This window comes from Chenopodium quinoa, unplaced genomic scaffold (assembly GCF_001683475.1).
Source record: "Chenopodium quinoa cultivar QQ74 unplaced genomic scaffold, ASM168347v1, whole genome shotgun sequence".
NCBI classification, from domain to species: domain Eukaryota; kingdom Viridiplantae; phylum Streptophyta; class Magnoliopsida; order Caryophyllales; family Amaranthaceae; genus Chenopodium; species Chenopodium quinoa.
This window is the reverse complement of record NW_018743032.1, coordinates 2789638-2848774: the sequence shown is the minus strand read 5'-3', so window position 1 is coordinate 2848774 and position 59137 is coordinate 2789638. Positions and strand designations below refer to the sequence as shown.

Here is a 59137-nt window from a genome sequence, read left to right as displayed (position 1 = left end):
TCATAGTGTGCTGAAAATGTGCCACTCTGACCCTTGCGGAGGTCACATGGGGGCTAATAAAACGGCCCAAAAGGTTTTTCAATGTGGGCTATGGTGGCCCCATATCTTTAGGGATGCGTGGGCATTTGTGAAGACTTGCGATGCTTGCCAACGAAGTGGAAACATTTCCAAGAAGAATGAAATGCCTCAACAACCCATACTTGAACTTGAGATCTTTGATGTGTGGGGCATAGACTTCATGGGACCCTTTCCTTCCTCCCGTAGGAACCAATACATACTTGTGGCTGTGGATTATGTATCTAAGTGGGTGGAAGCAATTGCCTCCCCAACAAATGATCACAAGGTGGTAGTGAAGCTCTTCAAGAAGATTATATTTCCAAGGTTCGGGGTTCCTAGAGTGGTTATAAGTGACAACGGGTCACACTTTGTGCATGGGGCCTTTCAAAGGATGCTTCGAAAGAATGGAGTACATCAAAGGTTCGGGACAACCTATCACCCTCAATCTAGTGGGCAAGCGGAAGTCTCCAATCGACAGATAAAGTCCATCCTTGAGAAGATAGTGGCGAAGAATAGGAAAGATTGGTCCGATAAGCTTGATGATGCACTTTGGGCATACCGGACTGCTTTCAAGACCCCAATAGGCACCACCCCATACCGCTTGGTCTACAGGAAAGCATGTCATCTCCCGGTCGAACTAGAGCACCGCGCTCATGGGGCTATCAAGAAGATAAATTTTGATCTAGCAAGCGCGGGAGAGCAACGGATGTTGGACCTTCATGAGTTGGAGGAGCTTCAGATGGACGCATATGACAGTGCGAGCCTATACAAGTCCCGACCTAAGGAGTTCCATGACCGGAAGATAGAGCGGAAGGTGTTCAATGTTGGTGACAAAGTCCTCTTGTATAACTCTAGGATGAAGCTCTTCCCCGGTAAGTTGATGTCAAGATAGAGGGGTCCTTTCACTGTCAAAGAAGTTTTCCCTTCCGGTGCGGTTGAGCTTTATGATTCTAGTGGGTTGCAATCCTTCGTGGTTAATGGGCAAAGGTTGAAGACATACTATGAGGGAGCCCATGTTGGTGTGATAGATGAGTTCAAATGCGGTCACAAGAGTTGAATGTGACCACGTCAAGCTATGGACGTTAAACTTAGCGCTTCCGGGAGGCAACCCGATTTTCTTGCTTTTACTAAAGTAGTTTCTTTTGCTTTACTTTTTTTGTTGGTTTAGCTCCTAATTTGTGTGAGTTTTGTGTTCTCTTGTGTGTTTTTGTGCAGGTAGAAGATTGGTTAGAAGTCGGAATGAAGAGAGTGATGCGTACTTTGAAGGAAAAGAATGCCTGCAGACTGCAGCAGTTAGCACGGTCGTGCCATCAGACAGCACGACCGTGCCAGCATCCAGCACGGCCGTGCCAAACTCTGCACGGCCGTGCCAAACCAAAAAAACCATATTCAGCACGGCCGTGCCAAGAAATAGCACGGCCGTGCCAATTCTAGCACGGCCGTGCCATCTGAAATTCGATTTAGCAAAAAAAACCTGCGAAGCCAACACGGTCGTGCCAAACCTCAGCACGGCCGTGCAGCACGGGTTCCGGACAGTATTTTGGCTCTTTCAAACACAATTTCACTCAACTTCTCTCATTATTTCCCAACTCTCTACCACTTTTTCCTACCCTTTTTCTCTCTAAACAAACCCTAACTCCCAAACTCCTCCCCCAATTCCTCAAATCAAACCCTAATTCCCCAATTCTTCTTCAAGTTTCGGCATCCCCCTTGCATTGGAGCATTTTTCAAGCGATTGGAAGCAAAATTCGGTCCACTTTGAGCTCGACACAACTCCACTTCATGGAGTCCTCGGTGAATTCGTTCTTAAACTCATTGATATTCGCAATTTTTGTCCAATTTCATTAGTTTTATTGAATATTTGTTGTTGAATTGTGCTTTATTGTTGCAAGTTTGGGTGATTTAGTAGTGTTAGGGTAGTACATTGCATGTTAGGATAGCTTCTTGCTTGTTAATTGGTATATTGTGCTTAATTTCTTGAATCAAACATGCCTAGAACAAAGACATCGACTAGGAGGCCGGGTCGGGACGATGCATCCTCATCCATGGCTCCACCCACGGTGGACACCATGGGTATTGTTTTTAATAACCCGTCCTTTTTGGACAAATATGTAGGCTTATCTCACCGAACGATCCGGCCTACAAAGTTCTACGACCCTTTAGCTGCTAGGGCTCTAGGGATCGAAAGTGACATGGTTCAATTATTTTCATTTACCAACTTTGATTCTTTCCTTACCATGCATGCTCTCACTTACAAGAGGCTTACCCTCGAATTTTTGTCTTCATTGTATGTGCACCGGGATGAGCATAACTCACCCCGGTGCTTGTCTTTTCAACTGATGAACTCGGGCACCATTCAAATGTCGGTGGCCCAAGTTAATGCCGCCTTTGGGTGGACATCCGACCTGAAATATGGTCCTAAGGATGGCCACTCAAAACATTACAACTCCGGGTTGTTTTGGCGGCAAATCACGGGGAAGATGGATAAAGATCCCCGTAGGGATAAGGCGACTTCCATCGTCAATCCCGCCTTTCGGTTGTCCCACATGACCTTCTCCTCTACTATCTTTGCTAGAGGAGATAGTTCGAGTGTAGTCTCCATTAGGGAGCTACAGTTTATTTGGCACCTCACCCGTGGGGACGGGCGTCTAGACATGGGAGCGTGGTTACTAGACCACCTCGACGGTGTAGCCCGAGGTAAGGGTGATATTACTATCGGTGGCATGATCACCATTCTTGCGCAATATAATGGGATTGATTTTTCTGACTTGCAGGCTATCCTAGGCACTACGAGGCTTGATATGCGCACCTTGAGAGCCATGCAGTGGCTTGAAGGGACATCCCAGCCGGATTGCTATTTGTGGCTTGTCGCAGGCAAGCCATACGCCTACTTGCCCGATCCGGAGAGGACGGTGGTTTACAACAAGGACAACTAGATCTTCAACCCCGACTTCGCCTGGCATGAGGACGAGGGCACGGAGTATGTAGACCGCAGTTCCCAGCCTCACCAGGGGGATGAGCAGACCCACGGGGGCCAAGGAGGTGATGATGATGATGATGACGAGGAGGGTGGCCCGGATGCGGCCCAGCAGATCCCGGCGCAAGACTTCGCTTGGCTCCGCCAAGGAATGGATGATTTGAAGCTCGAGGTAATGAATTTGCGCCGGTCGAACGAGGATATGACCTCCGCCTTCAGAGACCTGAAGAGGAGTGTTGATGATATGGCCTCCCGTTTCCCTTATGGCCCGGGCGGGCCTAGCTCGTGATCCCTTTCCCTTTCCCATTAGTTACCTCCCTCTCCTTACCATTGTAAGTCCTTGATGAGTAAACATTGAGGACAATGTTTTATTCTAGCTTGGGGGGGGGGTCTTACTTGTATTTAGGGATTTGGTTTTTTTTGGTAGGTAGTTTAGTTTTTATTTGCTTTTGAAAAAAAAACTAAAAAAAAAATACAAAAAGATTTACTGCTTTCCTAAACTAACCTTAACTTGTTTGCTAGTTAGTCTTTCCTTTTTGCAGATTGGGAACATTCGAGATGCGGCATGAGTTTGAAGAACGATGCTATGGCCGTTAATTGGAGCTCCCGGGAAGCAAATTTGGTGAGATCTTTTTTTTTTTTTTTTTGCTTAGGATAGCTTAGTTTAAGAAGAAGTTGAATGGTTCGAGGATGTTTGATCGGTTCTAAGGAACCTGGGATCGTTGATATTGATATCAATCGATCACTTGTTTGTCGATTGGGATTTTATGTGATTTTTATGCCTCGTTATGTGCCTTTCAACTTATTTAGTTAGCTTAGTTGTACATACGTATGTGATAGATAGGAAAAGCTTCTGTTATGAGGATGTGTGGTTTAGCTTATATGATATGCCTCATAGTCTTTTCCTATGTTTTTGGATCATAATAAACTTGTCTAATTGCAAAATTTTGGAATACTGTTCATGTTGGATTCGAAATGTGAATGAATGTGTATGGAATGTCTATTTCCACTTAAGCCAGTGATGAATACACAGTTTGAGTCTATTTTTGATCAATGTAGACGAGTCTAGGCGAAGGGTAGGTGGATAGAACATTTTTGTCATGTGAAACTCTAGGCCTTTGGGCTGTGGTAAGATGGAGTCGCTTCCTTGTTGTGGATTTGATCCCCTTGATTGGTAGTTGCTTTATTTGTTAGATCCCGTGAGGTTTATTTGTTCTAGCCTTCATCATTCTTGTTGAGTGGCATATCTGGATCCTTGATTACGCATTTTTCGATCTTTGTGTTGACTAGTAGCTCCTGAGGCCGACTTGACACTTTTAAGGGATGAAGAGGGCACCTTTTTCATTTTTCTTATTTTGCTCCTTTTGTTTTGTTACAAATTGATTTTCTTTTTACATCATCTTACTTGCTAACCATGTTGAGCTTTAATTCCATTCTTGGTTAACCGTGTTACATACCCGATGGCCGATGTTTTACCAACCCTTAGTTGTGAAGCGTTTACCTAGATAGGTTTGTTGAGCTTATTGTTTACTAATCAAGAAATAACGATTGATAGTTGGTTTGAGCAAGTGTGAAAGTGAGCCTTATTGTAAATATGTAATGTGAAAGTCATTTTTCCAAAAAAAAAAAAAAAGAGAAAAAGAATTTTAAAAAGAAAAAAAAGAAGAAGAGAAAAGTCGTCCGAATTGTGAAAAAGGCAAGGACACATAAATAAAGTTTTGAAGTTTGAAAGAGGTCATTTGAGTGTGTATTATATGGATAATTTGGAATGTGTAAGAATGTGAATCAATGAGATTGTGGAAAGTGAATTACATCTTTTGAACTTTTGTTATTGAGAATTGTGATTCTTGCGCTTCATTTAGGAATTAACCCCACATTTTAAATTGTTTTCACCTACCTTACCCACTTCTAATACATTACAACCCTTTAAGACCCTTAGACTTTAGAGGTGTTCGGTTCTCAAACGGTGGAGGGACTTTCAACCCTATGGAAAGATTATGCGTAATCGAGATGTCGGGATACCTTTGTTATTTCCTCAAAACATCACTTTTTCCGGTTCCTTCGAGGAATCACGAGGGGCTAATTAGGGTGGTGATTTGAAGCAAAAGGGGATGACGTGGCCGGTTTGGTTGGGTTTAGAGGGAAGCATGACTTCTTTGTTCTCTATGCTTGGTTTAGGTCTTGTTCGCATTTTGATCAACGATATCTTGGATTGTGTGTCTCGTTGCTTGTTTGAGTGAGTTTTCATTCCGTGCATGGTGGTTCTAAGTAGGATCCATTAACTTCATTCCGTGCTTAATTTGATTTATATGCAATGGCATAGTTTATTTGATCTTGTGTGTGTTTCCCTTGGTTTTTGCTCGAGGACTAGCAAAAGGGTAGCTTGGGGGGTTTTGACAAGCGCACTTTAGGGCACGCTTAAGCGAAATTTTTTAGGATGATTTTGGATGTATTTGGGGCCGTTTTGGCCGATTATTACCTTGTTATGCTTATGTCCCCTATATTACGTGCTTCCAGGTTTTCGGCTTGTTTTTGATGTGTTTTCAGGTAATATCAACTGAGTTTAGTCGGATCCCGAGCCCTTGATGCGTAACCGAGCTGGCCTTGACCGAAGTCCGAGGAGTTAAGGAAGTTCAAGTGTCGTGCATTGATTACATAGCACAGGCAGCACGGCCGTGTCACCATAGGCACACCCGTGCTGGCCTATGAGCAAGCAGCCCCAAGCAAGGCAGCACGACCGTGTAAGCCATTAGCACGGCCGTGTCAGTATCCATGCACCAGCACGGCCGTGCAGGCCATTAGCACGGCCGTGCCAGATGTTGCCCGTGCCCGTGTCAGTTTCAGTATGAGCCCTGTGCTACAGCATATTCAGCACGGTCGTGTCATCTTTAGCACGGCCGTGCCAGGCAGCTGCACGGCCGTGCCAATTCTAGCATGGCCGTGCCAAATTGAAGAAGAAATCCGGTTTAGCTACTGACAAGCTAGCACGGCCGTGCCAAATATAGCACGGCCGTGCTGATCCAGGGTCGACTGCGCGCTTGAATTCTCCGAATTAGAAGACGTATATAAGGCCCGACTTTAAGGGGCGTTTTTAGACAGTTTTAGAGATAGTTTTTGGGAGCCCTTTGTAGAGAGTTATTGGAGAACGTTCTTGGTATTAGAGATTCATTAGTTTTCTTAAAGATTATTCTAGCGATTTTAGTTTCTTGGATTGATTTGAAGCAAGATTTGTGAAGATTCTTTGTATTATTCATTGACGACGGATATCAAAGTTCTAAACTTTTCCATTGATTCGCATCAATACAATTGGTATTATTCATTCTTGTTTATTAATCTAGCTTTATTATTCCTTAATCTGAATTTATGTTTAGATCTATGATGTTTATGGAATCTATTATTGTTGTGATTATGAATATGTGTGAGTAGTTTCCTAGCTAGGGTTTTGGGATGAAACCCGGCCTAGGTAATCTACGTAATTAAGGTTTGATTTTGATAAACGGATTGTGATTAAATTGATTATATGCGATTGCATGTTAATTCACTATAATAGGAGTAGCTAACCTAGAATCTTGAATTTGATTGCATGTTATTCTCAGTTTGAACAATAGATTGTGAATTGAGTATTTCATTATTGAATGTGGTTTGATTATGTATCGAGTAATGTTAAGTGCATGAGAAATCCAAGCTTGGTATTGCCCGTTGTCTTCCTATCGCACGATATTGATCAGACATATAGTCTTTGCATATCCCGTTTGTCTCTATGATTCCTTGTTGCGTAGTTACCGATGGTTTGGTGAATTCTCGTTCTCCCTAGTGTCTTAGTTTATTGATTTATTCTATCTTATTAGTAGTATTTTAGAACACCATTTACCATTGATTTCGAACTAGCTTAGGTTTATGATTGATTTGCAATTACTCTCGTTCCTCGTGGACCGAACCTTTATTTGCCATTGTACTTGGTTATAGGGTGTTCGTATAAGTATTGTTTGATTAAGAGTTAGATTGTAGCGACCGATTTAACCCTTGTCACGTTTCGGCCAGACGCCACCCCTACTTTTCGTATTTTTTTCCCCGGATTAACTCGCTTTCGGGCGACAATGACGGCTCTCCAGTTTCCCCCGGCGATCCACTCCAGCTCCACGTTCTTCGTGAGAGTGAATTATGGTTTCGGTAAAAATTAGAAAAAGGGAAAAAGAGTCAAAGTAAAAATAATTGTGGGCTTTATGTAGAGATTTGTGGGCGATGTTTAACAAATCCCTATAATATATTGTTGGAAATCTCTTTTCAAGCCCCATCAAACTACACAATTATTAAAACCAGATTATTGACCAAAATAAACTAGTTTGGACGTTTTATAAAGTGGACACTAAATGAATTATTTTGGTCTTAAGGACACAAAATAAATGATTTTGGATTAAAATTTTTTAGGAAAGGTTAGAAATGGTCAAGGATAAAGGGAAATTCACGAGACTCTCCAACTCTTCACCTAACTCGATAATCAAAGACGTGAAAGGTACTCATCACTGGGTTTGGTTTTTGGGGAGACACAATCAGGTGTCTATAATTAGTAATGTTATTTTTCACAGAATAAACAATATTTATCATAGTAAATTTAATTCAATAACAATGAATAATCGTATGACATTCTCTTAACTCAATGTTTTTTGTTAAATTTAACCTATAATGAAAATGTTTGTATACACTTTGGTGTAAGATGCACCTAAAAGTCAATTATATTATTGCTTAAAATCTTGTGTCGATCAACGTTTGTCAACTTAGCAAGGATGGATAGGGTATCATACGGATAATATTAGCAATGTCTTTATTATAGTGTAAGGAAAAAGCCGAAGTATATGTTATGTACTCCCTCCGTTTTTTTAAGTGCCCCACTTTTCAAAAACGGTCGTTTTTATTAAGTGCCCAATTACCAAAAGTGGAAACTATACTCACATTATATATTATTTCTCTCTTCCTTTAAACCCCACTATCATTTTATAATATTTTCACACTCTCACATTATTCCTAGCGGCCCCCATTCATATTTCTCTCTCTTACTATTCCAAATTTTTTATTCCTAATCATACTGTAGGGAATTTTTCAAACTCGTCATTGAGCCCGACTGCGGTTCATGCTTTTAGGCATGGCGGCGTTCCAAGGAAAAGAAGCTAGAGATAAAAGAGTCACCAACAAGTTTTAGGAACTTGTAAACCGTTCACGGGTGTGAAGGTTACACCCCATTCACGATCACGGAGATCGCTAACTACATAGTGGTCCGGAACCATGACTGGATGTTCGGGGATGATGGTACGATTCCAACCTAAAAGAGATTGAACCCGCCCTAAATAGGCATCTACTTAATTCTTATGATATTCATGCGCGCTTTTCGATCACCATACATATATCAAATTAATCCTAAACCTGTTTAATCTACATTGGTTGATTATTAATGCACAATCAAATCTAATATTGGTAATCACTTGAATTAAAATCATATTAGCCTAAATTAAATTTTAATTATCTTATTAGGCGTGATTTCAAGTACAAATTCCCTTTAAACCTGCAAAAAGGGGCGCGATCAAGCAATAACAATAAATCATTTATAATCAAGCAACATACGATCAAAACAACGATCATGATCATAAGAACAACATCAAAACATCGTTAATAGTAAGATCCTAGACATGATACTAAACAAATTAATAACAAATCCTAGCATGTAACTAATAACAACATCAGAGCGTTGTCCTAAACATGATACTAGAAATCATAAAAACATCCTAAGCATGATACTAGGAATTAAAATAACATTGTAAACATGATTTCTACTCCAAAATCAAAAGAATAATAATAAGGGTGATTAAATTACTCACTTTGATGCCTCAATCTTCTTGCTATTAAAACAATACACACGTTAGTAAACTTATTTTTATTTTTGCATTTGAATCTTGTTTGAATAAGTGTGGGCAATCCCGATCATGTGGTCTATCACTCACTTGGCATTCATGTTCCTCAGGCACGGTGCCGAGCACTCGATAAGAGACGCAATCCGAGACGTGTTTATATCAAAGACATTGGAACACTTGCCCTTTTGCACACCTTTATTATTTTTGAACTTTCGAAATTTTGGGATTTTGGTAAAAATCACTCAAGCTTTTGCATAAATTGCACACCATCCCATCCCAAGTTTAGATAAATGTGGGTTGAAAAAAGAAAGGTCAATCGTTAGACGAGGCTTAAAGTGGTTTATCAAGAAAGAATTGTATATTCAAAAGGGTAAAGGTGATATGATGTGGCTACAAAAGGTGTCTCGAATAATAGGTATACCTTGTGCTTAGTTCGGTGTAGAATTTAAATTTTTTTATTTTATTTTTTTGAAATAAAAATAAAATAATCATATGCAGGGATATAAATGCTCATTTTATTGAAAATGGTAAAAACAAACTCATGAAGAAAAATATGGAGGGTTATATGCTAGACTTATTAAGGGAAAGGGAAATCAACAAATAAGAAAGAAAAATCATGAAAATCCTAAAAATCAAAGTGCCTTATGCCTTGTTCCATCATCACTCGGTCTTCTTGCCGGCTGGAGGGAATGCAAGCTTGTTTGCATCAATAAGATCTTGAATGAGGTTTTGAAACCTGTAACATTCATCTGTGGTGTGACCATTTCCTTGATAGTATTTGTAATAAGATTTGGGATTCCATCTTGAAGATCGTTTTTCTGGTGTTAGATCCTCAGTAGGACCAATATGCTTGATTAAACCTCGATCATAGAGACGATCGAAAGCAACATCATATGATATTCCAATAGGGGTGAATTCTCTTTTGTACTTCTTCGCTTTTGAAGCATCTTTATCAAGGGCCCATATTTCATCAGCATCAATGTTGTTAATGTGATGGGAAGAAGCAGAAGAAAGATTGTCGTTCTTCCTGCTCTTGACATTATTGCCATTGTGATTAGCCTTCAAGAGGTCATCTTCAATGTTAATGCCTATGTCATAGACGGCTTTGAAGGTGCTTAAAGGTTGATATTTTAGGTGCTTATAATACTTGTCTTGAAGGTTTTTGATGAACATTCTTACATAGTCTGTTTCATTTAGGGCCTTGATCATCTTAGCAAAAACTTCCTTCCACCTATTACAGAATTCGATGAAGCCTTCATTATCTTTTTTCTTAAGGATTTTGAGCTCTCTATAGTCTGTCTCTACTTGTATGTTACACTTGTACCTGTCAATGAAAGTATGCGTAATACCATCCCAAGTAGCGATTTTCTCATTGCCCATAGAAAAGAACCATTGTTGACATGCTAGTTCAAAGGAAAGAGAGAAAAGTGAGGGGAAAGCTTTCTTATCAACCCCCTTGATTCCTGTGATTGTCTCAAAAGCTCTCAGGTGGAAGTAAGGGTTATCTATGGGTTTGAACATGGGAATGTTAGTGGCAAAGAACTTGTGCGGAAGAAGATCCTTTTTCCAGTGAGATTCCCTTAGAGCTTAGGCCAAGATACTTATAGTCATTGGATACTTGACTTAGGCCTTCTTCGATGCGCTTGATTGTCTCAAGTGGAACATATTTTCCAAGGTCCTTGGCCTTATCCATTCGAGTGGTGAGTCATTTGACCAGTTCAACCAAATCATCTACGGTCTTTTGAATTTTGTCAACATCTTCTTGTTTGGCCGCCATTGGTTTCTACTTCTTTCGAACCATGTTATGGAGAAGGAGTACTTGTACAAAGGTATTATCTCGAATTAAGAGCCCTTTTTTCCTTGACCAAACGTTGTGGAAAGGGAAACCATACACAATCATTGTCAATCACAGGATTCGAACTCGATTCAACATGCATAGATGGGGAAAGATCATAGTGTATGAGGTGAATGATACGCATGGGGAAAGCATGTAAGAGGAGAGAAAGTGGAAAGTGTTATAAGAAGGAAAGTGTAAGGTATGTAATGATGTAAAGGGAAAGAGTGTATTTGTGGAAAGATATGGAAAAAACAAGGATAAGAATGGACCCTCAACTCAAATGACGGAAAGGACGACTCATGTATGGACCTAAGACATGATCATGGCGTGAAAAAAGTATGTACAAAGTATGTGCAAAGACTCGTGAGTAAAAGTGTTATGTCAAGACATGTGTGATGACCATGGGACTAGACAATGTGGTTGGACTCAAACAAGACCAAGTAAACACCATATTTATATATTAAACTGGTTAATCGTAGCAGAGGGACTTGATGCGGAGACTCGGAAAGAAAGCGGCTAAACCATTACATGGCGATGGAATTATCGCAGGACGATGGCTCTATCGCAACGCGTCAAGCCTAATGCAGCGTGTTAGTAACCATCGTTATGCGCCACGAGTCTGAGGTGCTGCGCCAACGTTGGAACATCCTAGTGACTCATTTTCAGTCGTTCTTTTGAAGGTTTAAGCCTAAAGTCTTCTAGGTTCGAGCATATTCATAATATATGAGTTGATTTTCATTAACCGAATTAATTAAGCAAAGTCTTTTGGGTTAATATATACAAGTCATATGTACAAGAAACGAGTCAACGCAAAGGTTAGTTTAATCACAAACAAGGTATGCACAAGTAGTCAGAACATGATGCAATGAGTTTGTAACCTAACCATGGCTCTAATTCTATAAGGTCAAGGATTATGGTGTCTAAAAGGGTCCATGGCTAAGAGTCCAGATGCATCGCGCGGAAGCCTTACCTTAGAAAGGTTGGCACGATGGACGAGACCTTGCGAGTTAAACTCAACTCCATGGTCTGGTGAATTCAACAAATTCAGATGCACCTATTATTGCACGGAGCGTTTATTAGGGTGAACGGAATGTGAATTACCAAGGGCTAAAACCATATGTAAAATAATATGGGTTCAGAAAGGTCGGAAAAACTTAATCAGGAAGTAAAATCGTCAAGACAGTACTAGAATCGAGCCAACACGAAGACAAAAGGCTAGCGCAAAATCGCCAGATCCATCGCTCGACAACAAAGACCATCAACCAACGAAAACTCCATCGCGGCGCGATGAAGCTGTCATCTGACCATGGTCGCTGACGTCCTGCGATAGCTTTGACATTCTACGGCAGCTTCAATTTTCAATGCTTTTTCCAATTTTTCGTAGCATCTTTTCAATTCCAGTTGTGATAAATATTTCCGGCCTTTACTATGTGTATATCCTATGTTTTCGACGCATTACGGATGATCTTTCAATGCGAACCTTTTAATGCATATGCCATAATGTTAACCAAAATTACGCACATAAATATCTAGAATCTTTCAAGTATCATCCACTTATTCTAAATCAATTGCTAAATTAATTAGAAATCAATTTAAAAATCCTACCCAGTAAAGTCCCCAAAAACTATGGGGAATTTTTCAAAGTCATCTTTGAGCCCTACTGTGGTTCATGCTTTTACGCATGGCGGCGTTCCAAGGAAAAGAAGCTAGAGATAAAAGAGTCACCAACAAGTTTTAGGAACTTGTAAACCGTTCACGGGTGTGAAGGTTACACCCCATTCACGATCATGGAGATCGCTAACTACATAGTGGTCCGGAACCATGACTGGATGTTCGGGGATGATGGTACGATTCCAACCTAAAAGAGATTGAACCCGCCCTAAATAGGCATCTACTCATTTCTTATGATATTCATGCGCGCTTTTCGATCACCATACATATATCAAATTAATCCTAAACCTGTTTAATCTACATTGGTTGGTTATTAATGCACAATCAAATCTAATATTGGTAATCACTTGAATTAAAATCATATTAGCCTAATTTAAATTTTAATTATCTTATTACGCGTGATTTCAAGTACAAATTCCCTTTAAACCTGCAAAAAGGGGCGTGATCAAGCAATAACAATAAATCATTTATAATCAAGCAACATACGATCAAAACAACGATCATCATCATAAGAACAACATCAAAACATCGTTAATAGTAAGATCCTAGACATGATACTAAACAAATTAATGACAAATCCTAGCATGTAACTAATAACAACATCAGAGCGTTATTCTAAACATGATACTAGAAATCATAAAAACATCCTAAGCATGATACTAGGAATTAAAATAACATTGTAAACATGATTTCTACTCCAAAATAAACAGAATAATAATAAGGGTGATTAAATTACTCACTTTGATGCCTTAACCTTCTTGCTATTAAAACAATACGCACGTTAGGAAACTTTAAGAAAGTTAAATCATTAAAGTAAATAAATCAAATATTAATTGATATAGAGATTTAGGACTAAACCCTCATAACCATCAACCTTTCACGTCGAGGTCAAAGGCAACGTCGAGTATGGGTTGGAGTATTAGAATCTTACGGAGGTATTGTGGATGATTTGAGAGAATATCAAGGATGTGTTTAGGCTAAAAACATGGATGATTGATAAGGTTTGATGATGATTAGAGCTAGGTGGTCATAGCTTATGATTGATGGTTCTAACTGATTTGAAAACGGGGAAAACGACCTCTTTTATAAGGAAAAAAGAGAGTCAAAGCGATCAGAAAGATCAGAATTTGGAACGGAATAAAACAGGTTTCATCGTGGCGCTATAGGACTATCGCGGCATGTTGGTGTTGTCGTCGTGTGATGATTTCTAAAGATAAATAGACGTACTGAATTTGATTTCCAATAGAATTGGGTTAGCAAAATATATCCTTGCGTCTTTGAATTTGATCGAGATAAGGACTATTAAAAGAGAAATTTTATTTGGCTTCAAACTCTTTTGATCTTTATCTTTTTCGGAAAGGATAAATTAGAACCTTCTAGAAGATTCTAGAAGCTCCTAAGAAATCCTAATGTGATTAGGATTGGGACTAAGGTATTTAACCCTCACATGATCATTGGGTCGTAAGTAAGGTGGACCTATATCCGGTTTGGGCTTGGTTTAGTATTTTGACCATAACTTGTTCGTTTTAAGTCGGATTTGGGCTTATAATATATTGTTGGAAAGCTCTTTTCAACCCCATCCAACTAACAATAACTGGACCGGTATTATGGACCAAAATAATTTGTTTAGGATGCTTTTATGAGTTAGACACGAATAAAATATTTTAAGGACACGAAATAAACAATTTTGGGTTTAAAGACACGAAATAAATGATTTTGGAATAAAACATTTTAGGTAAGTTAGAAATATGGTTAAGTTCTAAGGGAATTTCATGAGACTCTTCAACTTTTTACCGAACTCGTTAATCAAATACGTGAAAGGTACTCATCACTTGGTTTGGTTTTTGGGGAAACACAATCAGGTGTCTACACATACCTACTTATACATTATTTTATTCTTTTGCCTAAAACTATGTGCCCAAGGGTACGGGGCACTAAAAAAAAATTATTGGAGGGAGTATATATAGACAAATTATATATTTTAAGTTAGTGTTGAACTAACTAAAGGTATTAATTTAAAATGGATGAAGTATTAATTACTCAAAATGAAGGAAGTAATAAACAAAAACACATAGTACATCTATAGCTTATGTTTATCAATGACTTAAATTTATTAGTAAAAAATTATTAGAAAAATAAAGAAGTATTAAGTATACTAGGTTAAATCCCGTGCAATGCATGGTTGTTAATAAATTGACTAAAAAATGTTAAAAAAATTAAAAAAATATATGTGCAATAGAAATTAATTTAAGGAAAAATTGTCAAAAATAATACAATCTTTAAGCGGTTCGTAAAAAAAAATCAACTTTTTGTTTTAATAATACAACCTTTGGGGGGTTTCGCTTTAAACAAGTTATAACAGTTTATATGGGACACGTGTCAAAATTTTATTGGTTTGGGACTGGATATAACTTGTTTGAAGAGGAAACCCCTAAAGGTTGTATTATTTAGAGATAATCAATAGGTTGACTTGTTAAAAAAAATTTGCACATCCCCGATTTACACTAAAGTTAATGTAAATCCGGCGGCTGGAACGTGCGAGAATTTTTTTTTTTTAATTTTCAAAAACAAATCACGCAACAAAATACCTCAAATTCATAACACGTAGAACAAAAATGGAGGAGAGAGAAAGTGAGTACATGCAGAGAAAACGGGAAAACTCATACCTTAGGGCTTCGTCATCTATGGAAAATTCATTAAAAAAAACTTCAATACCTCAAATTGTGGTAATCTAATCCACGAATTACTACAAAAACAGAGACAAATTGAAACTCCATTGTTAGGTAATTTTGAGAACTCGAATTCTTAAGTTGAAATCGATTTAAATCGCTCGATTATAGAAGAAGAAACAAAGAGTTTTGGCGATAATAGAAATCCAGAAGAAGCAGACAATGCAGAAGAGAGAGAAAATCATATTGTCCCTCATAAATCAATTGACTCAAATTCAGAACAAACATCCAAATCAAATGCAACTGAAGGCAACTTCTATACAATCAACCTTCTAATTAATCAAAATTCATATTGTTTTATTTTAATTGTTGAGTAACCAAACTAGTTGAATAAGGAACCATAATTGTTATTTTTGATATGAAAGTACATGAAATTATGTTACTTGTATGAATGCACAAATTACTAATCCACGAATTACTCTTGAGAAAATTCAGGTCGTATGCAAAAAAGTTACCCTTTGTATGCACAAATGTTACCCCTTTTATGCATATAAGTGACCCATATACCACATATTATTACTCCCCTTCACTTTGATTTATAAACAGAATGACATGTTGCCTTTGGTTGTCTAATATGTCTGAATTAATCCTTTGGTATGAGTGTTGTGTGAATATTATGCTAAAATATATACTTACTCTATTAAATCACATATGGAAATCCAATTGATGCCTCTAGTTTAGATCTTAGAGGATCATTTGTTAGTGTGGTAAGAGAAACTTTTGCAGAAATTTTGGAGTTCTATGAAAAACATGCTGCTATACTAGGGTTTTCAATAAGAAAGCATACAACAAGATACTTCACACACACAAAGATAGTCCAAGAGAAGAATTATGTATGTTCTGCAGAAGGAAAGAGAAATTCAGGTGACAAGAAAACAAAATTAGTTGAAATGGTTGATGAAGAGAATGTAAAGGTGAAAACAAGAAAGTCAAGACAAGTAGCCATTACACGATCTGATTGCAAGGCATGCATAAGAGCGAAAGTAAATAAAGAAGGACATTTTGAGGTGATGGCACATGTATTTCAACATAACCACGATCTAACAAGGTCACAGTGGCATTATTTGCATCGTTCTGAAAGAAAAATGACAAAAGAAAAAGCTAAAGCAATCAAAACAATGAAATCTTCAGATCTAACTACAATGGAGACTTATAATTACATGTCTACAAAAGCTGGGGGAGAGCAGAATGTAGGGCATAGTGTTGTAGATCACCTGAATTTCTACTCAAGGTTAAGAATGGAGCAAATTGAGGCTGGAGATGCTCAAACTTTAGTGAACATTTTAAATTAGGAACAATCAGAGGATCCAAACTTCTTTTTAGAGTGAAATTTGACAATGAAGGAAGACTTTCCAACATCTTTTGGAGAGATTCAATGATGCTAGAAGCCTATAGGATATACGGAGATGTTCTTGTCTTTGATACAACATACAAAACCAACCGATATAATAATCTTATATGTGCTCCTTTTGTTGGCATAAACAATCACTAGAAAAATTGTATGTTTGCATGTGCTTTTATTATGGATGAAAAAATAGTCATTTATGTGGTTACTAGAAAGCTTCAAGAAAGTATGGAGGATAAAACACCAACATCAATATTCACTGAGCAAGACCAAGCAATGTCAAATGCAATTGAGCAGGTAAAAAGTTTATATATACATATTACCCTAAATATTTTTATTGCAAAACTAATAAGTTCTGACAACATACAACATTTTACTTTGAATGTAGGTGTTTACTAATACAAGGCATCGACTTTGTATATGGCATTTAGAACAAAATGCAATCACAAGATTTGGGGCTCTTAAAAAAGATAAAGTGTTTAAGCATGAATTCAACAAATGCTTAAAGGATTGTGTGACTGAACAAGAATTTGAAGAAAGGTGGCATGCAATGACACACAAATTTGAATTGACAACACATTCTTGGTACAAAAGAGTGTATGAATGTAAAGAAAAATGGTGTCCAGCCCTTAGTAGAGATTTCTTTTAAGCACGAATTCTTTCATCAAAAGGGGTGAAAGCATAAATCATGCAATAGGTTTCAAAGCAAGTAAATCAACTACCTTGATAGAATTTTATGCCATATTTAAGAAGACGATCAATCGTTGGAGAAGCACAGAGAAGTATGATGAGTTCACCTGTAGCAAGTTAATAGTATTCACTTCATTGCCACTGTCCGGAATGCTAAAGCATGCTGCACAGGTAAAGTTATTCTCAAAAGTACATAAATAACACTATTTAGCAAATTAACAGTAGCTACATGATTTTGGTGCACAGGTTTTCACTTTGTCACTCTTTAAAGATTTTGAAGAGGAGTTTGGATACTCTATGACAACAATTGTTCAAATGATAGGGAGAACTGAGGAATATGTACTTCATCAAGTATCCCTAGAAGACAAGCCATGGTCTGCACATCAAGTAAACTATATACATGAGAGCCAAAGTGTATGGTGTACTTGCAATAATTTTGAAGCATTTGGATGGCTATATCATCATTACATCAGAATTCTACATCTACATTCAATAACAAGAATACCAAAAAAGTATGTTACAAAAAGATGGACTAAGTTTGCAAAATCAGAGGTGTGGAATTGGTTGAAGAATCAAGATCTTACACGGCATATATACCATGGAGGAAAACAATGATGAGGAAATACTATAATTTAACCTTAAAAAGTCAAGAAATGAAAAGACGAGAGCATTTATGGAAGAAAGCTTCAGAAATAGTCTAAACATGGTGGAAGAGTTACTTGCTACTACTGCCCAGAGAGAAGAAGGTGTTAAAGCTGCTTTTGACATTCCTGATGTGGTAGAAAGCACTTAGAGCAATAATGATGTTTCTTCATCATCAAGTACAAGCACAAGTATACCAACTATACTTGATCCTAAAAGAGTAGTAACAAAACGAAAAAACAAGAGAGCAAAAAGAGGGCTTGATAAAGGGAAACCTAACATACGACTCCTTAAGAATTTTTTCTACCAAAGTTAGAACATTTTTTTATCATTATTGTTTCGGGGTTTTCTGATGTCCTGCGGGAGAGTTACAATTCCGAGACTGGAACCGGACGCCTGTACCTGCAAAATAACGGAGACTCCTGGTGGTGAGAGCTCCGCCTCCAACGGTCAAGTTAGTACTTGATTAAGGAGTAATTAATGCGGAAATTAAAGTGATTGGGTCTCTCTAGGTGAGAGTGTTTAATGTAGGTAATCTGCTTTGTTAGCGAGATCAGCCGGTTATTACTGTGTGTAATTAATGTGTTTTTTCGTAATCCCCCTTAATGAGGATTAAGGGAGGTATTTATAACCTTGGGAAACGTGCCCATCCTAGGTTTAGGTTAACCTAGGGCTGATTGGGCTTCCCTCGGAAGTTGGGCCTGGGTGGCCGGTTTCTCCATTAGGCATGGAGTATGCCACATGTCATGACATAATAGGTCCAAGGTGGACGAATAAGCGCGTGCCACGTGGCATGCCCTGACGATTCCATCTTGGGGTCACTTGGCAGGACCTGATTGGCCCACGTGGCGCATTCCGATTGGTGGGAGAAAAATCCCCTAATCATTTGCCCCTCACAGGTGGCACGTGACTGGTCACGTGTTACCTGTGACAGGTGCCGCACTGTAATAGGCGACGAAAGGCCGAGAGATTTTCCCGCCCAAATTTTGAATTCTGAAAGTGACCCTTTGCCTTCTCACTTCGCCTATATAAGGGAGAGTTGTCTTGAGTCATATTCTCACTTGAGAACTTTTTGAGAGAGAACATTCGGACCCCTGAACTTGCTCTGATATTTTGGACCTTTTCTGCCTACCGCCTGTTCTGACAAGCCGACTGCAAAGGATTTTCAGAACTTCATCAACCGTCACTCGTTCAGGTAACTGTCAGTTCTCTTACTCTTAATTTTCTTTTTATTTTTTGAAATGGCACCACGGAAGCACACGACACGACCTAGGTTAGTGATCAGCCGGTCACCGGGGACGGCTGAATCTAGGACTAGGAGTGCCGCCTGCCCTTTTCCGGACCCATCTTTGCCCTTTATACAAAGTCCGACTGTATCTGTGTCTATGCAGAGCAGAATGGCCAGAACGAAAAAGACTGCTAGGATCTCAAATTCAGACGGCTCCTCCCACAGGGTGCCGCTTAGTGAAACATCTGACCAGGCGCCAGATGTGGAAGTGAAACAAGGCGGCCTAAAAGCCGGAAATTCTGAGGGAGGAGTCATAGTGACCCCTTCCCATTTAACAGTTAACAATTCTGCTCCTTTTCAAAGAAAGGAGGCGGGCCCCTCCGGGAGAGGGGAGGAGTCGTCCTCTTCGGACTCGTCAGAGGACGATTCCGAGTCAAGCTCTTCTGGCCATGCTTCTTTGGACACAGAAGAGAAAAACAACCGCCTGCAAGAGGCGAGACTTTCTCACGCAGTTGAGAAGGGGGACAATTGGGCGGAGCCATCCGCCTCTTACCGAGAGCAAAATACCCCCTACTACTGCACGGTACCTCGGGGCCGGATCACAGCCATGCAAGAGAAAGTGGAGAGCTTTATTGCAAACCACACCATGGGCCCCGACTTTCTAGTGTTTGTGCCGGATCCAGAAGACACAGTCGTCTGGCCGGCTGGTACCAGTTATGATAGCGCCTGCTTTGGCTGCTACGAGGCGGCCATCAAGGCAGGGCTGCGCTTCCCATTACATCCGGCTGTTCAGCGGATCTTGGATGGGTATGAGTTGGGGTTATGGCAGTTAGCCCCAAACTCCTGGGTCAACGTACTCGGCTATGTGGCCGGGTGCGAACTGCACGGGGTGGAGCCGAGCTTCGAGGCTTTCGCCCATATGAACTATCTCAGCCGGACCCCTAAGACAGGCGGTACCGGCTGGTATCAATTGACAAGCCACAGGGGCTACCTCATGACGAGAGGTAAAGCAAATAAGTGGAAGGACTGGCGGAGCACCTTCCTCATCATTGAGAGTTCAGACACTGAGCTGAACAAGCGCTTCAATAGGTGGAACAGGAATCCGCCCCTTCTTGCAGGCGGTCGTAGCATGCCGCCTGTTCCCCCCAAGGCTAAGAAAGAGATCCTTGATAAAGGACTCTTTAAAGTAGAGTCGAGGGTCGACTCTACTTTAGGGGTACGAGAGCAAGTACCCCTGCACTGCGTCCCGAGCTTCAAATGGCTCTACGACGAGTACTTTTTGGCCGCCTGTGGCCTCAGCAGTCGGTGCTCAAGAGGTAGTCGGCCTGTCGAATACTCTGTTGTTCCATACATTTCTTGTTATGACTTTTATTAACTTTGATGTTTGTTTTTGCAGCTGACGCCATGAGCAAAATTACCGCCTCCAAGACTGCGGCGGCCATGTTGCGGGCCTCCATCATGCAACAAGCTTCAACCGACTCCCCCAAGAAGGGGGCACCCTTGGTGAGCTCCGAACCTTTCACCCTCTTTTTGGAGTTGATTTTATGCATATACTGACTTTTTTTTTTTTAGATGGGTGCTCCAAGAGCTTCATCTTCCCAACAGCCGGACCCCAAGGCCCGGAGGACGACTGTTGCGAGCTCTCCTGGTTCTGCCAGGAAACAGGTGGCGGCTGAGAAACAGCCGGCCACTTCTTCTAAAACTCCAACTGGGCCGCCTAGAAGTATGAAGTTGTCCTTGTAAATTTTAGACTTGCTCCCTTTTTTACTAGGTCTAATCCGTTTGTTTATGCTTGATGCAGCCGGCCCTCAGGAGCCTGACTTGGTAGAGATGGCCAAGTCTATGATCAGGGAAGTTCCTCCAGCTGAAAGAGAGGCGGTCAGGGGTGTCGGCACCCTTGACCTAGACGGGATTGCAGGGGTCCTTGCTGAGGTATACTTACCATATTTTTGAGTATTTGAATTTCTGGACGCCTGTTTTCTTTTTGTTTGGAAACTGACGCCTGTTCCTTTGTACTTAGGCCCTGCTCCGAGTGAACGGCCTTCGCAAGCCGCTTGACCGGAAGAACAAAGAGGTAAAGGCTGCAAAAGCTATGGCCGCCTCTGACTGTGATAAGGCAATGTTTCAAATTGCCCAAAATGAAGTTCTGACCATTGATATTCTTTATTATCAGGCGCAGGCTACCGCCGCTGTTCGGGCTCAGTTAGAGGCGGCCCAGAAGAGGAATGGCGAGCTGGAGGCGACCATCACCAATCTCAAGGCCGAGCTGAAACCTCTTCGCCTAAAAATGTACTAATACGAAGCCTTGGAGAAATCCTTGGCCAACGTAAAGGAACGCCTGGTGACCCAGGAGAAGAGTCTTACTCAGGAGCTCTCGGAAAAGGCCGAGCAAGAGAAGAAAGAGCTGGTCCGGGAGATGATGGAAGACTCCGCTCAAATCCAGTGCATGACTTGGGGCCGCCTCTTCCCCAATGCCGACTTTGCCTCTTGGGAAAAAACGTACCGCCAGTGTTCTGATACATATAATCAAGAGATCCTGGCGGCTGCCGAGGAAGAGGCGTTGGAGGAAGCGTTGGAGGAGGAGGAGCCGGTAGTGGCGCTTGTGCCGCTTGGGGGTAATGCATCAAAAAAGGATGCAGCTGAAGCCGAGTCCAGCAAGAAGAGTGCTGACCAGGCGGCAGCTGCTAATATTGAAGATCTGCCCCCTTCTTAAGCTTTATGTATTCTTTCCACGGCCTGCGTGCCGTTTGTTTTGTATTTACCCGGCCAGGGGGCCGGGGCTTTGAATATTTTGCCGGTCTTTAATGACCGGCTTCTTTTTAATGAATTTTTGTTTTGCTTCAAATTTGTCTAAGTATTGAATATTCTAATATCCAATTGTTCACTAGACCGACTGTTTTACATGGCCGATAGTTGCAGACAGGTACGGATAGTTAGTCACGCCGCCTATGCCACTGGACGACTGGTTGTCTGTTTCCAGGATAGACGATCAGTCGGCCATTTATCCAATCGGTATTCGAACTATTTTAAAGACTGGATCCTTTTTAGGCAGGCGGTCCTGGCATTTGTAAATTTAACCAAGTAGGAAAGTGGTCTGACCAAGTGAACATGATTGTTACTTAGTTGCCAAGGAACTTAGTAGAGGTATCAAGCGGTGGGTACCGGTTGTTCCCCTTTATTCGCCAATGTTTGTTGGCTTTTAACTCATAAGTTGTTAACCTAGCAGGAGTAGTGGTTGAGTGCCACTGTTTGCCAAAAAACAAGCGGTCTACTCAAACCTTTTAAGTTCCATACCAAGTTTGAGGGAGTGACTATGAGTTAACGTTGGTGTTACTCAGTCGCCGTCACTCTTGCTTGAGTAGTAGAGGTACCAGGCGGCGGAGGCCGGCTAGACCCCTTGATTCGCCAAAGTTTGTTGGCTATTAACTCAAGAGGTACCCCCTGCATTTATCCCAAGTAATACAGGCGGTCATCTGACTCAGATGTCAACTGCTACCACTGGTTTGGTTAGTGATAAGAGTTATCCTTGTCTCAAAAACGGCTACGTGATTGCCCTTGGGGACAGTCGTATAGGTGTTGTGTAATTAGTTTATAGAACAATGTTCCACCCAAAAGGGAGCTGCTCTCTGCGATGAATTTCATCCGGAGGCATGCCGCCGGACGCCTGCTATGATGTTGGGAAAGGTTGTATTAGTTTTGTAGATTTGATCAGTTGGCTTGGCGCCTGGTCTGATCATTCGGCCTGTGGCCTTGGTAAGTTCTTGGTGAACGTAGGTGCTAAGTAAAAGGAGGGTAGCCACCTGTTAGGCACAGGGTCGGCCAGGCCCTAATCTTTTTAGCTAAGTATTAGGGGGGTGGCTATGTGTTTGGAACCAGTCGGCCATCTTCTTATGGAGAGCAGCCGACTATATGTCCAGACGACATGCCCCTATTGTGGGTAAAATACTCAATGGAGAGTAGCCGACTGTAAAGGTACAAACGGCATGCCCCTCTGAAGATAGAATGAAAAACTCAATGGAGAGTAGCCGACTGTAAAGGTACAGACGGCATGCCCCTCTGAAGAGAGTAAAAATACTCAATGGAAAGTAGCCGACTGTAAAGGTACAGACGGCATGCCCCTCTTAAGTAAAAATTAAACATGGAGAGTAGCCGACTATTTGTTAGTAGGCGTGCCCCTCTTAGTACAAAATTGAATAGTAAGTATGCAAAATTTTATTAAGTAGCTCTTGACTATTTACATCATTCAAAATAAATATTTCTTAAGATTATCTACATTCCAAGTTCGAGGCAACGGTTGTCCGTCTGGTGTTTCAAGACAGTAGGTACCGTCCCTGACTTCCTCACAGATTCGGTAGGGTCCTTCCCAGTTGGGAGTTAGTTTGCCAGACTCATTAGCCCTACCAACTGCTTCCATTTTTCTAAGTACAAAGTCCCCTACTTTGAGTGGACGCCTGTGTACTTTTTTGTTGTATGATCTAGTCATTCTCAGGCGATAGATTTCATGGCCTAAGACAGCATTGCCCCTCTTTTCAGGAAGTGAGTCTAATGCCAGGCGCATGGCTTCCCAGTTTGCCTCTTCGTCATATAACATTACTCGAAGAGTCGGCTCGTAGTGTTCTATTGGAAGAACAGCTTCCGCACCGTAAGTTAGGAGGAATGGAGTTTCTCCAGTTGCCCCTTTTTCAGTCGTCCTAATGGCCCAGAGAACATGTGGTAGTTCATCCGCCCATAGGCCGCCTGCTCGTTCAATCTTTTTCTTGAGACCGTCCGAGATAATTTTATTAAAGGCTTCTACCTGGCCGTTTGCTTGTGGACGGCCGACAGATGCAAAGTAGTTTGCAATTCCTTGGTCACCCAACCAGCTTTTGAGAACAGGCGTCTCAAATTGGGGACCATTATCAAAAACCATAGACATGGGAACCCCGAACCGAGTGATGACATATTTCCAAATGAATGAAATTACATCTTTCGTCTTGATTCCCTTTACAGCCTCCGCCTCTACCCATTTAGTGAAGTAGTCAACGACAACAAGTATGTACCTCCTTCCGCCTGTAGCAGGCGTATATGGACCCTGAATGTCCATGCCCCACTTAGCAAACGGTAGTGGGCTATGAATGGTAGTGAGGTCAGTAGCCGGACGGTGAATTAGTTTGCCAAACCTTTGGCACTTGTCACATTTTTTCACCATCTCCATTGCATCTGCTTCCAAAGTAGGCCAAAAGTAGCCCTGCCGCCTTGCCCTTTGAGCAAGCGTCCTACCGCCTATATGAGAAGCACAGTAACCGGAGTGAAGGTACCCCCTTTTGTGAAGTTCTCCCTTTATCATTTCAAAACAGGTGGCTCGTTTTTTCAGTGCTGCCGCCTGTTGAGGTTCATCCGGCAGTGTACCGTTTGTCAGATATGCGCTGATTGAATCCATCCAGGTTGAGCTTCTGTCTAGGATTCCAATAGGGTTTTCCTCGACGCTTCTCTTCTCCATTACTTCCCAAAAAACAGTTCGAGGAGTATCAGAGGAGGCGGATGATGCTAATTTTGACAGTGCATCCGCCTGGTTGTTTTCTTATCTCGGCACTTGGATCAGATGGAAATCCTCAAGGGAGCCGACTGCTTGTCGAACCGCCTGTAAATACTTGATCATGGCCGGATGGGTTGCTTCGTATTCGCCATTGTACTGACTCACTATCAATTGTGAATCGGAACAGGCGTCTATTTTTCTTGCCCCTGCCGCCTTGCACATGCGGATCCCGGCTAGTAAAGCTTCATATTCTGCCTCATTGTTTGAAGCCTGAAAACTGAAGCGTAGAGCATACTCGTACCTGTCGCCCTCTGGCGACTGACATATGACGCCTGCTCCACAACCATTTGAAGTAGAGCTTCCGTCCACATATACCTTCCATACTTGGTCTGGAACTTGAGAGTCAGGAGGACGAGTCATCTCTACAATAAAGTCAGCAAAGGCTTGCCCCTTCACTGCTTTTCTAGGCTCGAAAGTAACTTCGAGGCTCTGTATTTCTATGGCCCATTTGATCATTCGGCCTGACGACTCCATGATGGTAAGTGGCCGCTTGATAGGTTGGTCTGTATACACGACGACTGCATGTGCCAAAAAGTAGGGCTTCAATTTTTTAACAGCCATGAAGAGTGCAAGACCAAATTTCTCCACTAGGGGATACCTCAACTCTGCATTTTTCAGTACGTGACTGACAAAGTAGACCGGGAGCTGACAGCCGTCTCTTTCAGCAAGGAGCACAGCGCTTAACGCATGATCAGAGACGGCCAGGTACATGTAGAGTACTTCTTTGGGCAAAGGGCTGACCAGCCTCGGCAAGGAATGCAAGTAAACTTTCAATTTCTGGAAGGCGGCCTCAGCATCCGGCCCCCATTCAAACCTTGCCTTTTTCTTAATTGCCTGGAAAAAGTATAGGCATTTGTCGCCTGATCGGCTTAGAAATCTTCCCAAGGCCGCCAGACAACCTGTTAACTTCTGAACCTCTCGGATGGTACGAGGCGACTGCATGTCAATGACCGCCTGCACCTTCTCAGGGTTCGCCTCTATTCCTCTCTGATTGATAAGGAATCCGAGAAATTTCCCAGACTCAACTCCAAATACACATTTCTTGGGATTGAGCATGACATGGTGCCGCCTGAGTGTGGCGAAAGTTTCTCGGAGGTCCGACAGATGATCTTTCTGAAGTTTAGTCTTGACAATCATATCATCAATGTATGCCTCGACGTTTCTCCCAATCTGATCAAAGAACACAGTGTTTATCATTCGCTGGAAGGTAGCCGGGGCATTCTTAAGACCAAACGGCATGACCGTGTAACAGTATAACCCCTGATCAGTGACGAAGGTCGTCTTCTCCTGATCTTTCTTCCATAAAGGAATTTGATGGAAACCAGAATAGGCGTCCATAAAGCTCATCAAAGCATGGCCGGCTGTTGAGTCGACCAGGTTATCAATTTTAGGCAGAGGGTAACTGTCTTTGGGGCACGCCTTGTTTAAGTCTGTGTAGTCTACACACATTCGCCAGGTGCCATTCGGATTTTTAACAAGCACCACATTTGCAACCCAGTCTGGGAAGTAACATTGCCGAATGAACCCTGCATCAAGTAATTTTTTAACTTCGGCGGCTGCCGCCTGACTTCTTTCTTCGCCATGGTTCCGCTTCTTTTGCCGTACCGGCTTCTTTTTCGGATCCACGGCCAGTTTATGTACCGCCAGATCAGGACTAATGCCTGGCATTTCATGGACTTCGAATGCAAAGATGTCCTTGTACTCTTTCAATAGTTTGTGAAAGTCGTCACCAAGGTCTCTCAGAGCAGTCGTCCCAACTTTGACTGTTCGGTCAAGACGTGAGTCGTCTAAGATCAGGTCCGCATGCTCACCAGCCGGCTGAGGGCGGAACTCATCCGACCGCTCCTCTGCCAATGATTGTTATTTTCTTTCTTTTCTTGCGGCCCCTGTCTGGGATGCCTTTCTCTTCTTGCCGCCTGCTTCTTGAACAGGCGCACTCTCCTTGACATTGTCAAGGTCTGTTTTTTCACCGCTTGACCCAGTGGCCATAACAGTGGGCTTAACATCCGAGAGATAGCACTCTCGGACCATCCTCTGATCTCCCCTTAGGGAGCCGACTGTTCCATTATCCCTCTCAAACTTGAGCAACATAAGAGATGGGATTATAACAGCCTTGGAATTATTCAGGGTTGGTCGACCCAGAATCATGTTGTAGGCCGAGAGTTCTTCTACTACCAGGAACCGGACTACCATGTGTCGTCCTTCCCCTTTTTCGCCCAGGCGGATGGGTAAATCCACTCGTCCCAGTGGGTGGACGACTCCTCCTCCAAACCCTACTAAAGGGTGGGAGGCCGGATGTATGCAATCAGTCTGATATTTTAGTTTCGAAAGACATTTGCTATTGATGAGATCTGAGGAGCTTTCGGTATCTATGAGGATTCGGCCAACTCTCTGGTTGGCCACTTTACATTCAATAACGATAGGGTCGTCATGCGGCCCTCTTACCCCTCCTAGATCTTCTTCAGTGATGACAATCTCAGGAAATGAATATTTGGACGGCCGTTCTTGGTGAACGGAATTTACATCTAACCGCCTGATATTGTCTTTGTTGCCCCTAATAGTGGGGCCGCCTCCTGAGAAGCCGCCTGCAATGGTGTAGACGACTGCATCATCTGTATCGGAGCTGTCGGCCTGTTGATTCTTTTTGGCCGACTGCTTTTTTGAGGAAGTGTTCCCCGTAGATTTCTTGACATAAGTGTCAAGATCACCTTGCTCAGCCAGGCGGTCCAGATACCGCATGAGACTGATGCAGTCATTGGTGTGATGACCAACATCATCATGATAAGCACAGAATTTATCTTGGTTCCGGTTGTTTGCAGAACCCTTCATAGGGACCGGCTTCTCAATTGAGATCCGTCCCTTGATTTCTTTTAGGATAAACTGGTTATCTTTGTTAAACGCATACTTTGGGGAGTATGGTTTGAATTCTTTTTTCTTTTTCTGGGCCGGCTGTTTAGAGGAATCAGCCGCCCATACCTCTTTTTTCTTCTCATCTTTGTTTGACGACTGTTTCTGTCGTCCTTCTCTTTTTTCGAACCTTTTCCCGTCCGACTGTTTTACCGTACAAAGATCAGTTGCCTGTATATAGGCTTCTGCTTCAATCAAGGCCTCTTGAAGAGTCGCCACCCTCTTTCGAACCAAATCAAATTTGAAGGTAGACCAGTCTTTGAGACCTCTGAAAAATTCAGTATAGGCTACCTCATCCGGTAACCCTTGAATCTGTATTCTCATCAGGTTAAACCGCCTGATGTAAGAACGAAGCCCCTCCTTCTCGCCCTGCTGAATTGTTCCTAAATCAAGGGTCGTTTTCTTCGCAGGGATGTTCATGGCGAAGTTGGAGGTGAATAAGTAAGCAAGCGTCCTGAAGTTATTTACACAACCAGTCGGCAGGTTGTCGAACCATTGTTGTGCGATTCCTTTGAGAGTCGCTGGGAAACACTTGCACCAAGTGGGATCATCCAACCCTTGAAGGTACATCAGGTTGGTGAATGCCATCAGATGGTCTTCTGGGTTAGTAGTGTCGTCATAGGCGCCTACTAGTACATTTTTCACTTTGGCCGGCTGAGCGGCTTCAGTAATTTCCTTGGAGAAGGCCGACGGCTGTTCACCAAGTCTAAGAAACCGTAGCTGCCAGTCCATAGGTTGGACGTTTTTTGCTGCAGGTCCACCAAACGGAGGTGGCTGCAAAAAATACTGTTGTTGCGGCACAAATGGTAAGTTTGGTACCGCCTGGTCGCTATGAAAGCCGGACTGACGGGAGGTGCCGCCTGACTGACTCTCATGATACGACTGAGTATGCCTCATCGAGGCATTTCGCAGACTGTCTTGAAAGTTTGAAGTAGAGGCCGACTCTGACAATCGGTCACTCTTCTTCTGCTCTAGCAGTAGCCGAGCGTCTGTGAATGTTTGCTTCGACCCGTCCGCCTGAATATGACGAACAGGTTTCCTATTTCCTGTAGGAAAACGGAATTTTTTGAAATCAAGGGCAGGTGGCTCCCGCTTCCTAGATTTAGGATGAGGAGTCGCCTCTCGCCCTTGAACTGGCTTCCTCTTCAGTGAAGTGGAGGGTTTCTTAGCCGACTGCTCCTTGACTGGAGCAGGCGGCTTCTTGTTGATCAACTCTTGAATCTCTCCCTTGAAGTTCCTCATGAAGGTCATGAGTTCGTTCCTTGTGATGGGAGCAGACCCATCAGTCGGTTGTTGCCGAACAGGCGGTGCGCCTGCTGGCTCACTTCCAGTTTGAAGATGTTCCCGTTCCCTCCTTTCGGTATGACGGGTACGTCGGGCCCTTAGGGTCCCGTCTGAAGCTGTGTGAGCTTCAACTTCAAATTCACTCTCGGTATCATGGTCCGACTGAACTTGAGGGTCGTCTAGGGGACGCCTCTCTTCAGGAGTCGGTACAGACTTGGATGCCATCTCAGAAGTACTCTCCCCACAGACGGCGCCAAATGTTTCGGGGTTTTCTGATGTCCTGCGGGAGAGTTACAATTCCGAGACTGGAACCGGACGCCTGTACCTACAAAATAACGGAGACTCCTGGTGATGGGAGCTCCGCCTCCAACGGTCAAGTTAGTACTTGATTAAGGAGTAATTAATGCGGAAATTAAAGTGGTTGGGTCTCTCTAGGTGAGAGTGTTTAATGTAGGTAATCTGCTTTGTTAGCGAGATCAGCCGGTTATTACTGTGTGTAATTAATGTGTTTTTTCGTAATCCCCCTTAATGAGGATTAAGGGAGGTATTTATAACCTTGGGAAACGTGCCCATCCTAGGTTTAGGTTAACCTATGGCTGATTGGGCTTCCCTCGGAAGTTGGGCCTGGGTGGCCGGTTTCTCCATTAGGCATGGAGTATGCCACATGTCATGACATAATAGGTCCAAGGTGGACGAATAAGCGCGTGCCACGTGGCATGCCCTGACAGTTCCATCTTGGGGTCACTTGGCAGGACCTGATTGGCCCACGTGGCGCATTCCGATTGGTGGGAGCAAAATCCCCTAATCAATTATTATTATACTTTGTATTATTAAATTAATTTTTTTTTTATTATTTTTTACTCTATATATAGTATGATTAAAATTTAAGTGCTCATTTCAAGCTTTACATGATACTCTTATTATTAGCAAAATAGTGAGAACATGTTGCTATAGAGGGAACATGCACAGAGTAAGAGAAACAAGGAAACGCATACCCTTTTTTGCACAAAGATTATACTTTTGTGAACATAAGTTAACCTTTTTATACACAAAAGTTACCCTTTTTATCCACAAAAGTTACTCTTTTTATGCACAAAAGTTACACTTCATGTGCACATAAAAGTTACCCTTATGCACAAAAGTGACCCCATAAAAAACTGAAGTTACCCTATTTAGTGCATAAAGAGACCGTTTTAACTGCATAAAGTGACCGTTTTAACTGCATAAAGTTACCCTTTTTAGTGCATGAAGTGACCCTTTTTCGTGCACAATTAAAAAGAAATATATATACCAATAAACATTTCAAATTACTTAATGTATGCACATACATTCAGTTAAAAAAAATAATAAAAAAAAAAACCACCGAAAACTATACCATCGGAACTTTAATTACATCATTATACTTGATGTATGCAAATACATTGAGTTTTCAAAATATACTACTCCACCTAATCACTAAAAAGTCAGTTCACTCTTTAGAAGGAGTGTACTTTTGTGTCGGCTTTTTTGTCCTTTTTTCTTTGGGATTTTCTTCTGCCTTTGCCTATGCTGCTTTCTTTTTCTTCTTAGCTATTGCAGCCTTTCTTCTTTTTTTAATTTCATTGATTAATCAACAATTTTCTTCCTCTCATTGAACTTGGCTACTTCTGCCAATACGTCTGCCATTGATTCATTCATGTCACCCAATACAAGTGTGGTACAGATCTGTCCACGCATATATTTTCTTCAAGAAACCTCACAACAGAGAGAGAAAGAGAGAAAAAAAAAAACTTATCAATATGAAAGAACTTAAACATCAGAAAGGAAAAAAAAAGACAAATAGATGAATACTTACTGTTTTGAGTTCATTTAATATGAACGATTCACCAACAAAATGGAGCATGTGATACATAACAAGCACTCCACAATTAGTGTTGTCAATCGTAGTCTTTTTCCATTGAAAATCAACAACTTTAAACTTATAGAAAGGTAGCTGCCTACTCTTTGGATGATTTCATTTTCCAAGAAAATACCCGATTGATCACACCAATAAAAAAAATATAAAAGTTAAGAATGCATTGAATACAAAAAAAAAAGAAATTGAACAATAAACTTGTATATACATAAAGCATATCTCTTCTCAATAACAGGAACATACTAGATGAAATGACAACTTTTTAAAGTAGTCAAGAGTAGCATCACACCAAATAATATTGTCAAGATAATAAACCAACTGTTTTGCATGATCAACAACAAACAGAACGTAGTGATCCTCAACAAGAATAGGAACATAGATCTGAAACAGTAAAATTAAAAGTGCTTTAATGAGCATTTCACAGACATAACTCTTTTAAGGGTATGATATTAGTTTAGCATGAAATACACCATTATATCACATCCAGGATTCTCGTAGCAGACCCACCCTTCCCATAAACCTTGCAAATCGTTAACAAGACCAGAATTGTCACCTTTCTCAAGCTCACAAACATGAAACAAAGCAAACTATATAAAGTATAAGGTGAAGAATATATATATATATATATATATATATATATATATATATATATATATATATATATATATATATTTCCTCCGTTCTTTTTTTATCGCTTCACTTACTAGTTTAGGAAGTTTACTTTTTATTGCATCAATTCCTTATTTGGAAAAATTTTACTTGTACAATTACTTTTTTACCCCTATTACAATAACATCATAACCCCACAACCCAATGCAATTGCATCACCTCACTTTGGTCATTCTCTCTCCTCCCTTCCTCCTTGAACAGTCGTTCTTTCCTCTTTCTTCCTCCTCTATTCCTCTTTCTTTCTCCTCTTGAAAGGATTTGCCTCCTTCATTCGTTCTCCTCTCTTCCTCGTTCTTTGTCCTCTCTTCCTCCTCCTAGAATGGATCTATCTCCCCTTAAATTCCTAAATACAAGGTGGAAGGCACACGGCCTTTCAAATTCCCTCATTTACTGCAATCACCTTATTCTCTTTTTTTATTTCTGTTGGCTCGATAGTTGGGGAAGGGGAGGTCAAATCTGATCCTGTTACGGTTGCCGGAATTTTTGGGTCTGGTTGTAGTTCACAACAACTGACTAATTTTTGGGTCTGGTTGCCGGAATTTTGGTTTTGGTTCTTTTTAAAATTTTCAGTGGTGAGTGGAGTTCTTTTTAAACTGAATTTTGATTGGTAAATGTAAATTATTGCCACTGTTCACTGTTGGTGAGTGGAGTTCAGTCAGAAATTTTAGTGACTTTTTGTGTAATACACGGTAGCACATCACCATAGCTGGCAGCATATGCCAAATGTGGTGGGTCTCATATTTTTCTAATACAAGGACACTATTGTAATTTTACCCCTATCAAATTTTACTGTCAAAAGCTTTATGATGCAATAAATAAAAAACGGAGGATGTATATATATTGCCTCACACCAAAAAAGAATCTTCGAGGACCTGAAGACTCAAAACATGCCACCTCATTCAAATACAGAGAATAGCAATCAACAATGCACCATCGAATCTTAAGTGGAGAGGAAATGGACACCATATCTTTTCTTGGAACTAGAAAATTCATCCTTAAAGACACAAGGTTCTCACTGCAACGATAAAAAATAAGATAAGCATTAAAAAATCAAGCAAAAAAAACGGAGAAAAGAATATTTATGACTGAAAATGACACTTAACTTAATATCCATTGATTCATCCTTCAAAAAAGAATAATCAAGAACTTCCAAATGTAACTGAGGCAATCTGTCAAAAATTCGAGCATTACCCCTCATAAAAAGAGTCACAGAAGGCACCTTCTGACCTACTAGCCCACAGTCCAATGAACATAGAGATTTATTGGATCTGATAGGATGAGCAACATCTTGATTACTACCAGGTTCAGGAACATCTTGATTATTACCAGGTTTAGGAACATCTTCTTCACGGCAAGCTTCAACATGAGTTGTTGCAAAAGGAATGTCAAACTGAGAAAACTCATGTGCAGACTTCATCTTCATACACTCCTCAATTATACCATCTAAAAGCTTATGATAATGAGGATCAGAGAGTAATTGTTGATTTTGAGAGGTTGTTACGGGATCCTCAAAAGAAAATGAAGTGGTTCTTTCAGAAAAAACATTGGTAACCAAATCACTAAAAGTTTTAAAACCCTTTGACTGAATGCTTGAAAAAACATCCATATTTATTCTAAGCAAAAGAAATGATTCATGAACAACCTACAAACAAAGAAACAAAGAAAAAAACTAAACAAATGTAACAAATAAAAATAATGAAAAAGTTACTTAGACTAAACATTTAGGGTAACTTTTATGCACATAAAGAGTAACTTTTGCGCACATAAAGGGTAACTATTATTAAAATAAATGGTAACTACTAAACAAACAAAACACTCAATTAGTTGAAACACCATCTGGAAGCTCAAATTGAACAAAGCAGCCAATTGTACCACTTGAACAAGCACCACCAACATTTAAACCACCCTGATCAGATCCCAAATTAAGAGGTTGCTTAACAACAGTTTAGCTAATTGCAGATTGTGACAAAGGATATATAGATGTATCTAATGGTCCCTGCCCAAAACCACCAACTTTTAGCTCTAAATTAATCTGACTCTTAACCTTAGCATCTGTCCAATGTTAAATCAAAGGAAGGATACAACTTTCCTTTTGTCCTTGAAAGTTTAAACGGTGAAAATACAGAATTTGCAAAACCAACAAATATCCACTCACACATTGAACAGTTAGATCCTTGTTATACTTACCAACAGACTTATTTAACTTCCTCAAAACATAAGAACACCAATCAAAAGTTTTTATTTGATCAACTTCTTCAACAGCCTTTAGCAACTTCAAAGAAACTGTCCTATTAAGAGTAGGAGTTAAAAAGATAGACAAGCATGAACCACAAATACCTCTTAAATGCTCCCCCTCCATCAACAAACTCCGACATCCGAGACTCTAATTTTGCCAAAGGAATAGATTAATAATCAGAAACATCAAAATCAGATCTCCATGCCTGAAGAATACAGTTATCTACACTTGGAACTGTAGCACTTTTCTTGAGTTCAGAAACAAGAATATCACCCATAGGCAAGGAAAACACATCACATACATCATTCTTAGTAACTACAAATTCTTTACCACTAGCAACAGTAAACATGTAGCCACCACCATTAAAGTTTTCAACAAGCCAAGGAAGCATTTTATGACAGAGAGTTTTTAATTTTAAGTGTAATAAACTGCCAAAACCAACTTCAACAACAGCTTGTTTTTGTTTATCAGTTAGGTTCTTCACCAAATTTCCCAAGGTATGTGGTCTACACCTTGTCATCAAAGGTCACTAGACCCTAAATAAAAAAAATAAAAAAATAAGTAACTAAAAGAATATAGACTACAAACAAAATATAATAAAATAAATGCAAATCAAGAATCATTGAAAACATGTTCTCTTGCACTGAAATATCAGAAACAGAAACCAATTCCAATTTAGAACTCCTCTTTCTCTTCTTTACATCAGGTACTGTTTTGACATTCTTAGGTACTGTTTTGACCTTCGTAGGTACTTGATTAACCTTAGCAGACTCTCCAAGTATTGTTTTGGCCTTCTTAGGTACTGTTTTGACCTTCTTAGGTACTACATTACCCTTAGCAGACTCTTTAGGCATTGCGTTTCCCTTTGAAGGCAATTTATAGCAATATCCACCTATACAACCACCTATATCAAATAGTTATGCATAATGATTAATACAGAGATAAAAGTTACCACGAATTACTAATTCACAAATTACTCTTGAGAAAGTTAAGGTTGTATGCAAAAAAGTTACCCTTTGTATGCACAAATGTTACCCTTTTTATGCTTTTAAGTGACTCATATACCACATAGTATTACTCCCCTTTACTTTGTTTTCTAAACACAATGACATGATGCCTCTAGTTATCTGATATGTCTGTATTAATCCTTTGGTATGAGTGTTGTGTGAATATTATGCTAAAACATATACTTATAATATTAAATCATATATGATAAATTCCCTAATTACAGTGGTTTCAATAAAGAAAACACTTAAACAATGTGTGGGAAACAAATCCTAAATAATATGATTACAATATAAATTGTAAATATCAAATACAACACAATGTATTTAAATCAAGTATTATTAAGAACTAAGAAATTACATAAATTTCTAAAGACTACACTAGTGTGAAAAGATTAAAGTTGCCTTTCCTCCAAGCCGACAAACCAAGCATGAACATGAGAATACCGATGACCACGTGAGTCTCAAACCTTGATACACCGTCAAAGGCGTGTATTCTCTTTCCTAAAGAGATTTATTTCCCCCACACAGTGCTTGGGTTAAACCGGAAATCCTCTTTGGGATACAATTGACAGCCAATTTCGTTCTTAGCACTAGAAACGAAATACGATGAACAATTCAAAAAGATGGCTAAATTTCAAGAATTTTTCTCACAAAAGTTTGCACGAAGTTTGAGAGAAAAATATGGAGAATCCTTTAGGGAAGAAATCTTTATCAAAAATTATCTCTCCTTTCGATAAAACGAAAGATATTAAAAACCGAGAAAATAACCGCAAAAACCGCAGACAAGGGAAGCAGCGCGGGCGCAACTCAAAGAGGTGTGGGCGCTCCACAAGCTTCGCGGGCGCGCCTCCCCAAATCTTCCAAAATTTTGCAAGTTTCCAGAGACTTGGCGCGATTTTGACGCGCTTTTATCGCGGGGCGCGCTGAACGGTGGCGCAGGCGCTCCACTCCGACACTTTAAATCATCCGAAATAAATCAAATGATCACAATTCTCTCATACACTCTAAATCATCTAACAATCCTCCCCCATTTAGAGTGTATACCTTTTAAAACATTCTCCACTTCTATTCACTTAGCCACATCTTATGCATTAATGTCGATGTCCCTTCGGATTGAATTAACACCTAGTACAACACACTTAACGATGATCATATCCCATGATTTCCATATGGATTGAATCACACGGATATCCAACCATTCGAAGGTGAAGTACACACAAGAAAAATCGAATTAATCATCACTTGACACTTTTAAACAGCCATGTGTCCGTATCTTTCATAAGTTCATCAAAGTCTATATGTCCATCTAGACTTTTTGAAGCGGCTAAACTTCGAACTTATATAGCTAGGTTCTCATATACGTAATAGTGCCCTTGTGATAAGACACCTTCATTTAGAGCTTCTCAACTCTAAATCTTTGAGAATTTTAAATTAGACGCTACCTTTCACATCACAAGTACCATAGCAATGTGGGTCATCAAACATTGCTAGCAAACAACAAAAATTTAATTTTGTTGGAACATAGTCAAGACTTATGACCCCATCATTGATAAGCTCTTTCACTAGGCTATGTCTTAATGAAATATGCTGAGACTTACCATTGTACACTTGACTATAAGCCTTTATCAACGCGGAATTCGAATCACAATGGATTTCCACCGGTGGCATTGGCTTTGGCAATAAAGGCAATTCTATCATGAGATTCCTCAACCACTCAGCTTCCTTACTAGCTGAAGCAAGAGCTATAAACTCCGCTACCATAGTGGAATCCGCAATACAAGTTTGTTTCTTGGAAGACCATGAAAAGGAACCTCCCCCAAACATGAATACCTAACCACTAACAGAAGAGTCATCCTCTTTGTAAGTGATCCAACTAGCATCAGAAAACCCTTCTAACGTAGGAAATCCACTATAAATCAAACCATAGTCTAACGTACCCTTAAGGTACCTCAAGACCCTCTGAATTGCAAACCAATGTTATACACCCGGGTTACTAGTAAATCTACTAAGTTTCCCTACAGTCAACGCAATATCCGGTCTTGTACTAGTCATGGCATACATCAAGGATCCAATTATCCTTGAAAATTCCAATTGGGAAACCGTTTTCCATGAATTCTTAACCAATTTAACATTAGGTTCCATGGGGGTGTTCACGGGACACTTATCAAACATATTAAACCGTTTGATCATCTTCTCAATATAATGAGATTGACTTAAGATAAGTCTTCCATTGTCCCTAATAATCTTGATTCCCAAAATAAAATCCGCCTCCCCCAAATCCTTCATCTGAAAAGATGAGGATAAGAATTCCTTGATCAATTCTACTTGTTGCAGACTTGTACCAAAGATAAGCATATCATCAACATATAGACAAATGATGACACCATAACCTTTTTCATCAAATTTGCTATATATACACTTATCATCTTGATTCACTTTGAATCCAAAGGACAAAATCGTGTCATGAAATTTCCGATGCCACTGTTTTGGTGCTTGTTTAAGTCCATACAATGAATTAACCAATTTACACACCTTATCTTCCTGTCCTTCCAAAATAAACCCTTCGGGTTGTTTCATATACACTTCTTCCTTTAGATCTCCATAAAGGAATGTCGTCTTGACATCCATTTGATGAATCACTAGATTATATACCGAAGCCATTGCAATCAATAACCTTATTGAGGTAATTCTTGCAACCGGTGCATAGGTATCGAAATAATCAACACCATGCTTTTGCCTAAAGCCTTGGATAACCAATCTGGCTTTAAATTTCACTATGGAGCCATCCGGTCTCCTTTTCCTAGTGAAAATCCACTTTCAACCAGGAGGTAAATCCTCTATGACCCAATTATTATTTCCCATGATGGAATCCATCTCATCATTTGTAGCTTCCTTCCAAAATGCACTATCTTGAGAAGTTATGGCCTCTCTATAAGAGTTTGGATCACTATCCACATTAAAACAATAGGGAATAGTAGAACTAAGGACATCCCTAGAACCTTCAACTAAATAAATTATAAAGTCATCAAGAGGGTTTCTAGGTCTTCTTTCCCTAATACTTCTCCTAACTTGAGGAGTTTCAACATTCTCATTATCGAATGTACTTTCATGAGTTTCAAGTTATTTTCATGAGTTTCAAGTTGATCATTCAACTCTACTGTCTCCCTATTGTTGGCACTGATTTGTAAATCTTTCGGTCTACTCATCGATGAAAACCAATTTTCATCAAAAATTGCATCTCTTGACTCAATAACCGTATGAATCGATATATAGTCATTTTGTTCTATTACATAGAACCTATAGTTTTTGCTATGCTCAGCATAACCTATAAATATGAAATCTAAGCCCCTTTCACCGAGCTTTCTTTTCTTGTTGCCAACAATTGCCCTTCAACCCCAAACCTTAAGATACTTCAAGTTTGGTTTTCTTGTGTACCATAGCTCATAAGGAATAGATTATTTTCCCTTAGTGGGAACCTGGTTAAGAATGTGACAGGATGTCAACATTGCTACACCCAAGAACCCTTCACTCAAACCAGAGTAAGATAACATGGAATTAACCATTTCTTCAAGAGTTCTGTTTTTCCTTTCAGCTACACCATTTGATTGTGGTGCATAACCCGCTGTAGTCTCATGAATTATACCCAAAGATTGGAAATAAGCCGGATCATAATACTCACCTCCCTTATCAGTTCTAATTCTCTTAATTAATGATTCTACTTGCAGTTCTACTTCCCTTTTATAAATATCAAACTTTATTAAAGCTTCATCTTTGGAGTGTAAAAGATACACGTAACAAAACCTAGAATAATCATCTATAAACGTAATCATGTATCTTTTATTCCCCAAAGAAGGAGTACTATGAAAATCACACAAGTCAATATGGATCAGTTCTAAAATATTAGAACTTCTCTCAACTCTCTTAAAAGGAGTTCTAGTGATCTTGTTCAACATGCAAGTTGAACATTTATTAGGAGAAATATCACAAGAAGGTATCAATTCTTGTTTTGACATGAAAAGCATTTTATTATGATTCACATGTCCTAACCTTGAATGTCATAAGTCAAACATATTCAAATCAACATGATTATCATTGACATCAACATTCAAACATAAATTATCCAATACACCACTCTCTTTCAATGAGATTTTTAAACAAACCATTATCCAAATAACAACGACCTATAAATGTTACACCCTTAGTAATAATGCATCTATTAGCTTCAAATACAAGTTTATAGCTAAGACTATTCAGGGAAGGCCCGGATACAAGATTCCTACTAATTTCAGGAGCATACAAAACATTCCTAAGAATAATTGTAGTCCTCGAACTAAACACAAGCTCAACTTGTCCTCTTCTAAGAACCTTAATGGTAGAGTTGTTCCCCATGAAGAGGTCTTCTCCATCAACAACCATTTGAAAGGTTTTGAACCAATGTTTACTCTTGCACACGTGCCTCGAAGCCCCCGAATCAATCCACCATGAGTCATCATCCTGCACCATAAAAATGTTAGGATTCGTTGCATTTAAATCCAAACCGGAATTAAATTCAACCTCATGAAATGGATTACCTTTGGTGGGTGGGTCCTTACTTTCTGTAGCACGGCCCTCCTTGGCTTTCTACATTCTTTTCTTAAAATAAAAACAGCCCTTCTTGCGGTGACCAACTTTACCGCATTCCCAACAAGTAAACTTGTTACTTGTCATTTTCTTTTTGGACTTATTCTTGAAAGAATTAGCATTCTTTCTCTTTCCACTAGTAGATGCACTATCTCTTCCTTCATCTACCATGTTAACGGTAGATGTGCTAGGATTTTCATCCTTTGCACCTTCCACGGCACGAATCCCTTCTTCAATTTGAAGATGGGTGACCAAACCGGACAATGTCATGTCCTCCTTCTTATGTTTCAAATCATGCTTAACATTCTTCCAACTAGGGGGTAACTTGTCTATAATACTATAAACAACAAACAACTCATTCATGGCTATTCCATGTTGTTCCATGCTACCATAGATAAATTGCAATTCATTAAATTGGTCCATTATGGACCGACCATCAACAAATTTAAAGTTATTAAAATTGCTAACTAAAAATTTCTTACTTGAAGCGTCTTCCGCCATGTACTTGCTCTCCAAGGACTCCCAAAGCTCCTTGGCCGATTCTACATTTTGGTAGACGTCAAAAAGATCATCCTCCATCCCATTCAAAATGTGACCACGACATATGAAATTGTCGTTGTCCCACTTTGATCTTTCCAGAGCGTTCTCCAAGGTTTCATTCTCATGTTCACCCGGCCCTGGAATACTTATAACATATGCAACATTCAAATATGTAAGAAGAAAATACATTTTCTTCTTCCACCTTCAAAATTCAACACCATCAAACTTTTTAAGTTTGACAAAGTTCGTAGTTAATTCCTTCACACTAGACATACTTGATTTCAATTCTAAATAAATAAACCTCTTTAGAGTGTTAGATTTACAGTGGTTTCAATAAAGAAAACACTTAAACAATGTGTGGGAAACAAATCCTAAATAATATGATTACGATATAAATTGTAAATATCAAATACAACACAATGTATTTCAATCAAGTATTATTAAGAATTAAGAAATTACAGAAATTTCTAAAGACTACACTAGTGTGAAGAGATTAAACTTGCCTTTCCTCCAAGCCAGCAAACCAAGCATGAACATGAGAATACCGATGACCACATGAGTCTCAAACCTTGATACACTGTCAAAGGCGTGTATACCCTTTCCTAAAGAGGTTTATTTCCCCCACACGGTGTTTGGGTTAAACCGGAAATCCTCTTTGAGATACAATTGACAGCCAATTTCGTTCTTAGCACTAGAAACGAAATACGATGAACAATTCACAAAGATGGCTAAATTTCAAGAATTTTTCTCACAAAAGTTTGCAAGAAGTTTGAGAGAAAAATATGGAGAATCCTTTAGGGAAAAAATCTATATCAAAAATAATCTCTCCTTTCGATAAAACGAAAGATATTAAAAATCGAGAAAATAACCGCAAAAACCGCAAACAAGGGAAGCAGCGCGGGCGCTCCACCAGCCGCGCGAGCGCGCCATAAGCTGCGTGGGCACGCCTCCCCAAATCTGCCAAAATTTTGCAAGTTTCCAGAGACTTGGCGCGATTTTGAAGCGCTTTTATCGCAAGCCGCACCGACCTTGCGCGGGCGCTCCACTCCGACACTCTAAATCATCCGAAATAAATCAAATGATCACAATTCTCTCATACACTCTAAATAATCTAACATTTTCTTCCAATGGTCCCTGACATGCTGGTAACCGGTATAATGGGTTAACATGCCAATTATTACTTTGTAATTTGCCGAATTTTATTTTTTTAATATAGATTGATTCATAAATAAAAAGTCATACGACATCTACAAAGAGATTTAAATTTAATAGATACATGACAATTGAATCAAATAAAAGCTTCCTTTCTGCTAAGCTACAATCGTTGTTGCAAATTGTACATTCTTCATACCCTCTTTTATATCGCTGTGATTTATAACCTTTTTCAACGAGGGGATCTATTGATTTGTTGTAGTCATGAAGAAAATTTTCGTCTGATTCATCTGATTGTAATCGAAGGATTAACCTCTTTTTCGATCCCGCACAAATCATTACCCAGGAAACAACTTGTACCATACTAAATTAAAAAAAAAAAAAAAAGACAAAAACAAAACTAGAACAAAGCCCACCATATATACGGACACTTTTTGCACTTAAACCCACTATAGGGGTACCTACTACCTTCAAAGGGTTTAGATTTATTAAACTCAATAAAAAAACATAAAGAAACTAAAGAAAAAGGGTCGAAAATAGCCAAATTTTCGGATAAATTTGACTATTTCCGGCCTATGAAACACTTTTTTTGAAGAACCCTAGATAGAAAAAATGAAGAGGAGGCGGCTAGGGTTTTTTTTTTGGTCATTGCCAAAAAAAAAATTATTTATTTTTTATCCTCTTTCCTTCTTCCTTATCCTTTTCCTCTCCTTCCTCCATATTTTCAGGCTAGGCAGCCCACCACTCCCCCTGCAACTAGCCACCCCCACCCCTGAAACACTAAAACCCATCCACGCCCACCCCTGAAATAGCCTACCCCGAAACACTATTCATTGGGACGATTTCAGCAAGTATTACTATATTTATTTTCTTATGTATAAATCACAAATATTAGTCAAAGTGAATTAGATAAATAGTGCAAAATGTCAAAATGTTTCACTTATTTAAATATGGAGGAAATATGATTTTTATTCCTTAGATAGAACCATGTATTGCTTGAGATGATAGTTTAGCCTCAACACTACCATTTCTAGATAAAGATATAAACAAGTCTTCTTTGTAGTACAAAGCTCCGCACACTGACTTTGGTCCCATATTTATTTCAGCATCATTGGCATTACTACTAGAATAAAAATTTGTAGGGCATGCTTGGATTGGAGGTGATATATTAAGGGTGTAATAAAAGTCAAATTTGAAAAAAAATAAGTAATTAGAAGTGTTGTTGTAGGAGACAAGGTGTTTACAAATGAGAAAGATAATTGTGCCATGAAGAAAAGAGAGAGATGGAGGAATTATTATCCTCCCCCTAGTGTAACTATTACCCCCAAAATGAGGGTATTAGTTCCTCTTTCTTCACCTCATACTACACCATCACTACATAATTTCCTTACAATCACACCATCACTATCTCCTCCTTCCCTACATTCACATTCATTTTGCTTAGTTTGACTTTTATTTTCCTAGTAATACATCTCCCTCAATCCAAGCATGCCCGTAAAGTGATTAGAGGTTTTTTTTTTTTTTGGTTTTTTCCCATAAAATTGGTATAATACTACGACAACTTAATTGTACAATATCACATTAATACAAAAGGATTGTCAATAAAAAAAAATAATACAAAAGGTGAAAAGGTTGATAATCCAAATAGGGAATATTAGTTTCCTCCTATTAGTCTTTGCACTACTCTCTCTATGCATGTTTCAATATAAATGTCTCAATTTGATTAGAACATTTGTCAATGCTGAATTTTGACCAATAATATCTTTCATTATCAATAAGTACAATTTATAAAAAAAGGTTGATTAGACGATTCTATTAATCACTCATTCACCCATATGGATATATTTAATCTTATGTATAAATTACAAATAGAGGTCAGATATGTGAATAGTACAAAAGTTAAAGTGGGAAGTTTATTTTAAAATCGGAAGAGTACAATTTATTGTGTTTAATAGAATCAATTTAAGCCTCTCATAAAGAAAATTTATAGGTCTGTATCAAAATTCTTTTTTTTTTTATGCAAAAATGCTTTGTTTCAGATAGAGTAACTCACGCAGTAATATCTTTTAGTTCAGGGAAATACTTAATATGTATAATCGATTATTATTAATTATATACTAAAAGACGCACCAGCAATTACATGTGTTATTTTCTGGTGTGTCCCTTTTTTAAAAAGAATTTTAAAATCTATTTAGGAAATTAATCTTAAACAAAAATAAAGTATAACAAACTTATACATAAATAAAAGATTTGATATATCCTTGAGGATCATGACAACTATTTAAACTTAAGTAAAAGGGAAAAAAAAATTCAAACTTCAACATAATTTTTGCCAAGTCATGTACTTCAATAATTTCATATATTTTTTTGAATATTTTTATTAAATAATACAATATATTATAAGCTCCAAGAAAGTAATTAGAATATTAAAAATTGCTAATAAAAGATTTGATATATCCTTCCTAAAAAAATATTAACAACTGCAGAGTAGAAAGTTAAGAAGAAAAAAAATCGGATTCTTAACATGTGACATATTGATCTATTACCCCCAAAATGAGGGTATTAGTTCCTCTTTCTTCACCTCATACTACACCATCACTACATAATTTTCCTTACAATCACACCATCACTATCTCCTCCTTCCCTACATTCACATTCATTTTGCTTAGTTTGACTTTTATTTTCCTAGTAATACATCTCCCTCAATTCAAGCATGCCCGTAAAGTGATTAGAGGTTTTTTTTTTTTTTGGTTTTTTCCCATAAAATTGGTATAATACTACGACAACTTAATTGTACAATATCACATTAATACAAAAGGATTGTCAATAAAAAAAAATAATACAAAAGGTGAAAAGGTTGATAATCCAAATAGGGAATATTAGTTTCCTCCTATTAGTCTTTGCACTACTCTCTCTATGATTAGAACATTTGTCAATGCTGAATTTTGACCAATAATATCTTTCATTATCAATAAGTACAATTTATAAAAAAAGGTTGATTAGACGATTCTATTAATCACTCATTCACCCATATGGATATATTTAATCTTATGTATAAATTACAAATAGAGGTCAGATATGTGAATAGTACAAAAGTTAAAGTGGGAAGTTTATTTTAAAATCGGAAGAGTACAATTTATTGTGTTTAATAGAATCAATTTAAGCCTCTCATAAAGAAAATTTATAGGTCTGTATCAAAATTCTTTTTTTTTTTTTTGACGCAAAAATGCTTTGTTTCAGATAGAGTAACTCACGCAGTAATATCTTTTAGTTCAGGGAAATACTTAATATGTATAATCGATTATTATTAATTATATACTAAAAGACGCACCAGCAATTACATGTGTTATTTTCTGGTGTGTCCCTTTTTTAAAAAGAATTTTAAAATCTATTTAGGAAATTAATCTTAAACAAAAATAAAGTATAACAAACTTATACATAAATAAAAGATTTGATATATCCTTGAGGATCATGACAACTATTTAAACTTAAGTAAAAGGGAAAAAAAAATTCAAACTTCAACATAATTTTTGCCAAGTCATGTACTTCAATAATTTCATATATTTTTTTGAATATTTTTATTAAATAATACAATATATTATAAGCTCCAAGAAAGTAATTAGAATATTAAAAATTGCTAATAAAAGATTTGATATATCCTTCCTAAAAAAATATTAACAACTGCAGAGTAGAAAGTTAAGAAGAAAAAAAATCGGATTCTTAACATGTGACATATTGATCTATTACCCCCAAAATGAGGGTATTAGTTCCTCTTTCTTCACCTCATACTACACCATCACTACATAATTTTCCTTACAATCACACCATCACTATCTCCTCCTTCCCTACATTCACATTCATTTTGCTTAGTTTGACTTTTATTTTCCTAGTAATACATCTCCCTCAATTCAAGCATGCCCGTAAAGTGATTAGAGGTTTTTTTTTTTTTTGGTTTTTTCCCATAAAATTGGTATAATACTACGACAACTTAATTGTACAATATCACATTAATACAAAAGGATTGTCAATAAAAAAAATAATACAAAAGGTGAAAAGGTTGATAATCCAAATAGGGAATATTAGTTTCCTCCTATTAGTCTTTGCACTACTCTCTCTATGCATGTTTCAATATAAATGTCTCAATTTGATTAGAACATTTGTCATTGCTGAATTTTGACCAATAATATCTTTCATTATCAATAAGTACAATTTATAAAAAAAGGTTGATTAGACGATTCTATTAATCACTCATTCACCCATATGGATATATTTAATCTTATGTATAAATTACAAATAGAGGTCAGATATGTGAATAGTACAAAAGTTAAAGTGGGAAGTTTATTTTAAAATCGGAAGAGTACAATTTATTGTGTTTAATAGAATCAATTTAAGCCTCTCATAAAGAAAATTTATAGGTCTGTATCAAAATTCTTTTTTTTTTTTTTTGACGCAAAAATGCTTTGTTTCAGATAGAGTAACTCACGCAGTAATATCTTTTAGTTCAGGGAAATACTTAATATGTATAATCGATTATTATTAATTATATACTAAAAGACGCACCAGCAATTACATGTGTTATTTTCTGGTGTGTCCCTTTTTTAAAAAGAATTTTAAAATCTATTTAGGAAATTAATCTTAAACAAAAATAAAGTATAACAAACTTATACATAAATAAAAGATTTGATATATCCTTGAGGATCATGACAACTATTTAAACTTAAGTAAAAGGGAAAAAAAAATTCAAACTTCAACATAATTTTTGCCAAGTCATGTACTTCAATAATTTCATATATTTTTTTGAATATTTTTATTAAATAATACAATATATTATAAGCTCCAAGAAAGTAATTAGAATATTAAAAATTGCTAATAAAAGATTTGATATATCCTTCCTAAAAAAATATTAACAACTGCAGAGTAGAAAGTTAAGAAGAAAAAAAATCGGATTCTTAACATGTGACATATTGATCTATTACCCCCAAAATGAGGGTATTAGTTCCTCTTTCTTCACCTCATACTACACCATCACTACATAATTTTCCTTACAATCACACCATCACTATCTCCTCCTTCCCTACATTCACATTCATTTTGCTTAGTTTGACTTTTATTTTCCTAGTAATACATCTCCCTCAATTCAAGCATGCCCGTAAAGTGATTAGAGGTTTTTTGTTTTTTTTTGGTTTTTTCCCATAAAATTGGTATAATACTACGACAACTTAATTGTACAATATCACATTAATACAAAAGGATTGTCAATAAAAAAAATAATACAAAAGGTGAAAAGGTTGATAATCCAAATAGGGAATATTAGTTTCCTCCTATTAGTCTTTGCACTACTCTCTCTATGCATGTTTCAATATAAATGTCTCAATTTGATTAGAACATTTGTCAATGCTGAATTTTGACCAATAATATCTTTCATTATCAATAAGTACAATTTATAAAAAAAGGTTGATTAGACGATTCTATTAATCACTCATTCACCCATATGGATATATTTAATCTTATGTATAAATTACAAATAGAGGTCAGATATGTGAATAGTACAAAAGTTAAAGTGGGAAGTTTATTTTAAAATCGGAAGAGTACAATTTATTGTGTTTAATAGAATCAATTTAAGCCTCTCATAAAGAAAATTTATAGGTCTGTATCAAAATTCTTTTTTTTTGACGCAAAAATGCTTTGTTTCAGATAGAGTAACTCACGCAGTAATATCTTTTAGTTCAGGGAAATACTTAATATGTATAATCGATTATTATTAATTATATACTAAAAGACGCACCAGCAATTACATGTGTCATTTTCTGGTGTGTCCCTTTTTTAAAAAGAATTTTAAAATCTATTTAGGAAATTAATCTTAAACAAAAATAAAGTATAACAAACTTATACATAAATAAAAGATTTGATATATCCTTGAGGATCATGACAACTATTTAAACTTAATTAAAAGGGAAAAAAAAAATTCAAACTTCAAAATAATTTTTGCCAAGTCATGTACTTCAATAATTTCATATATTTTTTTGAATATTTTTATTAAATAATACAATATATTAGAAGCTCCAAGAAAGTAATTAGAATATTAAAAATTGCTAATAAAAGATTTGATATATCCTTCCTAAAAAAATATTAACAACTGCAGAGTAGAAAGTTAAGAAGAAAAAAAATCGGATTCTTAACATGTGACATATTGAGTATAATGTACTACGTTTATTACAACACCAATTTTCTTTCTAAAGAAAGTTAAAAATAGAAATCTATTTACGGGTTAAATACATAGTACATAGTTTTAAGAAATTAATTTGGTTAATAAGAAAATCAATTAATCAATTACCTATATACTAAAAGACACACCAGCAATGACACGTGTCATTTTCGGGTGTGTCCCTTAGGTTTTTTTTTTTTAATTTTTCGAATCTATTTAGGAATCAAATATTAAAAAAAAATAAAGTATAACAAACTTATACATAAATAAAAAGATTTGATATATCCTTGAGGATCTTGACAACTATTTAAACTTAAGTAAAAGAAAAAAAAATTCAAACTTCAACATAGTTTTTGCCAAGTCAAAAAACTTCAATAATTACATATATTTTTTTTGAATATTTTTATAAAATAATACAATATATTAGAAGCTCCAAGAAAGTAAATAGAATATTAAAAATTACTTAAAATAAAAGATTTGATATATACTTCCTCAAAAAATATTAACAACTACGGAGTTAAAATTTAAGGAAAAAAAATCAGATTCTTAACATGTGACATACTGAGTATAATGTACTACGTTTATTACAACACCAATTTACTTTCTAAAAATGTTAAAATAGAAATCTATTTACGGGTTAAATACGTAGTACATAGTTTTAAGAAATTCATTTGGTTAATAAGAAAATTAAAAAAATAATACCAATTTGTTGGTAAAATATACAAAAATATATAGATATTGTCAAATGCATATATTAAAATACCTATGTGGCTAACAAACTCTTTCATAATAAGTTCATTATAGTATTTTAGACAAATTTATGTTTTTTTTATTTAATTAAATGTATTTTTAATTTATGAATAATTATTTAAATTACTGTGCATGGCACGACACCTAACCTATAATTATTAAAAAAAAAATATGAGTAAAAAAAAAACAATAAAAAAAACAAGTTGGACATAACATGGATAATTTTTATAATTGGGTAGAAAGAAATTTTCATTTGTGGTATTTCTGTGTAGCCAGGGTTACTTTTTAAGGAGTTACTTATTTAAGGTTTACTCATTTGGTCAAGGGTTACTTATTTTGGAGTTAATCAGTCGATTAGCACATTTTCGTCAGGGTTACTTATTTAGGGGTTACTCATTCGGTCAAGAGTTGTTTATTCTGGGGTTATTCAGTCCATTAGCGACCGATCGAGTAACCCCAGAATAAGTAACCCCGGTCACACAATTAGCCAGCCACATATAAAAATTTGTGAATTTTCATTGAGCAACCTTAAAGGCTTTTGGATATAATGAAACTCAAATTACAGAGTACATATGAATTTAATCATTATTATTAACACATAACATGATCTATTGCTTTAGTATTAAAATCACGCATTTACACTTTTACGCTCATAAACTTAGTAAATCATTAAAATCTTTTTAATTAAAATTATCCATAGTTCCAAAATAAATAAATAAAAAGGGAAAAAGATATATGCAACCTATAAGAAGCTAAAAGTGGAAATCATAGACAATAAGTAAACATTTATTACACCGATTTATTCATGAATTGTCGATAAATTCCCAACTTAATGCTTAAAAAGGAAATATATGGCTGCATATAGCATTACCCATAAAAAATTACTCCCACCATTTTGGCACTATTCATTAAAAAATACTTTGACCAATGTTTGTAAATTATATATATAAAAAAATATAGTCTTGTGGGTACTTGTTGGAATCGTCTCAATGAGTAGATTATTAATATTCAATTGTTATAATTTATAGTTAATAATAATTAAAGATATTATTAGTCAAAATTTTGCATCGACGTGCGTAACATGTTATTATGAGGTACTTAAAAAAACCAGAGGGAATATAAAAATAAAATCTTTAAAAAATATAAAAATAAAAAAACACTTGTTACAAAAGGGTATAATTGTCACAATCAGCATCAAGGACATCAACTTACCATCAATTTTAGGAAATTTTACAAAATAACACCACAAAAAAGCCACCATTAAAAAAAAAAATAAATAAATAAACTTTATTATAACACCACAAAAAAAAAAACCAAATATTTGATTTTACCACCACATAATGGATTCTTGGATGGAATCCGTTAGTGGGGCCTAAAAGACACGTGTCAAGTTTCTATTGGTTTAAATGAATAAATTAAAAAAAAAAAAAAAAAAAAAAAAACCTTACTCCTAACCCAGCCAGCCCCACCACCGACACCACCTGCCCCAGCTGCCACCAGAACCTCCTGCCTCAACTAAAACCGGCGAACCAGTCCAACTTCCATCCAATAACCGCCGACTCCACTGCTTCTCCCCTTCCTCCTCCCCGAAAACCACCCCAAGCCCATCAAACCACCACAAAACCAACCTGACCACCGCACAAACCCCCTTTTCCTCCACCCTTGAAACGGCCAAATCGGCCATGGAAATCGACCATTCTGGGTTTCCATGGTCAATTTCGGCCGTTTGAGGGTGAAGGGTTCCCATGGTCTATTTTCTTGGTCAGTTTCCCAGATCGATTTCGGTGGTTTTCGATCATTGTTTTCGGCTTCTATGGATTTTAGCGTCGGTTTTGCGGTGGTGGCTGGGGCTGGGGTGTTTCAGGTTCGGCTTAGGTGTTGGAGATAGGCTGGAGATGCCGGTGGTGGGGATGGGATGTGGATCAGGGTCGCCGGTGGTGGGTGTTAAGATCGCCGGTTGTGGTGGTTGGGTTGGGTTAGGGGTTAGTTTTTTTTTTATTCTTTTTTTTTAAAATTTTTTTTTCTTTTTTATTAATTTATTCATTTAAACCAGTAGACAATTGACACGTGTCTTTAAGGGGTTCCACTCACGGATTTCATCCAAGAATCCGTTAAGTGATAATGAAATCAAATTTTTGGTTTTTTTTATGGTGTTATTATTTTTTTATTTATTTTTTGTGTTATTATCAAAATCGTGTCTTTTTTGTGGTGTTATTTTACAAGTTTTTCTCAATTTTATACTCCCCTGCTGTGTGGCCGTGTGAGGATAAGAGATATATCAGGGACCCTATTATGTAGGATTATAAATACTATTCTTACTTCCTCCCTTTCGCATTTCTCTCTCTCTACTTTCCTTCTATTTACTTTCTCTCTCTTCAACTTCTTCTTCCTCTCAATTCAACCGCCATTGATGCATTTCTCTCAACCTCTAATGCAGTAAAAGTTAGGGTTTTCGCCATTGATGAACCACACTAAAAGCTTCGTTTATTTCGATTCTTGAGAGTTTCACTCGTCGTTTCTTTCCTGAAGTAGTAAAAAAGAGTTCATTTTTGCCTCAAACTTAATTCTGCAGAAAAATGGAGGTGCAAATGCAGAGATTCGACGTTTCTCAGCTCCTTCACTCTCTTCCTGATTCTTCATCTTTCGGCAACAAAACAGTAACTGTATTCTCTCTCTAAAATCTTGAGCTTAACAGCTTTCATTTCAATCGATTTTGAGTTGTTTGAGTTCAAATGCTAGGGTTTCAACTCTTGATTTTGTGTTAAGTTTCAAAAGAAAATCATCTAATCTAAGTTTCTTTCAAAGATTAAGCTCAAAATCGACGATAATTTTGGAAAAATAATGTTCAAATTTTTTTCTCGTAATTTTTTGACTGAAAATGGAGGTAAAATTGCAGAGGATTGAAGAAAAACTGCCGGAAAACATCTATCCATCACCAATCGGCGAAAAAACAACCGTTCCAAGCATCGAAAACGTACTAATGAAGGCGATAATCCGAGACGACAAAGCAAAAGTCATCGAACAAGCGGAACAGATCATCAGCTCCTCAATCAAAAACGAGTCCGAACCATTTGATCGAGTAATGATGTCAAAACTCCTCCATCTCTGCTGCGAGTTCGACTCGGTAAACTCGGCAGAAGTCATAATCAGCGGCGAAATCACAAGTGGCAGCGTAGTTCCTTCAGTTAACGAAATCGATGGTGGTTCCGGCTTCGCTCCGATACACACCGCCGCTGAAAACCACGCTCACCGCTGCATTGAGCTGCTCCTCCGTAAACGAGCACGTACGGATGTGAAAACCAAGCGTAAAACTGCTGCTACTACTGCTGCTGTTGCTGCTGGTGCTGGTGCTGGTGCTGCAGTTGTAGCAGGTGCAGCGCCAGGTGAAGGAAGTGGTAGTGGACACAACAATACTTGTGCTGCCAGACGTCTGCTCCCCCTAGAGTTGGCTCTGCGCAGTAGCAGGTCCGTCCAAAAACTTTTAAACTTTTTTGTACTATTCCATTGCTTTTTGTATTTCATTAGTATTTCTTTTAGTACGGAGTACTTTTTATTTTCTGAAAAAAATCTTTTTGTTTGCAATTGAATTAATCGAGAAAATAAAACAAAATAAAGGAGACTTTCTATTTTTAGAAACCTCTGTTTCTTCTTTTATTGTTTCTTTTGCGTGTGTTCTTTTTTTTATGTTCGTCTTGATAGAGTAAAGATTTCGAGGTTTTTTTTTGTGTGTTCTTTTTTACCTTTTAGGTGAAATAATTTTTCAGTGTTAATGCATGTAATTTCATGGAAACTTCAGTAGCTAAATAAATTATGGTATGAGTGTCTATTTTTACTTTGTGGCTAAATAATTCCATTTTTAGAAATGTATCATTTTCTTGGTTATTTCCTTGTACATTATTTTCTGTTCACTGATGTGGAGATTTTTGAAGATGCTTTAGCGGAAATTTTATTATTTTGGTAATATGTTCGTGGATGGTAAAAGTATGAGTATTTATTTAACTTCATGTACCAATATTTCCATTTTTGGATGAGTGTAAGTGTGTAACTTTCTTGGGGGTTTTTTTTTTTTTTTCTCTCTCTCTCTTAATGATGACATTATGTATTGGTTTTTATAGAGGTTATGTGTTAAATGCAACGAGATTATATTAATAAATTTTCAACTTTTTTTTTTTTTCGTGGGTCTTGTACTAGTTTTAAGGCCTTATCATTTCTACTCGTATTAATTTTGAAGGATGGAGGTGGACTGGGAACCAGATCAGCCACTAGACGAGCTGTTGCTGCTGCTCAGTGAAAAGGTAGGGCAGCTTTTTTTTTTTTTTTTAAAAAAAAGCTTTAACTTTATTATCACATGTTATGTTATAATGAAAAAAAAAAAAAAGAAAATTTATATTCATAAATATAATTGGATATGTTTGAAACTTTGAACTACTGTTGTTAACCTTGGAATTATTCCACTAATCTTACTCAAATACATTTTGAGCGGGGATTATATACAATCAAAATATTTATGGTAATTTTTCAAATAATTTTTCTTTGATAATATGCTCATTTTGCTTAGTAAATTGGAGTAGCCAGCTTTATAAATAGTAATTTAATCAAAATAAATTTATCATAAATTGGAAATATATGAAAGTAAACATGTGATATGTTGTACAAGTATAACTGTATAAATTTTGAACACCTAGATATTCTTGTCAATCACTTTCATAAATATATAATCACTATGGATTAAGATTTTGAAATATGTGTATGCTTGAAAAAGTCAAATAATTTATAGCAACACTAGTACTTGATCATTATTACTGAATTAGCCTTCACATCATTGCAAAAACCTTCATCCATTATCTTTACATTTTTTCCAAAATCTGGAAAATATATGAAAATAAATATTTAGTACTAAAAAGTTCCTGAGACACTAGAGTATATGATGAATCGCCATTCCCATATATGTATACAACAAGTAATATTTAGCTGTCTCTATTTTCATGTTTTGACTGATTCCATGAGTTGCATGGATGCAGGATTTGGGAGCCATAAGAGTGCTTTCTGAAAAGACAAAGGACATAGGAGAGGTAGCGTACAGTATAGCAACAGAAGGACGGGTGGCAGCACTGGCTGCGCTGTTGATGGTGGCTGCAGAGAAGGTTAACGGGTCGGTGCTGGAGGTCCGAACCAACTCAGATTTAGTGGCGGAGAAGACAACGGTGTATAGTGGTGTGATCAGGGAGGCCGTCTCAATTTATATGGGAAATAAGGGCAAGCTTAAACTATCAGAAGAAAGCAAGAATGGCACTTATAGTGGTGAGTTGGAGAGGAGGAAAATACTACTTAGGGAGATGGAGTTGCTCCGTTTCTTTGGGGCTTCTCCTCATAATAGGTGTGTGGACAAAAAAGCCACATCTCCTCTTATAATTGCTTCTAAGGTAACCTTGCTGTCCTCAGTAAATTCATATCCCCTGTTTTCTCTCCCTCATGGCTTCATCCTCCAATTTTTAAATTTTATTTAGATTCGTCTTGAACTATACTTTCATAATATCAATTTTTTATAATTTGAACAAAAATAACTTAAGATATTTAAATTATAAAATTTGCATTGGCAAACATGAAATCCCCAACGTTGCGATTATAAAAAACGGAGGAAGTATGTGATTTTGGAAGGGCAATTTAATTTCCATGGTTTATGGTAATGCACAATAAGTATGACATTGTGTATTATTTTGTAAGGAAAATTACATGCCAATATCCATGTAGTGTTAGTGTTAGTCTTTTCCCTGACCGTCTCTTATTTTTTACTTAAGTGACCATTTCCTCCCAACACCACCTTTAAAGATGTTTGGGATGAAGTTGTATTACTGTGAGCCTTGCAATGCTACTATCTTACAAAATATAACTTTTCCATGTAGTGTCTATTTTGTGAAGCACTTATCATTCTTTAATCACATATTCTCCATTGGGTTGATACATTAGCTAATAGCAAATGGAAGTTTACCTAAACAAGGGACTACAATAATAAGAGTAGATTTAGTTTCTTCCTTTGACAAATATAGGCAGGCTTTATCTTCACCCAGTTAGACAGAGGGTGATCCTTATGTATTTTTTGATACCAACAAGATGAGGCTGCTAGCCCAACGTGGGATTTCTGTGTACCCGAAGAAATAAATAAATTCAGAGAAAATGACTGAAATACAAAATTAGAACCTTAAGAAGATATGCTGCTAAAGTTAAATCAGTAGAACAGTAGTTGTTCAGAATGAGACTTGCCATTTTTTTCCTAAATTTCCTGTGGATTCCTCTCTGATTCTTCTTTATCTCTTTTCTTTCTGAAGGCCGGAGATGAAACTGTAATGAAGTTGCTTCTGCAGACAGGCATAATTGTGAGTGAGGCTGATGCAGAAGGTAACTCAGCCCTTCATTGGTCTCTTAAAGCATCAAAAGTGTCAAGCCCTGAGCATATCAGGTATTTTATATTTTTTCGACACCAGAGATTTTTGCAACTTCCACAGAAATTGATTGCTGAGATGTGAAACTTTGGATGCTATCTAGAATCTTGGAGCTTCTTCTGAAGCATGGTGCAAGAGTGAGGCAAAAAGATAAGCTGGGATTGACTGCAGTTCACATTGCTTCTGCAAATGGGAACCTTGAAGCTCTTAAGGTACATTAGAAGTGCTTGCTTAATAATGCTAAGATATTCAGACTCAATTTTGGTACCATGATGGATGACTGGTGACTGTATCTTTTCTTTGTGATGGTTGTTACAGATCCTGCTAATTCACGATCCTGACAGCATTTATGTTACATCTGAACTGAAGGAAACTCCTTTGTTTTTAGCTGCAAAAAATGACTTCATAGATTGTGCTCAACTCTTGCTGAGTTATGGAGCAACCACAGACGTCCATAATTTGCGGTTAGCAGTACAAATCTTGCTTCATTTTACTCCTTCCTTCTTCCTATTCTACCCTTGTTATTTCACTGTATATCTTTAGTGATCAATTTGTTGATTTAGCTTGCTTTGTCCTCTCTTGACCTTGAAGCTCATATACTTTTAATTTTTTGTAAATCATTGCCAAAAGCTCAGCTAAACTAGATGTTATTATCTAAGGCTTCTTTTATCCCTTGCTTTATCTGTGAATTTCAGTCGAGAAAGACCTATAGACTTGGCAAAATCACAGGAAATGCGCTCTACTTTAAACCGAACCAGTATAGTCATAAGTGAGTTCGTCCTACTAAATTTATATTAAGTGTGGGACAAATTGATTTTTACTCGAACTTAAGCTAGACTAATCAATAATCGCATTTCTTCTACCATTTACACAGCCAATAGGGCATCCAAACAGAAATACACAGCATGCATTCACAATGATCAAGTGGTCTCAGAATCCTGTGAAGCACTTTGGAAGGAAGCATGCTCTACTTCTGAGAGGTATTTTGGTTTGACCTAGGCACCATATATAGTAACGTCTTTTTATTTTTCCTAGTACTGAACCAGAAATTATGTTTCATGTTTGTGAAATCCAGTGTCGACTCAAGTGCAGATTGTGATATTTCCAAATACTATGCATCACCAACAGGATGTGCTAGAGGGTCTGCATGCTTCTACCGCCATGGTGAAGGGGAGATGAGAAATCCAAAGTCAAAACTTGGCATTGCTCGTTCTACTGTTTTAGCAGAATTTAAGAGAAAGATTTTTGTAGGAGGACTACCACCTAGCTTGGACTCTGGTAAGAAATTTGTGTGATCCATGAAAGACTAACACTTCAATTTTTCAGTCAATTAAAAATATCATTCCCTATGTTCTGAAATAATTGCCACATTGATATTGTAATTTAAACTAGTAATATTCTGACAACTAATTTGAAAAGAAGATGGCATGTAGTGATCACTCATTTGATCTTATGCTGATTTTGTGAGGCAGAATCATTAGCTGATATTATGGAAGAGCAATTTGGTTCAGTGGAAGATGCCAAAGTATTACAAATGGAAATTGAAGATCAAGTAATGTCCCGGGGTTTTGGCTTTATTACCTTCCAGCAAGAAAAATCTGTAGCTGCAGCTTTGGAGGTCCACTATACCTATATCTGGGGAAAGAAAGTTGAAATGAAAAGTGCAATTCCAAAATGGCTATCATCCCAAGAAGACTGTGGGGATGAACCTAAACAAGAGCCAGTACAACAAGAAAGCAACCAAAACCAGTGTCAAGCTCAAAGCCAAAGTGATCAAAGTTCCGTTGAGGGCATACCTGGGAAGATGTCTTGGGCTGATCGAGTGGGTCAAGAAAAACCAGAAGATTCAAAAAATGAGCGCAAGGTCCACAGACCACAACTTTCTGGCCAAGATATGCCTGGATGGTTTGCTACTTTAAAGAAATGGCTTCCTCAATTTTTAAGAAAGATGTCAAGGAATTCAGAAGGAGAATTTTATTCCCTGTCTTCTTTGAAAGCTGATTTTAAGGCAATATTTGGGCTGGAGCTTGACCATGCTTCTCTTGGATACTCTAAATTGAGTGATTTTATAAAGTCTTACCCTGAATTATGCAGGGTTAAGATTGTCCACACTGGTGGTCAGGTTCCTAATCACATGATCCTCTTGCCTAATGTGGCCCGACCTCCACCACTGGTTGTACCAAGGAAAAACATCTCTGTGTCCCGCCCAGTCACGCCAGCCTCTGTACATGATGATGCTGCATCTAATTGTGGGACTGTTGGTCCAACCAAAAAAGAATCTGACTGTGATACTCATTCTGATAAGTCTTCTGAGAAAAATCTTGATGTTACTGCTGTGAAAGAAGTTTGTGGAAAGACAGAAAAACTTAATTGTAGTGTTACATCGCCTCTGGAGTATTCCAGGCTACTGCAGTTTTTGGAACCAGACCCTGTGTTTCTTGCTCGAACATGGCTTTGGACTGGTGGCTTCAAGGTTCTAGATGAGCAATGCAGGCGAAAACATTTGATTTTGGAGGCCCTTGCTCGGAAGAGGAAACAAGTGTACTTCCTCAAGAGCCTCAAGTTCTACGATGTAAGATTTCTGACATCGAAGCATTAACAGCTCTCTTCAATTCAACCTTTTAAATTTCTCCTTTTCTTTTATGGGTCCAGGACTATGCAAATAGCCTCAAGCAAGGCAACTGCTTCGCTTGTGAAAAAAAGAAGATGATGTGGGCTAATTACCCATGCCAGCATCTGCTGTGGTGCGGTGACTGCAAGGTTGTAGCCATGAGGATTGCTGCAGTCGGTACTTCAACTCACAAATGTGTAGTTTGTGACGAGATGGTGGAAAAGATTGATTTGATACCCTGGACTAGAAGGCAACATCACAGCTACGAGGACATGGAATTCCCTCCAGTTCATGCTGCATATCTGAGAAGGTAAAATTGTGTCTTCCATACATTTTGGCTATTATTTAAAATCATTTTTTGCTGAACTCATACTTCCCCTCCAAGCCACAGGAAGTGTGAGGGTTCAGCATGAGAAACGTATCGACTTTGCAAGCCAACAATGAACTTTCTGCATCTTGCATTAATGACATTGATAAAACCTTTATAATTGTAAAAGTGTCAGCTCTAAAATTACGATTTACTCGTAGTACATTATTTGCAAACAGATTAAACATTATTCAGACAATGCTTTAGTTGATTATGCTTTTACTGATATATGTTTGTTCTTTCGTTGCACAGTCAAAGACTTCAAGCTTGAAGAGAATTTTTTCGGGTTCATTCAACAAGCTGCGTAGACACTGTAAAGGATTCTTATTTTGAATGCTGATAGAAGGTGCAGAAGTTTGTTTTCGGGTGTATAATTTTTGGTTCGTAAGACTAATATTTACCCCTCCCATTTTGCTTTAACGAGTTTCTGAAACCTACTTACAGTTTCGTACGGTGATGTATGGGAGGTTGGAAGTAGAAATATCAAAATTAGCAAGAAACGCCCTAGCATATTATGGGGCGTATAGGCAGTAGTAAAGCAGCAAGTATCCTTACTGCAGTTAGCGTAGTACTCTGAAGATAGGTAGAAAAATTCCTACTTTTTGTAAAATCAATGTAAATGAAGTTGCTACTTAGCATTCGAGTAAATAAATTTCCTTTTTTAGCTCTTGAAGTTGCATTTGATTTTGCCAAGGCCAAACATACATGTTCAATGCAATTGCAGCTTCTTGCTGCCTGTAAATTGAAAATATTATTAAGAATTTGCATAAACTTTGGCTTATCTTTCTCATTAGCTCATCAAAGAATATATAATGTTACAATATTCCTAACCTAGAATAAATGATATACTAGGAAACTAGGATAATCCCAAAACACATAATAATATCACGAATATATCCTAAAAAATATACCACAAGATATTCTCAAAATATATTATAACGATATTATCTCAATACCCCCTCAAGTTGGAGCATGTGGTTCAAAAATGCCCAACTTGGAAAGAAGACGGTCAAACTGGGTTTTGCCAAGAGCTTTTGTAAATATGTCCACAAGTTGAGAAGAAGTAGAAACATGGGATGGAGAAATCAAGCTTTCATTAATTGCATCACGAATAAAGTGACAATCAATCTCAATGTGTTTTGTTCATTCATGAAAAACAGAATTATTTGCAATGTGTAACGCAGACTCACTGTCATAAAATAACTTGATCGCCTTCGTATGTTGCACACCAAACTCAACAATAAGCCCTTAAGCCACTTAAGCTCACAAGTAATCGCAGCCATAGATCTATATTCAGCCTCTGTAGATGACAGTGACACTATATGTTGCTTCTTTGTCTTCCACGAAATAAGTGATTGGCCTAGAAATACAAGCCAACCTGTCAAAAATCAGCGAGTGAGAGGGAATGCCGCCCAATCTGAGTCACACTAACCCTGCAAATTCAAATCACAATCGGCACGTAGAAGAATTCCCTGACTGGAGTGCTCTTTAAATATCGAACCACTCGTAGCCCCGCATCCTAATGCTCGATTCGAGGTTCTTGCATGAATTGAGATAATATATGAATAGAATATGCCAAATCAGGACGAGTGACTCCAAGATAAATCAAACGACCCACAAGACGACGGTAGGACTATGGGTTCACAAGAAACTCTCCATTAGCAAGACCTAGTTTGTGGTTTTGCTCTATAGGAAACCCACTCACTTTAGCCCCCAACAAACCTGCTTCAGAAACGATGTCTAGAGTGTATTTTCTATGACACGGAAATAAACCTGCAGAACTTCGGGCTACTTCTATACC

General features: G+C 37.9%; 2 protein-coding genes across 2 annotated transcripts; both read left to right on the top strand.

Annotated features, from left to right (window-relative positions):
- The first annotated feature begins 10914 nt into the window (after positions 1-10914).
- On the top strand, positions 10915-16466 carry LOC110730364 (protein FAR-RED IMPAIRED RESPONSE 1-like). The gene is made up of 2 exons (XM_021910152.1): positions 10915-10973; positions 15851-16466. The coding sequence occupies exons 1-2, from the start codon at positions 10915-10917 to the stop codon at positions 16464-16466; spliced, it is 675 nt and encodes a 224-aa protein (XP_021765844.1).
- Positions 16467-49627: 33161 nt separating this feature from the next.
- On the top strand, positions 49628-58009 carry LOC110730404. Its single transcript, XM_021910197.1, has 13 exons — positions 49628-50581; positions 50815-51383; positions 52150-52213; positions 52940-53341; positions 54245-54375; positions 54462-54570; positions 54677-54822; positions 55054-55127; positions 55233-55338; positions 55434-55636; positions 55831-56930; positions 57011-57279; positions 57589-58009. Exons 1-13 carry the CDS (start codon positions 50495-50497, stop codon positions 57605-57607), a joined length of 3279 nt encoding a protein of 1092 aa, XP_021765889.1. The 5' UTR covers positions 49628-50494; the 3' UTR covers positions 57608-58009.
- Positions 58010-59137: the final 1128 nt, after the last annotated feature.

Excerpts from the sequence above, each read along its gene's own strand:
- LOC110730364 (XM_021910152.1), top strand. The coding sequence starts at position 10,915 with ATGGGGAAAGCATGTAAGAGGAGAGAAAGTGGAAAGTGTTATAAGAAG. Across the intron at positions 10,974-15,850 it reads TATAAGAAGGAAAGTGTAAG|TTTAGATCTTAGAGGATCAT; the intron begins GTATGTAATGAT and ends TGATGCCTCTAG.
- LOC110730404 (XM_021910197.1), top strand. The coding sequence starts at position 50,495 with ATGGAGGTGCAAATGCAGAGATTCGACGTTTCTCAGCTCCTTCACTCT. Across the intron at positions 54,571-54,676 it reads GGAACCTTGAAGCTCTTAAG|ATCCTGCTAATTCACGATCC; the intron begins GTACATTAGAAG and ends TGGTTGTTACAG. Across the intron at positions 55,339-55,433 it reads GCATGCTCTACTTCTGAGAG|TGTCGACTCAAGTGCAGATT; the intron begins GTATTTTGGTTT and ends TGTGAAATCCAG.